Source organism: Panulirus ornatus, chromosome 3 (genome assembly GCF_036320965.1).
Source record: "Panulirus ornatus isolate Po-2019 chromosome 3, ASM3632096v1, whole genome shotgun sequence".
NCBI lineage: Eukaryota > Metazoa > Arthropoda > Malacostraca > Decapoda > Palinuridae > Panulirus > Panulirus ornatus.
The window spans coordinates 49,866,554-49,938,642 of record NC_092226.1 but is presented as its reverse complement, the minus strand read 5'-3'; positions in this window follow the sequence as shown (position 1 = coordinate 49,938,642).

The window sequence follows — 72,089 nt, the reverse complement described above, 5'->3', positions numbered from 1 at the left end:
ACTGGGAAAAAAATTAAAAAAAGCAGTAACGATGCTCTCCCTATGAAGTTCTTACTGGGAAATAAAATTCCCGCGACACGAGTTACGGTATGGCAAAAATTGAGAATCGCTGTAAGTGGGTGAAAGCTTCTGTAAATTATCCTTTAAAAGTCCGTAAAATGAAAAAGGAGGAGAAAAAAGTGAAAGTATTCGCCTGTAAACAGAGATGTCCCCTTTTTAATGAAACCTTGATATGGAGGTATGAAAGCCTTCAGTGCACGCACAGAAATGGCCAGAGTCCCCCTCACCACATCTCCCCTTCTCCCTCTCCCATTCCCCTTCTCCCCCTCCCCCCCCTAGAAATATAAAACGCTGCTCGCTTTGATAAGAAAAAATCAAATATTCGTCGCTGGTGGTCTGGTGCTCAATGTGTCTATCTAATGACCAGGAAATGAAACGCTGCAATTAAATGCTCTACCTGTGTCAGTAGATAATCTTTTCCTACCCTCCTATATTTTTTGAGGGTAAAATCCTGTCGGAAATAATATCAACACATGTCATTCAATATTCACCCAGACTCAGAGGTTTCTATTAATAAAACAACCCTTCAAAGGCCGGTGAATTTACCGATCTTTTTTTTTTTTAAATTACCCACCGTAGATAGTCCTGCTGGGATGAGAAGCTAAAGATTTGCCGATATTCATTGCACACATACTCCCCCCCCCCCCCCCCCTCTCTCTCTCTCTCTCTCTCTCTCTCTCTCTCTCTCTCTCTCTCTCTCTCTCTCTCTCTCTCTCTCTCTCTTCAAAAAGCCATCACTCACGCTGGTCATTAGCCGCAACACGTACGTGTTGAATGTTCGCCTCCAGATTAATGTTTCCGTCATAATTACATACATAGAGGCGCGAGCGCGGCCCAGCACGGGGAAGAGCCACCCACAGTACTGGCCATCTGATCAATCACTATGTGAGGACACCATCCCTTCCCCCATCCATTAAAACTTTTATCTCAACAGTGCTCTCTATCTTGACAAACGAGGAGAGAGAGAGAGAGAGAGAGAGAGAGAGAGAGAGAGAGAGAGAGAGAGAGAGAGAGAGAGAGAGAGAGAGAGAGAGAGAGAGAGAGAGAGAGAGAGAGAGAGAGAGAGAATGTGTGTGTGTAGAGGTTTCGAGAAGTAGATTGTTGGGGGAAAGAGGAAGAGGTGCAGGGCAGGGCTGGAAAAAAAAAGTGCCAGATTGAGGCTGCAAAGATATGTTGGTGGGGACTGAGGACAGACGGAGGTGACTCCAACAGGGAACCGTCCCCTAGACGGTGTCACGGATCACTGCTTAACAACCACCTTCTAAGACAAATAAGTTTTTGAAATTTCAACATACAGATGAATTTACGTCTCGACATATGGATAAATTTATATCTTTCGACATATGGATAACTTTATAGTCTCCACATAAAGATAAGCCTATGTTTCCACATATGGATAAGTTTTGAGTTTTAACATATGGATAAGTTTATAAGCATCCACATATGGATAAATTTATAAGCTTCCACATATGGATGAATTATATGTTACAACATAGGATAAAATCAACTTAAAAATCTCCCTTTTGCTAGCATTCTGTGGACGGAGTAAACACAGCAGTCATTCCTGCAGGAATTAATATTTAATGAATCGACAGTGAATGACAGATGCGCTGCCTTGGCGGCCACTTAAAGTGAAAAACTTGCGACCGCCCACATTGCCCTTTAGCTGACGACTGACTTGAGAAAGGTCAGTGAGGTCCGCGTTCGTGTGGGAGTCAAGGAGAGACAAAAGTCTTTGTGATAATCATTAGCCAGAGAACAAGACCACCAAGGCCATTGACAGGAGATGATGAGCGCATGATATATGATGGCCCCTGGATTGAATATGAATTCCCCTATAAGACTGGCAGTCTGGACCGTGCACCTCCTTTCGTAGCCCCTCACCAGCCTCGCTTGGGCAGGCAGTTATGGTTTGCTGCTCTGGGAGTGTATAACCTGAATCCATGGCTTATTTCCTCAGCACATCGCCTCTCTGGCCAACCAGAGGTCATTTCATTATTGGATCCTTCCTCAGCATGATGGAAATCACCTCCTAAGTACATCAAAGCTTCTACGTACATCTATCAGTACACAACTCCTGTTGAAGGAGAATCTGGAAATTGGTGGAAGCGCACACTAAAAGAGGATTATCTGCCCATCTTCACAGTGGACCACGCACCCTTAGTAGAATACCTTCGCAAGAGTGGCACTATTGGTACTATGGATATACCAGCCACTAATTAACCGTTGAAGCAGGTAATGGATACACTACGAAGCTATGTTAACACAGTTGACCCAGCACTTTTACTCTGGGGTAGTGAGTGGTGGGATGAATAGGTAAGATTATTAGTGAAAGAGAAGAGAGAGCCATTTGGACGATTTTTGCAGGGAAATAATGCAATGAGTGGGAGGTGTATAAAAGAAAGAGGCAGGAGGTCAAGAGAAAGGTGCAAGAGGTAAAAAACAGGGCAAATGCGACTTGGGGTGAGAGAGTATCATTAAATTTTAGGGAGAATAAAAAGATGTTTTGGAAGGAGGTAAATAAAGTGCGTAAGACAAGGGAACAAATGGGAGCTTCAGTGAAGGGGGCTAATGGGGAGGTGATAACAAGTAGTGGTGATGTGAGAAGGAGATGGAGTGAGTACTTTGAAGGTTTGTTGAATGTGTTTAATCATAGAGTGGCAGATATAGTGTGTTTTGGTTGAGGTGGTGTGCAAATTAAGAGGGTTAGGGAAAATTATTTGGTAAACAGCGAAGAGGGAGTAAAGGCTTTGCGGAAGATGAAAGCCGGCAAGACAGCAGGTTTGGATGGTATTGCAGTGGAATTTATAAAAAAAAAGGGGGTGACTGTATTGTTGACTGGTTGGTAAGGTTATCTAATGTATGTATGATTCATGGTGAGGTGCCTGAGGATTGGCGGAATGCTTGCATAGTGCCATTGTACAAAGGCAAAGAGGATGAGAGTGAGTGCTTAAATTACAGAGGTTCAAGTTTGTTGAATATTCCTGGTAAATTATATGGAAGGGTACTGATTGAGAGGGTGAAGGCATGTACAGAGCATCAGATTGGGGAAGAGCAGCTGTGGTTTCAGAAGTGGTAGAGGATGTGTGGATCAGGTGTTTGCTATGAAGAATGTATGTGAGAAATACTTACAAAAACAAATGGATTTGCATGTAGCATTTGTGGATCTGGAGAAGGCATATGATAGAGTTGATAGAGATGCTCTGTCGAAGGTATTAAGAATATATGGCGTGGGAGGCAAGTTGTTAGAAGCAGTGAAAAGTTTTTATCGAGGATGTAAGGCATGAGTACGTGTAGGAAGAGAGGAAAGTGATTGGTTCTCGGTGAATGTAGGTTTGCGCAGGGGTGTGTGATGTCTCCATGGGTGTTTAATTTGTTTATAGAAGGGGTTGTTAGGGAATGCAAGAGTTTTGGAAAGAAAGGCAAGTATGCAGTCTGCTGTGGATGAGTAAATGTGAATAAGAGCAAGGTTATTAGGCACAATAGGGCTGATGATCAAGTCAATTGGGAGGGAAGTTTGAATGGAGAAAAACTGGAGGAAGTGATGTGTTTTAGATATCTGGTAGTGGAACTGGCAGCGGATGGAATCATGGAAGCGAAAGTGAATCATAGGCTGGGGAAGGGGGGGGGGGGGGGGGGGAATTCTGGGAGCCTTGAAGAATGTGTGGAAGTCGAGGACATTATATCGGAAAGAAAAATGGCTATGTTTGAGGGAATAGTGGTTCCAACAATGTTGTATGGTTGCGAGGCGTAGGCTATGGATAGAGTAGTGCGGAGGAGGCTGGATGTGCTGGAAATGAGATGTTTGAGGACAATATGTGGTGTGAGGTGGTTTGATCGAGTAAGTAATGATAGGGTAAGAGAGATGTGTGGTAATAAAAAGAGTGTGGTTGAGAGAGCAGAAGAGGGTGTTTTGAAATGGTTTGGTCACATAGAGAGAATGAGTGAGGAAAGATTGACCAAGAGGATATATGTATCAGAGGTGGAGGGAACGAGGAGAAGTGGAAGACCAAATTGGAGGTGGAAAGATGGAGTGAAAAAGATTTTGAGTGATCGGGGCCTGAACATGCAGGAGGGTGAAAGGTGTGCAAGGAATAGAGTTAATTGGAACGATGTGGTATACCGGGGTCGACGTGCTGTCAGTGGATTGAACCAGGGCATGTGAAGCATCTGGGGTAAACCATGGAACGTTCTGTGGGGCCTGGATGTGGAAACTGAGCTGTGGTTTCGGTGCATATTATTACATGACAGCTAGAGACAGAGTGTGAACGAATGTGGCCTTTGCTGTCTTTTCCTAGCGCTACCTCAAACACATTTGGGGGGAGGGGGCTGTTATTTCATGTGTGGCGAGGTGGCGATGGGAATGAATAAAGGCGGACAGTATGAATTATGTACATGTGTATATATGTACATGTCTGTGTATGTATATATATGTATACATTGAGATATATAGGTATGTATATTTGCGTGTGTGGACGTGTATGTACATACATGTGTATGTGGGTGGGTTGGGCCAATCTTACCTTGCTCTACATCGCTAACGCGGGAGACAGTTCCAAACCAAAATAAATAAAATTAAATGAATATATATATATATATATATATATATATATATATATATATATATATATATATATATATATATATATATATATATATATATATATATATATATATATATATATATATATGTATATATATATATATATATATATATATATATATATATATATATATATATATATATATATATATATATATATATATATATATATATATATATATATATATATGTATATATATATATTCCCATTTTAGAAAGTTAATACAAGGAGGGGAGGATTTCCGGCCCCCCGCTCCCGTCCCCTCTAGTCGCTTTCTACGACACGCGAGGAATACGTGGGAAGTATTCTTTCACCCCTATCCCCAGGGATAATATACATATATATATATATATACACACACACACACATACACATACATACGCACATACACACACACACACACACATACATATATATACATATGAAAAATGTAAGAAACAATTTATAAAACAAACTTTTAGCTTGAAATGAATGAAAAAAATGAATGTCACATAATGGTTCAACCTCTGGCTATGGAAAAGGAAATGTACAATTTATTCACACAAACGTCAATAGCAGTTCTCATCAATTTCACCACTGTATCAATAAGCTTCAATGTCTAAGCTACATTTTTCTCCAACTTCACTATTTTCTTGTCAAAAACACCATGCATGAAAACTATCACTCCATTAACACAACTATAAACATTTACTTCCCCTTTAAAAGTTCTGGGGAAGTCTGTCTCGATACACTGCGGCGAGGCGACGCGACGCTGACACAATCACAGTCACAATATCACTTCTGCCTCCTCAAGTCAATCTCTCAGCCACAGTGCAGGCCTTCATCGTCGAAACAGACGCAAGGAAACAGACGAAAGAAATGGCCCAACCCCCCCCCCCCCCCATACACATGTATATACATACGTCCACACACGCATATATACACGCCTACACAGCTTTCCATGGTTTACCCCAGACGCTTCACATGCCTTGATTCAATCCACTGACAGCAAGTCAACCACGGTATACCACATCGCTCCAATTTGCTCTATTACTTGCCCTCCTTTCACCCTCCTGCATGTTCAGGCCCCGATCACACAAAATCTTTTTCACTCCATCTTTCCACCTCCAATTTGGTCTCCCTCTTCTCCTCGTTCCCTCCACCTCCGACACATATACCCTCTTGGTCAATCTTTCCTCACTCATTCTCTCCATGTGCCCAAACCACTTCAAAACACCCTCTTCTGCTCTCTCAACCACGCTCTTTTTATTTCCACACATCTCTCTCACCCTTACGTTACTCACTCGATCAAACCACCTCACACCACACATTGTCCTCAAACATCTCATTTCCAGCACATCCATCCTCCTACGCACAACTCTATCCATAGCCCACGCCTCGCAACCACACAACATTGTTGGAACCACTATTCCTTCAAACATACCCATTTTTGCTTTCCGAGATAATGTTCTCGACTTCCACACATTCTTCAAGGCCCCCAGAATTTTCGCCCCCTCCCCCACCCTATGATCCACTTCCGCTTCCATGGTTCCATCCGCTGCCAGATCCATTCCCAGATATCTAAAACACTTCACTTCCTCCAGTTTTTCTCCATTCAAACTCACCTCCCAATTGACTTGACCCTCAACCCTACTATACCTAATAATATATATATATATATATATATATATATATATATATATATATATATATATATATATATATATATATATATATATATATATATATATATATATATATATATATTACTTCCGTTTCCATGGTTCCATCCCCTGCCAGATCCACTCTCAGATATCTAAAACACTTTACTTCCTCCAGTTTTTCTCCATTCAAACTTACCTCCCACTTGACTTGACCCGCAACTCTACTGCACATAATAACCTTGCTCTTATTCACATTTACTCTTAACTTTCTCCTTTCACACACTTTACCAAACTCAGTCACCAGCTTCTGCAATTTCTCACATGAATCAGCCACCAGCGATGTATCATCAGCGAACAACAACTGACTCACTTCCCAAGCTCTCTCATCCACAACAGACTTCATTCTTGCACCGATTTCCAAAACTCTTGCATTCACCTCCCTAACAACCTCATCCATAAACAGATTAAACAACCATGGAGACATCAAACACCCCTGCAGCAAAACACATTCACCGAGAACCAATCACTTTCCTCTCTTCCTACACGTACACATGCCTTACATCCTCGATGAAAACTTTTCACTGCTTCTAACAACTTGCCTCCCACACCATATATTCTTAATACCTTCCACAGAGCATCTCTATCAACTCTATCATATGCCTTCTCCAGATCCATAAATGCTACATACAAATCCATTTGCTTTTCTAAGTATTTCTCACATGCATTCTTCAAAGCAAACACCTGATCCACACATCCTCTACCACTTCTGAAACCACACTGCTCTTCCCCAATATGATGCTCTGTACATGCCTTCACCCTCTCAATCAATACCCTCCCATATAATTTACCAGGAATACTCAAAAACTTATAAATCTGTAATTTGAGCACTCACTCTTATCCCCTTTGCCTTTGTGCAATGGCACTATACACGCATTCCGCCAATACTCAGGCACCTTATCATGAGTCATACATACATTAAATAACCTTACCAACCAGTCAACAATGCAGTCACCCCCTTTTTTAATAAATTCCACTGCAATACCAACAAAATCTGCTGCCTTGCCGGCTTTCATCTTCCTCAAAGCTTTTACTACCTCTTCTCTGTTTACCAAATCATTTTCCCCAACCCTCTCACTTTGCACACCACCTCGACCAAGACACCCTATATCTGCCACTCTATCATCAAACACATTCAACAAACCTTCAAAATACTCACTCCATCTCCTTCTCACATCACCACTACTTGGGGTGGGGTGGGGGAGGGGGCGAGAATCCTAGGAGCCTTGAAGAATGTGTGGAAGTCGAGAACATTATCTCGGAAAGCAAAAATGGGTATGTTTGAAGGAATAGTGGTTCCAAGAATGTTGTATGGTTGCGAGGCGTGAGCTATGGATAGAGTTGTGCGCAGGAGAGTGGATGTGCTGGAAATGAGATGTTTGAGGACAATGTGTGGTGTGAGGTGGTTTGATCGAGTAAGTAATGTAAGGGTAAGAGAGATGTGTGGAAATAAAAAGAGCGTGGTTGAGAGAGCAGAAGAGGGTGTTTTGAAATGGTTTGGGCACATGGAGGGCACATCCATCCTCCAGCGCATAACTCTATCCATAGCCAAAGTATCGCAACCATACAACATTGTTGGAATAACTATTCCTTCAAACATACCCATTTTTGCTTTCCGAGATAATGTTCTCGACTTCCACACATTCTTCAAGGCTCCAAGAATTTTCACCCCCTCCCCCACCCTATGATCCAATTCCGCTTCCATGGTTCCATCCCCTGCCAGATCCACTCCCAGATATCTAAAACACTTTACTTCCTCCAGTTTTTCTACATTCAAACTTACCTCCCAATTGACTTGACCCTCAACCCTACTGTACCTAATAACCTTACTCTTATTCACATTTACTCTTAACTTTCTTATTTCACACACTTTACCAAACTCAGTCAACAGCTTCTGCAGTTTCTCACATGAATCAGCCACCAGCGCTGTATCATCAGCGAACAACAACTGACTCACTTCCCAAGCTCTCTCATCCCCAACAGACTTCATACTTGCCCCTCTTTCCAAAACTCTTGCATTCACCTCCCTAACAACCCCATCCATAAACAAATTAAACAACCATGGAGACATCACACACCCCTGCCGCAAACCTACATTATATGAGAACCAATCACTTTCCTCTCTTCCTACACGTACACATGCCTTACATCCTCGATAAAAACTTTTCACTGCTTGCAACAACTTGCCTCCCACACCATATATTCTTAATACCTATATATATATATATATATCTATATATATATATATATATATATATATATATATATATATATATATATATATATATATATATATATATATATATATTGATTGAGAGGGTGAAGGCATGTACAGAGCATCAGATTGGGGAAGAGCAGTGCGGTTTCAGAAGTGGTAGAGGATGTGTGGATCAGGTGTTTGCTTTGAAGAATGTATGTGAGAAATACTTAGAAAAGCAAATGGATTTGTATGTAGCATTTATGGATCTGGAGAAGGCATATGATAGAGTTGATAGAGATGCTCTGTGGAAGGTATTAAGAATATATGGTGTGGGAGGCAAGTTGTTAGAAGCAGTGAAAAGTTTTTATCGAGGATGTAAGGCATGTGTACGTGTAGGACGAGAGGAAAGTGATTGGTTCTCAGTGAATGTAGGTTTGCGGCAGGGGTGTGTGATGTCTCCATGGTTGTTTAATTTGTTTATGGATGGGGTTGTAAGGGAGGTAAATGCAAGAGTTTTGGAAAGAGGGGCAAGTATGAAGTCTGTTGGGGATGAGAGAGCTTGGGAAGTGAGTCAGTTGTTGTTCGCTGATGATACAGCGCTGGTGGCTGATTCATGTGAGAAACTGCAGAAGCTGGTGACTGAGTTTGGTAAAGTGTGTGGAAGAAGAAAGTTAAGAGTAAATGTGAATAAGAGCAAGGTTATTAGGTACAGTAGGGTTGAGGGTCAAGTCAATTGGGAGGTGAGTTTGAATGGAGAAAAACTGGAGGAAGTGAAGTGTTTTAGATATCTGGGAGTGGATCTGTCAGCGGATGGAACCATGGAAGCGGAAGTGGATCATAGGGTGGGGGAGGGGGCGAAAATTTTGGGAGCCTTGAAAAATGTGTGGAAGTCGAGAACATTATCTCGGAAAGCAAAAATGGGTATGTTTGAGGGAATAGTGGTTCCAACAATGTTGTATGGTTGCGAGGCGTGGGCTATGGATAGAGATGTGCGCAGGAGGATGGATGTGCTGGAAATGAGATGTTTGAGGACAATGTGTGGTGTGAGGTGGTTTGATCGAGTAAGTAACGTAAGGGTAAGAGAGATGTGTGGAAATAAAAAGAGCGTGGTTGAGAGAGCAGAAGAGGGTGTTTTGAAATGGTTTGGGCACATGGAGAGAATGAGTGAGGAGAGATTGACCAAGAGGATATATGTGTCGGAGGTGGAGGGCACGAGGAGAAGAGGGAGACCAAATTGGAGGTGGAAAGATGGAGTGAAAAAGATTTTGTGTGATCGGGGCCTGAACATGCAGGAGGGTGAAAGGAGGGCAAGAAATAGAGTGAATTGGAGTCATGTGGTATACAGGGGTTGACGTGCTGTCAGTGGATTGAAGCAAGGCATGTGAAGCGTCTGGGGTAAACCATGGAAAGCTGTGTAGGTATGTATATTTGCGTGTGTGGACGTGTGTATGTACATGTGTATGGGGGGGGGGTTGGGCCATTTCTTTCGTCTGTTTCCTTGCGCTACCTCGCAAACGCGGGAGACAGCGACAAAGTATATAAAAAAAAAAAAAAAATATATATATATATATATATATATATATATATATATATATATATATATATATATATATATATATATATATATATATATATATATATATATATATATATATATATGAAAGCCGGCAAGGCAGCAGGTTTGGATGGTATTGCAGTGGAATTTATTAAAAAAGGGGGTGACTGTATTGTTGACTGGTTGGTAAGGTTATTTAATGTATGTATGACTCATGGTGAGGTGCCTGAGGATTGGCGGAATGCGTGCATAGTGCCATTGCACAAAGGCAAAGGGGATAAGAGTGAGTGCTCAAATTACAGAGGTATAAGTTTGTTGAGTATTCCTGGTAAATTATATGGGAGGGTATTGATTGAGAGGGTGAAGGCATGTACAGAGCATCAGATTGGGGAAGAGCAGTGCGGTTTCAGAAGTGGTAGAGGATGTGTGGATCAGGTGTTTGCTTTGAAGAATGTATGTGAGAAATACTTAGAAAAGCAAATGGATTTGTATGTAGCATTTATGGATCTGGAGAAGGCATATGATAGAGTTGATAGAGATGCTCTGTGGAAGGTATTAAGAATATATGGTGTGGGAGGCAAGTTGTTAGAAGCAGTGAAAAGTTTTTATCGAGGATGTAAGGCATGTGTACGTGTTGGAAGAGAGGAAAGTGATTGGTTCTCAGTGAATGTAGGTTTGCGGCAGGGGTGTGTGATGTCTCCATGTTTGTTTAATTTGTTTATGGATGGGGTTGTTAGGGAGGTAAATGCAAGAGTCCTGGAAAGAGGGGCAAGTATGAAGTCTGTTGGGGATGAGAGAGCTTGGGAAGTGAGTCAGTTGTTGTTCGCTGATGATACAGCGCTGGTGGCTGATTCATGTGAGAAACTGCAGAAGCTGGTCACTGAGTTTGGTAAAGTGTGTAGAAGAAGAAAGTTAAGAGTAAATGTGAATAAGAGCAAGGTTATTAGGTACAGTAGGGTTGAGGGTCAAGTCAATTGGGAGGTGAGTTTGAATAGAGAAAAACTGGAGGAAGTGAAGTGTTTTAGATATCTGGGAGTGGATCTGTCAGCGGAGGGAACCATGGAAGCAGAAGTGGATCATAGGGTGGGGGAGGGGGCGAAAATTTTGGGAGCCTTGAAAAATGTCTGGAAGTCGAGAACATTATCTCGGAAAGCAAAAATGGGTATGTTTGAAGGAATAGTGGTTCCAACAATGTTGTATGGTTGCGAGGCGTGGGCTATGGATAGAGTTGTGCGCAGGAGGATGGATGTGCTGGAAATGAGATGTTTGAGGACAATGTGTGGTGTGAGGTGGTTTGATCGAGTAAGTAACGTAAGGGTAAGAGAGATGTGTGGAAATAAAAAGAGCGTGGTTGAGAGAGCAGAAGAGGGTGTTTTGAAATGGTTTGGGCACATGGAGAGAATGAGTGAGGAAAGATTGACCAAGAGGATATATATGTCGGAGGTGGAGGGAACGAGGAGAAGAGGGAGACCAAATTGGAGGTGGAAAGATGGAGTGAAAAAGATTTTGTGTGATCGGGGCCTGAACATGCAGGAGGGTGAAAGGAGGGCAAGGAATAGAGTGAATTGGAGCGATGTGGTATACAGGGGTTGACGTGCTGTCAGTGGATTGAATCAAGGCATTTGAAGCGTCTGGGGTAAACCATGGAAAGCTGTGTAGGTATGTATATTTGCGTGTATGGACGTGTGTATGTACATGTGTATGGGGGGGGGGGGGTTGGGCCATTTCTTTCGTCTGTTTCCTTGCGCTACCTCGCAAACGCGGGAAACAGCGACAAAGTATAAAAGAAAAAAAAAAAAAAAAAAAAAAAAAATATATATATATATATATATATATATATATATATATATATATATATATATAAATATATATATATATATATATATATATATATATATATATATATTTATCCCTGGGGATAGGGGAGAAAGAATACTTCCCACGTATTCCCTGCGTGTCGTAGAAGGCGACTAAAAGGGGAGGGAGCGGGGGGCTGGAAATCTTCCCCTCTCGTTCTTTTTTTAATTTTCCAAAACAAGGAACAGAGAAGGGGGCCAGGTGAGGATATTCCCTCCAAGGCCCAGTCCTATGTTCTTAACACTACCTCGCTGACCCGGGAAATGGCGAATAGTTTGAAAGAAAGAAAGAATATATATATATATATATATATATATATATATATATATATATATATATATATATATATATATATATATATATATATATATATATATATATATATATTTTTTTTTCTTTCTTTCATACTATTTGCCATTTCCCGCGATAGCGAGGTAGCGTTAAGAACATAGGACTGGGTCTTTGAGGGAATATCCTCACCTGGCCCTCTTCTCTGTTCCTTCTTTTGGAAAAAAAAAAAAAAAAAAAAAAAAAACGAGAGAGGAGGATATCCAGCCTTCCGCTCCCTTCCCTTTTAGTCGCCTTCTACGACACGCAGGGAATACGGGTGAAGTATTCTTTCTCCCCTATCCCCAGGGAATTATATATATATATATATATATATATATATATATATATGTATATATATATATATATATATATATATATATATATATATATATATATATATATATATATATATATATATATATATATATATATATATATATATATATATTTGAATGCAAAGGTGAGTAATGTGGCAGTTGAGGGAATAATTGGTATACATGGGGTGTTCAGTGTTGTAAATGGAAATGGTGAAGAGCTTGTAGATTTATGTTCTGAAAAAGGACTGATGATTGGGAATACCTGGTTTAAAAAGCGAGATATACATAAGTATACTTATGTAAGTAGGAGAGATGGCCAGAGAGCGTTACTGGATTACGTGTTAATTGACAGGCGTGCGAAAGAGAGACTTTTGGATGTTAATGTGCTGAGAGGTGCCTCCGCTTCCATGGTTCCATCCGCTGCCAGATCCACTCCCAGATATTTAAAACACTTCACTTCCTCCAGTTTTTCTCCATTCAAACTCACCTCCCAATTGACTTGACCCTCAACCCTACTGTACCTAATAACCTTGCTCTTATTCACATTTACTCCTAACTTTCTTCTTCCACACACTTTTCCAAACTTAGTCACCAGCTTCTGCAGTTTCTCACAGGAATCAGCCACCAGTGCTGTATCATCAGCGAACAACAACTGACTCACTTCCCAAGCTCTCTCAGCCCCAACAGACTTCATACTTGCCCCTCTTTCCAAAACTCTTGCATTCACCTCCCTAACAACCCAATCCATAAACAAATTAAACAACCATGGAGACATCACACACCCCTGCCGCAAAACTACATTTACTGAGAACCAATCACTTTCCTCTCTTCCTACACGTACACATGCCTTACATCCTCGATAAAAACTTTTCACCGCTTCTAACAACTTGCCTCCCACACCATATATTCTTAATACCTTCCACAGAGCATCTCTATCAACTCTATCATATGCCTTCTCCAGATCCATAAATGCTACATACAAATCCATTTGCTTTTCTAAGTATTTCTCACATACATTCTTCAAAGCAAACACCTGATCCACACATCCTCTACCCCTTCTGAAACCACACTGTTCTTCCACAATCTGATGCTCTGTACATGCCTTGACCTTCTCAATCAATACCCTCCCATATAATTTACCAGGAATACTCAACAAACTTTTTTTTTTTTTTTTTTTTTTATACCTCGTCGTTGTCTCCCGCGGTTGCGAGGTAGCGCAAGGAAACAGACGAAAGAAATGGCCCAACCCCCCCATACACATGTACATACACACGTCCACTCACGCAAATATACATACCTACACAGCTTTCCATGGTTTACCCCGGACGCTTCACATGCCTTGATTCAATCCACTGACAGCACGTCAACCCCTGTATAACACATCGCTCTAATTCACTCTATTCCTTGCCCTCCTTTCACCCTCATGCATGTTCAGGCCCCGATCACATAAAATCCTTTTCACTCCATCTTTCCACCTCCAATTTGGTCTCCCTCTTCTCCTCGTTCCCTCCACCTCCGACATATATATCCTATTGGTCAATCTTTCCTCACTCATTCTCTCCATGTGCCCAAACCATTTCAAAACACCCTCTTCTGCTCTCTCAACCATGCTCTTTTTATTTCCACACATCTCTCTTACCCTTACGTTACTTATTCGATCAAAACACCTCACACCACACATTGTCCTCAAACATCTCATTTCCAGCACCTCCATCCTCCTGCGCACAACTCTATCCATAGCCCACGCCTCGCAACCATACAACATTGTTGGAACCACTATTCCTTCAAACATACCCATTTTTGCTTTCCGAGATAATGTTCTCGACTTCCAGACATTTTTCAAGGCTCCCAAAATTTTCGCCCCCTTCCCCACCCTATGATCCACTTCCGCTTCCATAGTTCCATCCGCTGACAGATCCACTCCCAGATATCTAAAACACTTCACTTCCTCCAGTTTTTCTCCATTCAAACTCACCTCCCAATTGACTTGACCCTCAACCCTACTGTACCTAATAACCTTGCTCTTATTCACATTTACTCTTAACTTTCTTCTTCCACACACTTTACCAAACTCCGTCACCAGCTTCTGCAGTTTCTCACATGAATCCGCCACCAGCGCTGTATCATCAGCGAACAACAACTGACTCACTTCCCAAGCTCTCTCATCCCCAACAGACTTCATACTTGCCCCTCTTTCCAAGACTCTTGCATTTACCTCCCTAACAACCCCATCCATAAACAAATTAAACAACCATGGAGACATCACACACCCCTGCCGCAAACCTACATTCACTGAGAACCAATCACTTTCCTCTCTTCCTACACGTACACATGCCTTACATCCTCGATAAAAACTTTTCACTGCTTCTAACAACTTGCCTCCCACACCATATATTCTTAATACCTTCCACAGAGCATCTCTATCAACTCTATCATATGCCTTCTCCAGATCCATAAATGCTACATACAAATCCATTTGCTTTTCTAAGTATTTCTCACATACATTCTTCAAAGCAAATACCTGATCCACACATCCTCTACCACTTCTGAAACCACACTGCTCTTCCCCAATCTGATGCTCTGTACCTGCCTTCACCCTCTCAATCAATACCCTCCCATATAATTTATCAGGAATACTCAACAAACTTATACCTCTGTAATTTGAGCACTCACTCTTATCCCCTTTGCCTTTGTACAATGGCACTATGCACGCATTCCGCCAATCCTCAGGCACCTCACCATGAGTCATACATACATTAAATAACCTTACCAACCAGTCAATAATACAGTCACCCCCTTTTTTAATAAATTCCAATGCAATACCATCCAAACCTGCTTCCTTGCCGGCTTTCATCTTCCGCAAAGCTTTTACTACCTCTTCTCTGTTTACCAAATCATTTTCCCTAACCCTCTCACTTTGCACACCACCTCGACCATAACACCCTATATATGCCACTCTATCATCAAACACATTCAACAAACCTTCAAAATACTCACTCCATCTCTTTCTCACATCACCACTACTTGTTATCACCTTCCCATTTGCGCCCTTCACTGAAGTTCCCATTTGCTCCCTTGTCTTACGCACTTTATTTACCTCCTTCCAGAACATCTTTTTATTCTCCCTAAAATTTAATGATACTCTCTCACCCCAACTCTCATTTGCCCTCTTTTTCACCTCTTCCACCTTTTGTCTTGACCTCCTGTCTCTTTCTTTTATACATCTCCCACTCAATTGCATTTTTTCCCTGCAAAAATCGTCCAAATGCCTCTCTCTTCTCTTTCACTAATACCCTTACTTCTTCATCCCACCACTCACTACCCTTTCTAATCAACCCACCTCCCACTCTTCTCATGCCACATATATATATATATATATATATATATATATATATATATATATATATATATATATTTCTTCTTTTTTTCTTTCAAACTATTCGCCATTTCCCGCATTAGCGAGGTAGCATTAAGAACAGAGGACTGGGCCTTTGAGGGAATACCCTCACCTGGCCCAATTCTCTGTTCCTTCTTTTGGGAAAAAAAAAAAAAAAAAAAAAAAAAACAAGAGGGGAGGATTTCCAGCCCCCGGCTCCCTCCCCTTTTAGTCGCCTTCTACGAAATGCAGGGAATACGTGGAAAGTATTCTTAATCCCCTATCCCCAGGGATAATATATATATATATATATATATCTGTTTCCTTGCGCTACCTCGCAAACGCGGGAGACAGCGACAAAGTATAATAATAATAATAATATATATATATATATATATATATATATATATATATATATATATATATATATATATATATATATATATATATATATATATTATTATTATTATTATACTTTGTCGCTGTCTCCCGCGTTTGCGAGGTAGCGCAAGGAAACAGACGAAAGAAATGCCCCCCCCCCCCATACACATGTATATACATACGTCCACACACACAAATATACATACCTACACAGCTTTCCATGGTTTACCCCAGAAGCTTCACATGCCTTGATTCAATCCACTGACAGCACGTCAACCCCGGTATACCACATAGCTCCAATTCACTCTATTCCTTGCCCTCCTTTCATCCTCCTGCATGTTCTGGCCCCGATCCCACAAAATCTTTTTCACTCCATCTTTCCACCTCCAATTTGGTCTCCCTCTTCTCCTCGTTCCCTCCACCTCCGACACATATATCCTCTTGTTCAATCTTTCCTCACTCATTCTCTCCATGTGCCCAAACCACTTCAAAACACCCTCTTCTGCTCTCTCAACCACGCTCTTTTTATTTCCACACATCTCTCTCACACTTACGTTACTCACTCGATCAAACCACCTCACACCACACATTGTCCTCAAACATCTCATTTCCAGCACATCCATCCTCCTGCGCACAACTCTATCCATAGCCCACGCCTCGCAACCATACAACATTTTTGGAACCACTAACCCTTCAAACATACCCATTTTTGCTTTCCGAGATAATGTTCTCGACTTCCACACATTCTTCAAGGCCCCCAGAATTTTCGCCCCCTCCCCCACCCTATGATCCACTTCCGCTTCTATGGTTCCATCCGCTGCCAGATCCACTCCCAGATATCTAAAACACTTCACTTCCTCCAGTTTTTCTCCATTGAAACTCACCCCCCAATTGACTTGACCCTCAACCCTACTGTACCTAATAACCTTGCTCTTATTCACATTTACTCTTAACTTTATTCTTCCACACACTTTACCAAACTCAGTCACCAGCTTCTGTAGTTTCTCACATGAATCAGCCACCAGCGCTGTATCATCAGCGAACAACATACATACATACACGTTGACACACGCAAATATACATACCTATACATCTCAACGTATACGTATATATATACATACAGAGATATATACATATATACATATGTACATAATTCATTTTGTTTGCCTTTATTCATTCCCATCGCCACATAGCCACACATGAAATTATAGTCCCCTCCCCCCTCATGTGCGCGAGGTAGCCCTAGGAAAAGACAACAAAGGCCACATTCGTTCACACTCAGTCTCTAGCTGTCATGTAATAATGCACCGAAACCACAGCTCCCTTTCCACATCCAGACCCTGACAGAACTTTCAATGGTTTACCTCAGACGCTTCATATGCCCTGGTTCAATCCATTGACAGCACGTCGACCCCGGTATACCACATCGTTCCAATTCACTCTATTCCTTGCACGCCTTCACCCTCCTGCATCTTTAGGCCCCGATCTCTCAAAATCTTTTTAACTCCATATGTCCACCTCCAACTGGGTCTCCCACTTGTCGTTCCCTCAACCTATGACACATATATCCTCTTGGTCCATATTTCTTCACTCATCCTCTCCATGTGACGAAACCACAATCTTTTTATGACACCACATCTCTCTTACCCTATTATTACTTACTGGATCAAACCACCTTACATCACATATTGTCCTCAAATATCTCATTTCCAGCACGTCCGCCCTCCTCCGCATAACACTATCTGTAGCCCACGCCTCGCAACCATATAACATAGATGGAACCACTATTCCTTCAAACATACCCACTTTCGCTTTCTGAGATAATGTTTTCGACTTCCACACATTCTTCAACGCTTCCAGAACTTTCTCTCCCCTTCCCCACCCTATAATCCACTTCCGCTTTCATGGTTCCATCCGCTGCCAAATCTACTCCCAGATATCTAAAACTCTTCACTTCCTCCAATTTTTCTCCATTCAAACTTACCTCCCAATTGACTTGTCCCTCAACCCTACTGTACCTAATAACCTTGCACCTATTCACATTTACTGTGAGCTTTCTTCTTTCACACACTTTACGAAACTTTGTCACCAGCTTCCTGTTTTTCACATGATTCAGGCAACAGCGCTGTATCATCAGCGAACAACAAATGACTCACCTCCCAAGCTCTCTCATCCACAACAGACTGCATAATTGCCCCTCCTTCCAAAACTCTTGCATTCACCTCCCTAACAACCCCATCCATAAACAAATTAAACACCCAAGGAGACATCACACACCCTTGACGTATACCTACATTCACTGGGAACCAATCAATTTCCTCTCTTCCTTGTATGTACACATGCCTTACATCCACGAAAAAAACTTTTCACCGCTTCTGACAACTTGCCCCCCCACACCATATATTCTTAATACCTTCCACAGAGCATCTCTATCAATTATATCATATGCCTTCTCCAGATCCATAAATGCTACATACAAATCTATTTGCTTTTCTAGGTATTTCTCACATACATTCTTCAAAGCAAACACCTGATCCACACATCCTCTACCAATTCTGAAGCCACACTGCTCTTCCCCAATCTGATGCTCTGTACATGCCTTCACCCTCTCAATCAATACCCTCCAAATAATTTCCTGGGAATACTCAACAAATCTATACCTCTGTAATTTGAGAACTCACTTTTATTCCCTTGGCCTTTGTACCATGGCACTATGCAAGCATTCCGCTAATCCTCAGGCACCTAACCATGAGTCATACATATAATAAATAACCTTACCAACCAATCAATAATACAGTCACCTCCTTTTTTAATAAATTCCACTGCAATAACATCGAAGCCCGCTCCTTTGCCGGCTTTTATCTTCCGCAAAGATTTCACTACCTATTCGCTATTTACCAAATCCCCTTCCCTAACCCTCACACTTTCCACTCCATCTCGACCGAAACACCCTATATCTGCCACTCTGTCATCAAACACTTTCAACAAACCTTCAAAATACTCACTCAATCTCCTTCTCACATCACCACTACTTGCTGTCACCTCCCAATTAGCCCCCTTCACTGAAGTTCTCATTTGTTTCCTTGTCTTACGCACTTTATTTACCTCCTTCTAAAACATCCTTTTATTTTCCGTAAAATTTTATGATACTTTCTCACCCCAACTCTCATTTCTCCTGTTTTTCAACTCTTCAACGTTTCTCTTGACCTCCTCCCTCTTTTTTTTTAATACATGTCCCACTCATTTGCATTGTTTCCGTGCAAAAAATCGTCCAAATGCCTCTCTCTCCTCTTTCACTGATAATCTTACTTCTTCATCCCACCACTCACTACCCTTTCTAATCTGCCCACCTCACACGCTTCTCATGCCACAAGCATCTTTTGCGCAAGCCATCACTGCTTCCCTGAATACTTTCCATTCCTCCCCCACTCCCCTTATATCCTTTGTTCTCACCTTTTTTCCATTCTGTACTCAGTCTGTCATGGTACTTCCTCACACAAGTCTCCTTCCCAAGCTCACTTACTCTCACCATTCTTTTCAACCAAACATTCTCTCTTATTTTCTGGAAACATCAACAAATCTTATCCTTCGCCTCCAGAAGATAATTATCGGACATCTCTCCAGTTGCACCTCTCAGCACATTAACATCCAAAAGTCTCTCTTTCGCGCGCCTATCAATTAACACGGAATCCAATAACGCTCTCTGGCTATCTCTCCTACTTACATAAGCATACTTATGTATACGTCTCTTTTTAAACCAGGTATTCCCAATCACAAGTCTTTTTTCAGCATATAAATCTCCAAGCTCCTCACTATTTCCATTTACAACACTGACCACCCCATGCACACCAATTATTCCCAGAACTATCACATTACTCACAGGTGCATTCAAATCACACATCACCATGACCCCGGTATCGTCCATCAGAAACTAGTAACACCCACACTCACCTGCTCCCAAAGCACTTGCCTCTCATGATCTTTCTTCTCATGCTTAGGTGCATATGCACTAATAATCACCCATCTCTCTCAAGCCACTTTTAGTTTTACCCATATCAATATTGAGTATATTTTCTTACGCTCTATCACATACTCCCACCACTCCTTTTTAAGGAGTAGTGCTACTCATTCCCTTGCCCTTGTCCTCTCACTAGCCCCTGATTTTACTCCCAAGACATTCCCAAACCACTCTTCCCCTTTACCCTTGAGCTTCGTTTCACTCAGAGCCAAAACATCCAGGTTCCTTTCCCCAAACATACCACCTATATCTCATTTTTCTCATCCTGGTTATATCCATACACATTTAAACACCCTAGTCTCCCCGCGTGAGTCCTTCTCCTGTTTCCCATTTTAGAAAGTTAAAATACAAGGAGGGGAGGGTTTTCAGCCCCCCGCTCCCGTCCCCTATAATTGCCTTCTACGACACGTGAGAAATGCCTGGTAAGTATTCTTTCTCCCATATCCCCAGGGATATATATATATATATATATATATATATATATATATATATATATATATATATATATATATATATATATATATATATATATATATATATATATATATATATATATATATATATATATATATATATATATATATATATATATATTTTTTTTTTTTTTTTTTGCCGCTGTCGCCATGATTCATGGTGAGTTGCCTAAGGATTGGCGGAATGCTTGCATAGTGCCATTGTACAAAAGCAAAGGGGATAAGAGTGAGTGCTCAAATTACAGAGGTATAAGTTTGTTGAGTGTTCCTAGTAAATTATATGGGAGGGTATTGATTGAGAGGGTGAAGGCATGTACAGAGCATCAGTCTGGGGAAGAGCAATGTGGTTTCAGAAGTTGTAGAGGATGTGTGGATCAGGTGTTTGCTTTGAAGAAAATATGTGAGAATTACTTAGAAAAGCAAATGGATTTCTATGTAGCATTTATGTATCTAGAGAAGGCATGTGATAGAGTTGATAGAGATGCTCTGTGGAAGGTACTAAGAATATATGGTATGGGAGGCAAGTTGTTAGAAGTAGTGAAAAGTTTTTATCGAGGATGTAAGGCATGTGTACGTGTAGGAAGAGAGGAAAGTGATTGGTTCTCAGTGAATGTAGGTTTGCGGCAGTGGTGTGTTATGTCTCCATTGTTGTGTAATTTGTTTATGGATGGGGTTGTTAGGGAGGTGAATGCAAGAGTTTTGGAAAGAAGGGCAAGTATGCAGTCTGTTGGGGATGAGGGAGCTTACGAAGTGAGTCAGCTTGTTCGCTGATGATACAGCGCTGGTGGCTGATTCATGTGAGAAACTGCAGAAGCTGGTAACTGAGTTTGGTAAAGTGTGTGAAAGAAGATAGTTAAGAGTAAATGTGAATAAGAGCAAGGTTATTAGGTACAGTAGGGTTGAGGGTCAAGTCAGTTTTGAGATAAGTTTGAATGGAGAAAAACTGGAGGAAGTAAAGTGTTTTAGATATCTGGGAGTGGATCTGGCAACGGATGGAACCATGGAAGCAGAAGTGAATCATAGGGTGGGGGAGGGGGCGAAAATTCTGGGAGTCTTGAAGAATGTTTGGAAGTCGAGGACATTATATCGGAAGGCAAAAATGGGTATGTTTGAAGGAATAGTGGTTCCAACAATGTTGCTGTCAGTGGATTGAACCAGGGCATGTGAAGCGTCTGGGGTAAACCATGGAAAGTTCTGTGGGGCCTGGATGTGGAAAGGGAGCTGTGGTCACAGTGTATTATTACATGATAGCTAGAGACTGAGTGTGAAGGAATGTGGCCTTTGTTGTCTTTTCCTAGCGCTACCCTGCACCCATAAGGGGGGAGGGTGTTGTTATTCCATGTGTGGCGGGGTGGCGATGGGAATGAATAAAGGCGGATAATATGAATTATGTACATGGGTATATATGTATATGTCTGTGTGGGAATATTTATGTATACACTGAAATGCATAGGTATGTATATTTTCGGGTGTCGACGTGTATGTATATACATGTGTGTGTGTGGGTGGGTTGGGCCAATCTTTCGTCTGTTTCCTTGCGCTACCTCACTAACGCGGGAGACAGCGACAAAGGAAAAGAAAATAAAATAAACAAAATAGAATATATATATATATATATATATATATATATATATATATATATATATATATATATATATATATATATATGTATATATATTTTATCATTTTTCTATTTTTGTTTGTCGCTGTCTCCCGCGTTTCCGAGGTAGGGCAAGGAAACAGACGAAAAAAATGGCCCAATCCACCCCCATACACATGTATGTACATACACGTCCACACACGCAAATATACATACCCATACATCTCAATGTACACATATATATACACACACAGACACATACATATATATATATACATGCACACAATTCACACTGTCTGCCTTTATTCATTTCTATCGCCACCTCGCCACACATGGAATAACATCCCCCCTCCCCCTCATATGTGCGAGATAGCGCTCGGAAAAGACAACGAAGGCCCCATTCGTTCACACTCAATCTCTAGCTGTCATGCAATAATGCCCGAAACCACAGCTCCCTTTCCACATCCAGGCCCCACACAACTTTCCATGGTTTACCCCAGACGCTTCACATGTCCTGATTCAATCCATTGACAGCACGTCGACCCCCGTATACCACATCGATCCAATTCACTGTATTCCTTGCCCGCCTTTCAAACTCCTGCATGTTCATGCCCCGATCACTCGTCTGTTACCTTGCGCTACCTCGCAAACGCGGGAGACAGCGACAACGCAAAAAAGAAAAAAAAAAAAAATAAATATATATATATATATATATATATATATATATATATATATATATATATATATATATATATATATATATATATATATATATATATATACAGTTACGAACTCTATACGTATTCTAGCGTGGTCATCAATTACATGTATATGTTACAAATACTATACTGATGCGTGTCTTTTCGAGGACGTTAGATTTGTTATGATACACAACACAGGACAACACTATCTTAAAGTCATGGGATTAAATCAAACAACAGTATTAGAACTATTTGTAATCAAAAGAAGTAAAAAGCACAAAATAAACACATGAATCAGGCACAAATCATTTACATTAACACAGACATGAGTAACATTCCAGCAAAGATTTCAAACCAGGTCTCTTTCCTTTACGACAATTTATCTTCGATAACATGATTCAAGACACACTTATTGTTAGACACTTCTATGACATGTTACAATACTCTATGACACTCGAAAGTGAATGACAGAGGTAGTACAACGCCGTAGAGTCTATATCGCGCACATCACTCGGGTTACGGGCTTTGGGACCGAGGGAAAACCACTTACCTCGCTGGGCTAGAGAAGGAAAATCGAGGCTCAGTGGGTGTCAGAGGTATTCATTGCAAGTAGGAACGACTTGCGTCCGCCCTGTTACCCTACAATGCTACCCTTGATTGGCTATGGGCCGAAGGTCAAATTGTGATTGGAGGAGGGTGGCACCTAAGTGCCACTCCTACTTGGCTGGAGGGCCACTGGTCCGGTGGTGATTGAAGAAGGGGCTACTCGTGACACTGCTGGTTGGTTGGAGGATCCTAAGTCCTTCCCACATCTTGCCTAAAGCTCAGCCTCCTCTTGTTATGACAGCGAGGATGATATACGGGATGACATACCCCGTAGGCTGACCTTAAAACTTGACCTGACGCCTCGAATGAGGGTCCAAGTGCTGAAGGACTGGACGCCATCTGGTTTCAAACAGGATTATCAAGACTAAAGGCTCGGTCAGGGAAGTGAGGTCCGACCAATAGCAGAGGAAGACCCCTCTCTTCGTCCTAACAAGAAATAGCAGCAACACTATAGAGAAAGACACACACATACTTATACACGAACAAGTGGGCACACACACACACATGCTCGTAACACCCTCCTCCTTAAAGGAGAAAATTCCTGGAAGAGGAATTTTCTCACCTTAAGAGCGGGATAAACAATCGGCTAACACATTATATGCGCCAGCAATATGGTGAATATCTAAATTATACTCTTGAAGGAACAAGGCCCATCTAGTTAACCTTTGATTCGTATCTCGGAACTTGTTAACATATTTGAGTGGATGGTGGTCAGTATACACCCTGATAACAAGGCCTGAAGAGCACAAATATACATGAAAGTGCTGCAAGGCAAGTATTAATGATAAAAGTTCCTTCTCAATGGTGGATTAATTCCTTTGGGTTGGATTGAGTTTCTTACTAAAATAGCTTACAGAATGGTCAACCTTGTTTTCGTCCTCCTGCAAGAGGACAGCACCGGCTCCCACATCACTGGCATCTACTGCTAACTTGAATGGTTGGTCAAAATCAGGAGCCTGCAAGATAGGACTATTACGAAGTATGGATTTTGATTGATGAAAGGCTGGCTCACACTACTCATTCCAAACATATCTAGCATCTTTCTTCAATAAATTGGTTACAGGGTTTGCGAGTGTTGCAAAATTTACAGTGAACATCCGATAGTAACCAACCATACCCATAAAACGTCTCAGTTCTCTTCGAGATCGGGGGGCACCCATCTGGGATAAAGCCTGGACCTTTGCAGTCGGTGGGGCTAGCTCACTTTGACCGATGACATAACCCAAACATTGCACCTTGACCTTCACAAACTCGCATTTGTCCCAATTGAGAACAAGGTTAGCCTCCTTCAAGACCGTCAGAACGTTGTCAAGTCTCTGTAGATATTCGTCCCAGCTCTGACTGTATATCACAATATCATCCAGGTAGACGACACAACCAGGCAGGTCTCTGATGAGGATGTCCATGAGTCGTTGAAATGTGGCAGGGGCATTCTTCATGCCAAAAGGCATCACTTTACAGTTGTTAGTCTGTCCTAGCACTACAAAGGTGCTGATATTTTGTGCTCTCTCCGTGAATCTAATCTGCCAGTACCCTTTTATGAGATCTAATTTTGACAGGAAGCGAGCATTGCCGACGCGATCTATGCAATCTTCCACTCGCGGCAGGGGGTAACTGTCAGTTCTTGTCACATCATCAACCCGGTGGTAGTTGATACAGTACCGATAGGTCCCATCGAGCTTGGATACAAGATTAACAGGTTAGCTCCACTCTGACTGACATGGCTCAATCAGGTCGTGCTCAAGCATATAGTTCAGCTCTGTGTAAAGGATGGCCGCTCGTTGTGGGCTCAACCGGTTCGGAGCTAATTTGACAGGTTGGGCATCTACTACGTCTACATCATGGCTTGTGAGCGAGGTCTGTCCAGGTGTGTTTCGGAAAACCTCCGGGTGTTTTGACAGCAAGGCGGACATCTGCACACGTTGTTCCTCCGTCAGATGCGAAAGTTTCGCCTCCCACTTTCCGTCCGCGCCTCCGTCCGGTTCCCAAGTCTCCGAGGCACTCGCAGCTACGTCGTCGTCTTCGTCACACACGGCTACCGCTGGACGTTGGATGATGCAGACTGGCACAATGTGTTCCAAAGGGGGAGGATCACGACTGAAATATGGCTTAAGGATGTTGACCTGGCATAATCTCCGACCTCTGCGCCTATCGGGGATAGAGACAAGGTAATTTGAGTCTCCTACACTCCGGATAATGGTGTAGGGATCCTGAAAACGGGCAGCTAAGGGTTGACCTGGCTGCGGTAGTAGAAACAACACCTCGTCCCCAGCCTCAAACCTTCTCAAACGAGACCGTTTGTCATAACATTTCTTCATTCGTGCTTGGGTCCCTGTTGAATTCTGCCAGGCGGCTTCCCAACATCTTTGAAGTTTCTCTTTTAATTCCCTAACGGAGTCAAACAGGCCGACACTCTCACTCGTGTTCAGCTACACGTCTTTCAGTAATTCAAGAGGCCCTCGGACCTCGTGGGCAAATATCAGCTCAAAGGGGGAGAAACCTAGTGATTCATTAGGCACTTCTCTTGTGGCGAAGAGAAGAAATGGGAGTCCCTTATCCCAGTCCTTAGTGTTGTCAGCACAATACTTCTTTAACATGGAATTCAGGGTGGAATGGTAACGTTCCAGTGCTCCCTGGTTCTGAGGGTGGTAAGCAGTGGAGGTAATCTTACCGATACCCAGCTCCCTCAGGGTTTGTTGAAAAGTCCTGGACATGAAACTGGACCCCCGATCAGATTGCACCTCTTTGGGAAGTCCAAACTTTGTGAAGCTAAGCAGCTCCCGGACAACAGCCTTGGCATTTATGCTTCTTACTGGTATTGCCTCGGGATATCTCGTGGCCATATCAATAATACTTAAGATGTAACAGTGGCCAGAGGAGGCTCGTAGCAATGGGCCCACAATGTCAACCATGACTCGGTCAAACGGAGCTTTAAATGGGGGAATAGTAACTAGGGGAGCAGCCTTAAGCTTCTGATTAGGCTTTCCCATCACGTGACAAGTATGACACGTCTTTACGTATTGAGCGACATCCCCCCGGCGGACACCAGGCCAATATAAATTCCGCCACACTCGGTCCAAGGTCTTCCTCACCCCTGAATGACCGGCGAAGCTTGAGTCAAGCGTAAGCTTTAAAATCTCCCTCCTGTATGGACGCGGCACTACCACCTGGTGGAGTGCCTGCCACTCCTCGTCTTCCCATTACATGACACTAGACACCACCTCCTCATTAACAACCCATCCCGGAGGTAATAACCGTCAGCCGATTCTTCAGCCGACTCAAACAATTTCTTAAACTCTGGTTCGGCTCTCTGTAATCTCCTCAGATTCTGACGAGACAGATCATCAGCCTCACCCGTCGACTCTGGCTCAAAGTTTAAATCAGCAAAGAAGGTATCAGCGAGCTCCACCTCACTCGGCTCACTCTTGGGGAGTGACTACAGTTTTCCCACCTCAAGCTCTGTCTCCTTGGGCCTGCAACTTGCTCTCTTAGCGGAGCGGGTAGCTGCGCACACGGGGAATATCCCCGGTACCTCTTCCTGAAGTCGCTCTGTTTCTGCGGACTCCACTGTTGTCACCGACACCACCGGCACTGGGTTCATCTTCCCACCTGCTAGGTCGTTGCCTTACACAAAGTCCACTTCTGAGACAGGCAACCGATCTACAACCCTTACCTGGGCAGGGCCCGTGAAGAGTTCTGTTTCCACACTCACATCGGATAGTGGAGCGGCCTTGGGACCCGAAAGCCCATCTAGCAGGACTCGGTCTCCAGACTCTCCTCGCGGCACCAAGCCATCCAACATCAGGGGCTGCAGCGCACCAGAATCATGTAATACGGTCACTTTTCGTCGTACACCACATCTTCTAACATAGCCCTCAGACAGGAACGCATTGTAGTTCCCGCGGAACGGATCCTTAACTACAGATTGATCAACACTCTCGCAGCCCCTCACTTTCCTAAGAGCGGGGATAGTCTCACTTGCTTTACTAAGTGGCCCTAAAGTTGAGAAGAGACTCACCGGCCTACACTTGGTAGAGTCTCTGGATTCCTTCGCTCGAGCCAAGCAATCCCTCACTTGGTGCCCAGCCTTGCCACAGTGAAAACAAACCTTAACTCTCTCGGAGTATTTCCCCTGACTTTTATGAGTTACCAGCAAGGTAGCAGATTCAGTTGGGATTACATGACCTTTGGACCTCCCTCTGCCGTTAAACCACTTTGAACATCTCTCCTCATCAAGTTTGAGATTTAGCACGTACTCATCTGCTAGTTTCCCAGCCTCCTCAAAATTCTCCGCTGTTTTAGTTATTATGTACTGCAGTACATCACGGGGTACACCGTCCTTACATTCCTAGAGTACAAATAGTTTTCGGATCGACTCAGCATCATAAGCTCTTTTGGAGCGTACCCACTGCACGCATAACTTGTATTTTTCACGAAAGTGATCTAGGTAGTTTTGATCAGGACGCTTATTTTTAGCTCGAAATTTGAGTCGGTGTGCTTCCGGACTTAAATGATAAGAATTCGGCACTGCCTGTTTCACGACCTCATAGTCATTACACTGGTCACCAGTCAGCTCGGTGTACGCGGACACAGCCTTACCAACAAAGTGGGGACGTACCACTGTCGTCCAAGCCAACTTCGGCCAAAAGCAGGCATGGGCAGTCTGTTCAAACTTAAGGAAAAAGGTAGCCACGTCATCTTCACAGAACTTTGGTACGAGATGTAAGTTACCCAACTGAGACGACGCTGGTCCTGATGGTGAAGCGTTAAGTCGAAGTTTTTCACGTTCGAGAGCGATCCTCTCCTTTTGCACTTCGGCATTGACCTTGGCTATCTCTAGTTGAATTCGCCAGTATTCGGGATCAACATTAACATCATTAGGGATATGGGGAGGGATCGAGGCTTCGGCCGACGTCAATGATAGGGCGGTATTGTCGAAACTAATTTCAACATCAGGCGCAGCATCTACGATCTGCTCGCTAACAAAAAGATTTATTGATAAAGTGTCCAACTGTACTTTACTAGTACTCTGGTCATAATTCACTTCTAACCTATCCGCATAAAGCCTCAACTCATAACTTGTTACAGATTTAATGTCCTCGGGAGAGGGCTCAGATCAACAGAAATGGTCAACGTCAGCGACGCTGGTCAACGGCATGATTAACGAATCAAGGAAAGAGATTCCGTTAAGGAAAGAAAAATCTTGGCATGGTCGCCAATTTATGTATTACGAACTCTATACTTATTCTGGCTAGTTCGCCAATTACACTTAAATGTTACAAATACTATACTGATCCTTGTCTTTGCAAGAACGTTAGATTTGTTATGTTACACAGCACAGGATAACACTATCTTAAAGTCATGGGATTAAATCAAACACCAGACTTAAAACTACTTAAAATGAAAGAAGTAAAAAGTACAAAATAAACACATGAATCAGGCACAAATCATTTACGTTAACGCTGAACATGAGTTTAACATTCCAGGTGAGATTTCAAACCAGGAGATCTCTTTCCTTTATGACAATTTATCGTCGATAACATGATTCAAGATACACTTATTTTTAGACACTTCTGTGACAAGTTAAGATACTCTATGACACTCGAAATTGAATGACAGAGGCAGTACAACACCAGAGTCTATATCGCGCACTTCACTCGGGTTAAGGGCTTTGGGACAGAGGGAAAACCACTTACCTCGCTGGGCTAGAGAAGGAAAATCGAGGCTCAGTGGGTGTCAGAGGTATTCATTACAAGTAGGAACGACTTGTGTCAGCCCTGTTACCCTACAATGCTACCCTTGATTGACTATGGGCCGAAGGTCCAATTGTGATTGGAGGAGGGTGGCACCTAAGTGCCACTTCTACTTGACTGGAGGGCCACAGGTCCGGTGGTGATTGGAGAAGGGTCTATCCGTGAAACTGCTGATTGGTTGGAGGATCCTAAGTCCGTCTCACATCTTGCCTAAAGCTCAACCTCCTCTTATTATGACAGCGAGGATGATGTACGGGATGACATACCTAGTAGGCTGACCTCACAACTTGACCTGACGCCTAGGATGAGGGTCCAAGTACTGAAGGACTGGACGCCATCTGGTTTCAAACAGGATTATCAAGACTAAAGGCTCGGTCAGGGAAGTGAGGTCCGAGCCAATAGCAGAGGAAGACCCTAATCCTCGTCCTAGCAAGAATTAGCAGCAACACCATACAGAAAGATACACACATTCATATACACGAACAAGTGGGCACACACACACATGCTCGTAACACCCTCCTCCTTAAAGGAGAAAATTCCTGGAAGAGGAATTTTCTCACCTTAAGAGCGGGATAAACAATCAGCTAACACATTATGTGCGCCAGGAATATGGTGAATATCTAAATCATACTAGTTAACCTTTGATTCTTATCTCGGAACTTGTTAACATATTTGAGTGGGTTGTGGCCAGTATACACCCTGATAACAGGGCCTGAAGGGCCCAAATAGACATGAAAGTGCTGCAATGCAAGTATTAAAGATAAAAGTTCCTTCTCAGTGGTGGAATAATTCCTTCAGGTTGGATTGAATTTCTTACTAAAATAGCTTACAGAATGGTCAACCTTGTTTTCGTCCTCCTGCAAGAGGACAGCACCGGCTCCCACATCACTGGCATCTACTGCTAACTTGAATGGTTGGTCAAAATCAGAGGCCTGCAAGATATGACTATTACAAAGTATGGATTTTGATTGATGAAAGGCTATCTCACACTGGTCATTCCAAACACATCTGGCATCTTTCTTCAATAAACTGGTCAGAGGGGTTACGAGTGTTGCAAAATTTACAATGAGCATCCGATAGTAACCAACAATACCCATAAAACGTCTCAGTTCTCTTCGAGATCGGGGGGCACCCATCTGGGATGAAGCCTGGACCTTTGCAGTCGGTGGGGCTAGCTCACCTTGACCGATCACATAACCCAAATATTGCACCTTGGCCTTCACAAACTCGCATTTGTCCCAATTGAGAACAAGGTTACCTTCATTCAAGACCGTCAGAACGTTGTCAAGTCTCTGTAGATATTCGTCCCAACTCTGTCTGTAAATCACAATATCATCCAGGTAGACGACATAACCAGGCAGGTCTCTGATGAGGATGTCCATAAGTCGTTGAAATGTGGCAGGGGCATTCTCATTATGAGTTTGGTAAAGTATGTGAGAGAAGAAAGCTGAGAGCAAATGTGAGTAAGAGCAAGGTAATAATATTGGGTACAGTAGGGTTGAGGTAAAAGTCAAATGGGAAGTAGGTTTGAATGTAGGAAAGCTGGAGGAAGTGAAGTGTTTTACATATCTGGGAGTGGATTTGGCAGCGGATGGAACCATGAAAGCGGAAGTGAGTCACAGGGTGGGGGAGGAGGCGAAAGTTCTGGGAGCGTTGAAAAATGCATGGAAGGTGAGAACATTATCTTGGAATGCAAAAATGGGTATAGTTGAAGGAATAGTGGTTCCAACAATGATATATGGTTGTGAGGCGTTTGCTATGAATAGGATATTGCGGAGGAAGGTAGGTGTGTTGAAAATGAGATGTCTGAGGACAATAAGTGGTGTAAAGTGGTTTCATCAAGTAAGTAATGAAAGGGTAAGAGAGATGTGTGGTAATAAAAAAGAGTGTGGTCAAGTGAGCAGAATAAGGTGTATTGTAATGGTTTGGTCTCATAGAGCGAATGAGTGAGGAAAGATTGACAAAGAGAATATATGTGACACAGGTGGAGGGAGCGAAAAGAGGTGGGAGACCAAATTGGAGGCGGAAGGATAGAGTGAAAAAGATTTTGAGCGATCGGGACGTGAATATGCACGAGGTTGAAAGGCGTGCAAGGAATAGAGTGAATTGGACCGAAGTGGTATACCGTGGTCGACGTTCTGTTAATGGATTGAACCAGGCATGTGAAACGTCTGGGATAAACCATGGAATGTTTTGTGTGGCCTGGATGTGGAAAGGGAGCTGTGGTTTCTGCGCATTATACATGACAATGGTTTTGGATAATATTGCACTGGAATTTATTAAAAAAGGGGGTGACTGTGTTGTTGACTGGATCGTAAGGATATTTAAGGATTGGCGGGATGCATGCATAGTGCCATTGTACAAAGGCAAAAGGGGATAAAGGTGAGTACTCAAATTACAGAGGTTTAATTTTGCTGAGTATTCCTGGGAAAATATATGGGAGGGTATTGATTGAGAGGGTGAAATCATGTATAGAGCATCAGACTGGGGAAGAGCAGTGTGGTTTCAAAAGTGGTAGAGGATGTGTGGATCAGATGTTTGCTTTGAAGAATGTATGTGAGAAATACATAGAAATGTAAATGGATTAGTATATAGCATTTATGGATCTGGAGAAAGCACATGATCGAGTTGATGGATATGCTCTTTGGAAGGTATTAAGAATATATGGTGTGGGAGGCAAGTTCTTAGAAGCAGTAATAATATTTTATCGGGGATGTAAGGTATGTGTGCGAGTAGGAAGAGAGGAAAGTGATTGGTTTTCAGTGAATGTCGGTTTGCGGCGGAGGTGCGTGATGTCTCCATCGTTGTATAATTTGTTTATGGATGGGGTTCTTAGGGAGGTGAATGCAAGAGTGTTGGAGAAAGGGGCAAGTATACAGTCTGTTGTGGATAAGAGAGCTTGGGAAGTGAGTCAGTTGTTGTTCGCTGATGATACAGCGCTTGTGGCTGATTCGTTTGAGAAACTGCAGAAGCTGGTGACTGAGTTTGGTAAATTGAAAAAAGAAAGCTGAGAGTAAATGTGATTAAGAGCAAGGCTATTAGGTACAGTAGGGTTGAGGGACAAGTCAACTGGGAGGTATGGTTGAATGGAGAAAAACTGGAGTAAGCGAAGTATTTTAGACATCTTGGAGTTGATTTGACAGCGGATGGATCCATGGAAGCGGAAGTGAGTCACAGAGTGGGGTACGGGGCGAAAGTTTTGGAATCGTTGAAAAATGTGTGGAAGGCAAGAACATTATCTTGGAAAGCAGAAATGGATATGTTTGAAGGAATAGTGGTTCCAACAATGTTATACGGTTGTGAGGCGTGGCCTATAGATAGAGATGTGCGGAGAAGGGTGGATGTGTTGAAAATGAGATGTTTGTGGACAATATATGACGTGAGGTGGTTTGATCGAGTACGTAATGAAAGGGTAAGAAAGTTATGTGGTAATAAAAAGAGTGCGGTTGAGAGAGTAGAAGAGTGTGTTTTGAAATGGTTTCGTGACGTGGAGAGAATCAGTTAGGAAAGATTGACAAAGAGGATATATGCGTCAAAAGTGGAGGGAACAAGGAGAATTGGGAGACGAAATTTTACGTGGAAAGATTGAGTGAAAAAGATTTTGAGCGATCGGTAAATTGTGATATACCGGGGTAGACGTGCTGTCATTGGATTGAAACAGGGCATATGAAGCGTCTGGAGTAAACCTTGGAAAGCATTTTTGGGCCTGGATGTGGAAAGGGAGCTGTGGTTTTGGTGCATTTTACATTACAGCTAGAGACTGAGTGTGAACGAATGTGGCCTCTGTTGCCTTTCCTAGCACTACCTTGCGAGCATGTGGGAGGAGGTGGTTGTCATTTTATGTGGCGACGTGGCGACGGGTAAGAGTAAAGGCAGGACGTATGAATTATGTCCTTGTGTATGTCGATGTATATATATATATATATATATATATATATATATATATATATATATATATATATATATATATATATATATATATATATATATATATATATATATATATATATTTTCTTTTTTCTTTTAAACTATTCGCCATTTCCCGCGTTAGCAAGGTAGCGTTAAGAACAGAGGACTGGGCCTTTTTTGGAATATCCTCACCTGACCCCACTCTGTTCCTTCTTTTGGAAAATTAAAAAAAAACGAGAGGGGAGGATTTCCAGCCCCCCGCTCCCTCCCCTTTTAGTCGCCTTCTACGACACGCAGGGAACACGTGGGAAGCATTCTTAATCCCCTATCCCCAGGGATAACATATATATATATATATATATATATATATATATATATATATATATATATACATATATATATATATATATATATATATATATATATATATATATATATATATATATATATACGTTGATATGTATAGGTATGTATATGTGCGTGTGTGGACGTGTATGTATATACATGTGTATATAGGTGGGTTGGGCCATTCTTTCGTCTGTTTCCTTGCTCTACAAATATCCCAGCTAGTAGAACAAATTTCTCGAATGATGTGTGCCGAACATAGAGACCACGACTTGTGAATTCCTCTCCGCCTACCCCTCGTCAGCTGTGGGCTTGGCTGGGAATGACGGCGACAGTCCACAAACATCATGGTGTGCAGGCAGGATCCTGGTACTCGTCCTGCTACAACCCTGGCAGATGACAATCATGTCAGGTTTTTGTTGTCGGAATCCAAGTCTTCACATGAACCACAATTTATTTTCGAGAATTTTTTCATCTGTTTTTCTGTAGAGGTTTCCTCCATCGAATTTGCCGTTCAAGTTCTGGGTCAGTTATCATCATCTTTTTCTTCTTCATTCTCTATTTCTTTTTCATCGTCTAATTTCTCCGGTTTTACTCGTCTCTCATCATTACATTTACTACATCAAAAATAAATAAAGTTGCAAGAATATATGGAAGTAAACTTGCAGAATAAAGATGTGATACTTACGCACTAAGAAATTCCTTCTAAGATAATGAAACACTGAAAATATCAAAGTCAAAACGTGTTAATGAAAAAAACCTTCCTTCTTTAGGAGAAAGATAAAGATAGACAAAGTGGAATTGTCTTCGTTTTCATAATGAAAATAGTGACATATTGCAAACACTAAACATGTTCTAATTAATTTTGAGTTTAGAGAGACTGCCCTTCTCCTTACATAGACTTATGAAAACCACTTTTGCAGAAAGGGAGGGAGAACTCTCTTTCTTTATATATATATATATATATATATATATATATATATATATATATATATATATATATATATATATTATTTATTTTTTTTTATTATACTTTGTCGCTGTCTCCCGCGTTTGCGAGGTAGCGCAAGGAAACAGACGAAAGAAATGGCCCAACCCCCCCCATACACATGTATATACATACGTCCACACACGCAAATATACATACCTACACAGCCTTCCACGGTTTACCCCAGACGCTTCACATGCCCTGCTTCAATCCACTGACAGCACGTCAACCCCGGTATACCACATCGCTCCAACTCACTCTATTCCTTGCCCTCCTTTCACCCTCCTGCATGTTCAGGCCCCGATCACACAAAATCTTTTTCACTCCATCTTTCCACCTCCAATTTGGTCTCCCTCTTCTCCTTGTTCCCTCCACCTCCGACACATATATCCTCTTGGTCAATCTTTCCTCACTCATCCTCTCCATGTGCCCAAACCACTTCAAAACACCCTCTTCTGCTCTCTCAACCACGCTCTTTTTATTTCCACACATCTCTCTTACCGTTACGTTACTCACTCGATCAAACCACCTCACACCACATATTGTCCTCAAACATCTCATTTCCAGCACATCCATCCTCCTGCGCACAACTCTATCCATAGCCCACGCCTCGCAACCATACAACATTGTTGGAACCACTATTCCTTCAAACATACCCATTTTTGCTTTCCGAGATAATGTTCTCGACTTCCACACATTCTTCAAGGCCCCCAGGATTTTCGCCCCCTTCCCCACCCTATGATCCACTTCCGCTTCCATGGTTCCATCCGCTGCCAGATCCACTCCCAGATATCTAAAACACTTCACTTCCTCCAGTTTTTCTCCATTCAAACTCACCTCCCAATTGACTTGACCCTCAACCCTACTGTACCTAATAACCTTGCTCTTATTCACATTTACTCTTAACTTTCTTCTTCCACACACTTTTCCAAACTCAGTCACCAGCTTCTGCAGTTTCTCACATGAATCAGCCACCAGCGCTGTATCATCAGCGAACAACAACTGACTCACTTCCCAAGCTCTCTCATCCCCAACAGACTTCATACTTGCCCCTCTTTCCAAAACTCTTGCATTTACCTCCCTAACAACCCCATCCATAAACAAATTAAACAACCATGGAGACATCACACACCCCTGCCGCAAACCTACATTCACTGAGAACCAATCACGTTCCTCTCTTCCTACATGTACACATGCCTTACATCCTCGATAAAAACTTTTCACTGCTTCTAACAACTTTCCTCCCACACCATATATTCTTAATACCTTCCAGAGAGCATCTCTATCAACTCTATCATATGCCTTCTCCAGATCCATAAATGCTACATACAAATCCATTTGCTTTTCTAAGTATTTCTCATATACATTCTTCAAAGCAAACACCTGATCCACACATCCTCTACCACTTCTGAAACCACACTGCGCAAAAGATGCTTGTGGCATGAGAAGAGTGGGAGGTGGGTTGATTAGAAAGGGTAGTGAGTGGTGGGATGAAGAAGTAAGAGTATTAGTGAAAGAGAAGAGAGAGGCATTTGGACGATTTTTGTAGGGAAAAAATGCAATTGAGTGGGAGATGTATAAAAGAAAGAGACAGGAGGTCAAGAGAAAGGTGCAAGAGGTGAAAAAAAGGGCAAATGAGAGTTGGGGTGAGAGAGTGTCATTAAATTTTAGGGAGAATAAAAAAAATGTTCTGGAAGGAGGTATATAAAGTGCGAAAGACAAGGGAGCAAATGGGAACTTCGGTGAAGGGCGCAAGTGGGGAGGTGATAACAAGTAGTGGTGATGTGAGAAGGAGATGGAGTGAGTATTTTGAAGGTTTGTTGAATGTGTTTGATGATAGAGAGGCAGATATAGGGTGTTTTGGTCGAGGTGGTGTGCAGAGTGAGAGGGTTAGGGAAAATGGTTTGGTAAACAGAGAAGAGGTAGTGAAAGCTTTGCGGGAGATGAAAGCCGGCAAGGCAGCAGGTTTGGATGGTATTGCAGTGGAATTTATTAAAAAAGGGGGTGACTGTATTGTTGACTGGTTGGTAAGGTTATTTAATGTATGTATGACTCATGGTGAGGTGCCTGAGGATTGGCGGAATGCGTGCATAGTGCCTTTGTACAAAGGCAAAGGGGATAAGAGTGAGTGCTCAAATTACAGAGGTATAAGTTTGTTGAGTATTCCTGGTAAATTATATGGGAGGGTATTGATTGAGAGGGTGAAGGCAAGTACAGAGCATCAGATTGGGGATATATATATATATATATATATATATATATATATATATATATATATATATATATATATATATATATATACATATATATATATATATATATATATATATATAAATATATATATGTATATATATGTATATATATATATATATATATATATATATATATATATATATATATATATATATATATATATATATATATATATATATATATATATATATATATATATATTATCCCTGGAGATAGGGGATTAAGAATACTTCCCACGTATTCCCTGCGTGTCGTAGAAGGCGACTAAAAGGGGAGGGAGCGGGGGGCTGGAAATCCTCCCCTCTCGTTTTTATTTTTTTTTTTCTAAAGAAGGAACAGAGGGGGCCAGGTGAGGATATTCCAAACAAAGGCCCAGTCCTCTGTTCTTAACGCTACCTCGCTAACGCGGGAAATGGCGAATAGTTTGAAAAAAAAAAAAATATATATATATATATATATATATATATATATGTAAATGAATAAATAAATATATATATATATGTGTATATATATATATATATATATATATATATATATATATATATATATATATATATATATATATATATATATATACATATATATATATATATATATATATAAATAAATAAATATATATTTGTATATATATATATATATATATATATATATATATATATATATATATATATATATATATATATATGTATATATATATATATATATATATATATATATATATATATATATATATATATATATATATATATATATATATATATATATATATATATATATATATATATATATATACATATATATATATATATATATATATATATATATATATATATATATATATATATATGAATAAGAGCAAGGTTATTAGGTACAGTAGGGTTGAGGGTCAAGTCAATTGGGAGGTGAGTTTGAATGGAGAAAAACTGGAGGAAGTGAAGTGTTTTAGATATCTGGGAGTGGATCTGGCAGCGGATGGAACCATGGAAGCGGAAGTGGATCATAGGGTGGGGGAGGGGGCAAAAATTCTGGGAGCCTTGAAGAATGTGTTGAAGTCGAGAACATTATCTCGGAAAACAAAAATGGGTATGTTTGAAGGAATAGTGGTTCCAACAATGTTGTATGGTTGCGAGGCGTGGGCTATGGATATAGTTGTGCGCAGGAGGATGGATGTGCTGGAAATGAGATGTTTGAGGACAATGTGTGGTGTGAGGTGGTTTGATCGAGTAAGTAACGTAAGGGTAAGAGAGATGTGTGGAAATAAAAAGAGCGTGGTTGAGAGAGCAGAAGAGGGTGTTTTGAAATGGTTTGGGCACATGGAGAGAATGAGTGAGGAAAGATTAACCAAGAGGATATATGTGTCGGAGGTGGAGGGAACGAGGAGAAGAGGGAGACCAAATTGAAGGTGGAAAGATGGAGTGAAAAAGATTTTGTGTAATCGGGGCCTGAACATGCAGGAGGGTGAAAGGCGGGCAAGAAACAGAGTGAATTGGAGCGATGTGGTATACCGAGGTTGACGTGCTGTCAGTGGATTGAATCAGGGCATATGAAGCGTCTGGGGTAAACCGTGGAAAGCTGTGTAGGTATGTATATTTGCTTGTGTGGACGTATGTATATACATGTGTATGGGGGTGGGTTGGGCCATTTCTTTCGTCTGTTTCCTTGCGCTACCTCGCAAACGCGGGAGACAGCGGGAAAAAAAAAAAAAAAAAAAAAATATATATATATATATATATATATATACATATATATATATATATATATATTTATATATATATATATATATATATATATATATATATATATATATATATATATTTATATATATATATATATATATATATATATATATATATATATATATATATATATATATATATATATATATATATATATATATATATATGTATATATATATATATATATATATATATATATATATATATTTTTTTTTTTTTTTTTTTTTTTTTTAATTTGTCGCTGTCTCCCGCGTTTGCGAGGTAGCGCAAGGAAACAGACGAAAGAAATGGCCCAACCCCCCCCCCCCCCATACACATGTACATACACACGTCCACACACGCAAATATACATACCTACACAGCTTTCCATGGTTTACCCCAGACGCTTCACATGCCTTGCTTCAATCCACTGACAGCACGTCAACCCCTGTATACCACATGACTCCAATTCACTCTATTTCTTGCCCTCCTTTCACCCTCCTGCATGTTCAGGCCCCGATCACACAAAATCTTTTTCACTCCATCTTTCCACCTCCAATTTGGTCTCCCTCTTCTCCTCGTTCCCTCCACCTCCGACACATATATCCTCTTGGTCAATCTCTCCTCACTCATTCTCTCCATGTGCCCAAACCATTTCAAAACACCCTCTTCTGCTCTCTCAACCACGCTCTTTTTATTTCCACACATCTCTCTTACCCTTACGTTACTTACTCGATCAAACCACCTCACACCACACATTGTCCTCAAACATCTCATTTCCAGCACATCCATCCTCCTGCGCACATCTCTATCCATAGCCCACGCCTCGCAACCATACAACATTGTTGGAACCACTATTCCCTCAAACATACCCATTTTTGCTTTCCGAGATAATGTTCTCGACTTCCACACATTTTTCAAGGCTCCCAAAATTTTCGCCCCCTCCCCCATCCTATGATCCACTTCCGCTTCCATGGTTCCATCCGCTGACAGATCCACTCCCAGATATCTAAAACACTTCACTTCCTCCAGTTTTTCTCCATTCAAACTCACCTCCCAATTGACTTGACCCTCACCCCTACTGTACCTAATAACCTTGCTCTTATTCACATTTACTCTCAACTTTCTTCTTCCACACACTTTACCAAACTCAGTCACCAGCTTCTGCAGTTTCTCACATGAATCAGCCACCAGCGCTGTATCATCAGCGAACAACAACTGACTCACTTCCCAAGCTCTCTCATCCCCAACAGACTTCATACTTGCCCCTCTTTCCAGGACTCTTGCATTTACCTCCCTTACAACCTCATCCATAAACAAATTAAACAACCATGGAGACATCACACACCCCTGCCGCAAACCTACATTCACTGAGAACCAATCACTTTCCTCTCTTCCTACACGTACACATGCCTTACATCCTCGATAAAAACTTTTCACTGCTTCTAACAACTTGCCTCCCACACCATATATTCTTAATACCTTCCACAGAGCATCTCTATCAACTCTATCATATGCCTTCTCCAGATCCATAAATGCTACATACAAATCCATTTGCTTTTCTAAGTATTTCTCACATACATTCTTCAAAGCAAACACCTGATCCACACATCCTCTACCACTTCTGAAACCGCACTGCTCTTCCCCAATCTGATGCTCTGTACATGCCTTCACCCTCTCAATCAATACCCTCCCATATAATTTACCAGGAATACTCAACAAACTTATACCTCTGTAATTTGAGCACTCACTCTTATCCCCTTTGCCTTTGTACAATGGCACTATGCACGCATTCCGCCAATCCTCAGGCACCTCACCATGAGTCATACATACATTAAATAACCTTACCAACCAGTCAACAATACAGTCACCCCCTTTCTTAATAAATTCCACTGCAATACCATCCAAACCTGCTGCCTTGCCGGCTTTCATCTTCCGCAAAGCTTTTACTACCTCTTCTCTGTTTACCAATATATATATATATATATATATATATATATATATATATATATATATATATATATATATATATATATATATATATATATATATATATATATATATATATATATATATATATATAAAGAAAGAGAGTTCTCCCTCCTCTTCTGCAAAAGTGGTTGTCATAAGTCTATGTAAGGAGAAGGGCAGTCTCTCTAAACTCAAAATTGATTAGAACATGTTTAGTGTTAGCAATATGTCAATTTTCATTTTGAAAACGAAGACAATTCCACTTTGTCTATCTTTATCTTTCTCCTAAAGTAGGAAGGTTTTTTCATTAACACGTTTTGACTTTGATTTTTTAAGTGCTTCATTATCTCAGAAGGAATTTCTTAGTGCGTAAGTATCACATCTTTATTCTGCAAGTTTACTTCCATATTTTCTTGCAGCTTTATTTATTTTTGATTATAGTAATTGCTGATTTGAATGCAAAGTTGAGTAATGTGGCAGTTAAGTGAATAATTTGTATACATGGAGTGTTCAGTGTTGTAAATGGAAATGGTGAAGAGCTTGTAGATTTATGTGCTGAAAAAGGACTGGTGATTGTGAATGCCTGGTTTAAAAAGTGAAATATACATAAGTATACGTATGTAATTAGGAGAGATGGGCAGAGAGCGTTATTAGATTACGTATTGATTGATAGACGCACGAAAGAGAGAATTTGGGATGTTAATGTGCTGAGAGGTGCAACTGGAGGGATGTCTGATCATTATTTTGTGGAGGCGAAGGTGAAGATTTGTGGGGGGTTTCAGAAAAGAAGAGAGAATGTTGGGGTGAAGAGAGTGGTGAGAGTAAGTGAGCTTGGGAAGGAGACTTGTGTGAGGAAGTACCAGGAGAGACTGAGTACAGAATGGAAAAACGTAAGAGCAAAGTAGGTAAGGGGAGCGGGGGAGGAATGGGATGTATTTAAGGAAGCAGTGATGGCTTGCGCAAAAGATGCTTGTGGCATGAGAAGCGTGGGAGGTGGGTTGATTAGAAGGGGTAGTGAGTGGTGCAATGGAGAAGTGAGATTATTAGTGAAAGAGAAGAGAGAGGCATTTGGACGATTTTTGCAGGGAAAAAATGCAAATGAGTGGGAGAGGTATAAAAGAAAGAGGCAGGAGGTCAAGAGAAAGGTGCAGGAGATGAAGAAGAGGGCAAATGAGAGTTAGGTTGAGAGAGTATCATTAAATTTCAGGGAGAATAAAAAGATGTTTTGGAAGGAGGTAAATAAAGTGCATGAGACAAGGGAGCAAATGGGGACTTCAGTGAAGGGGGCTAATAGGGAGGTGATAACAAGTAGTGGTGATGTGAGAAGGAGATGGAGTGAGTATTTTGAAGGTTTGTAGAATGTGTTTGATGATAGAGTGGCAGATATAGGGTGTTTTGGTCGAGGTGGTGTGCAAAGTGAGAGGGCTAGGGGAAATGATTTGGTGAATAGAGAAGAGGTAGTAAAAGCTTTACGGAAGATGAAAGCCGGCAAGGCAGCAGCTTTGGATGGTATTACAGTGGAATTTATTAAAAAAGGGGGTGACTGTATTGTTGACTGGTTGGTAAGGGTATCTAATGTATGTATGATTCATGGTGAGGTGCCTGAGGATTGGCGGAATGCTTGCATAGTGCCATTGTACAAGGGCAAAGGGGATAAGAGTGAGTGCTCAAATTACAAAGGTATAAGTTTGTTGAGAATTCCTGGTAAATTATATGGGAGGGTATTGATTGAGAGGGTGAAGGCATGTACAGAGCATCAGACTGGGGAAGAGCAATGTGGTTTCAGAAGTGGTAGAGGATGTGTGGATAAGGTGTTTGCGTTGAAGAATGTATGTGAGAAATACTTAGAAAAACAAAAGGATTTGTATGTAGCATTTATGGGTCTGGAGAAGGAATATGATAGAGTTGATAGAGTTGCTCTGTCGAAGGTTTTAAGAATATATGGTGTGGGAGACAAGTTGTTAGAAGTGAAAAGTTTTTATCGAGGATGTAAGGCCTGTGTACGTTAAGGAAGAGAGGAAAGTGATTGTTTAGTGAATGTAGGTTTGCGGCAGGGGTGTGTGACGTCTCCATGGTTGTTTAATTTGTTTATGGATGGGGTTGTTAGGGAGGTGAATGAAAGAGTTTTGGAAAGAGGGGGAAGTATGCAGTCTGTTGTGGATGAGAGAGCTTGGGAAGTGAGTCGGTTGTTTTTCGCTGATGATACAGCGTTGGTGGCTGATTCATGTAAGAACCTGCAGAAGCTGATGACTGAGTTTGGTAAAGTGTGTGAAAGAATTTTAGTTAAGTGTGAATGTGAATAAGAGCAAGGTTATTAGGTACATTAGGGTTGAGGGTCAAGTCAATTGGGAGGTAAGTTTGAATGGAGAAAAACTGGAGGAAGTAAAGTGTTTTAGATATCTGGGAGTGGATCTAGCAGCGAATGGAACAATGGAAGCGGAAGTGAAGCATAGGGTGGGGGAGGGGGTGAAAACTTTGGGAGCCTTGAAGAATGTTTGGAAGTCGAACATTATCTCGGAAAGCAAAAATGGATATGTTTGAAGGAATAGTGGTTCCAACAATGTTGTATGGTTGCGAGGCGTGGGTTATGGATAGAGTTTTACGCAGGAGGGTGGATGTCCTGGAAATGAGATGTTTGAGGAAAATATGTGGTGTGAGGTGGTTTGATCGAGTAAGTAATGTAAGGGTAAGTGAGATGTGTGGAAAAAAAAAGGGTGTGGTTGAGAAAGCAGAAGAGGGTGTTTTGGAATGGTTTGGTCACATGGAGAGAATGAGTGAGGAATGATTGACCAAGAGGATATATGTGTCAGAGGTGGAGGGAACGACGAGAAGTGGGAGACCAAATTGGAGGTGGAAAGATGTAGTGAAAAAGATTTTGTGTGATCGGGGCCTGAACATGCAGGAGGGTGAAAGGCGTGCAAGGAATAGAGTGAATTGGAACAATGTGGTCTACCGGGGTCGACGTGCTGTCACTGGATTGAACCAGGGCATGTGAAGCGTCTGGGGTAAACCTGGAGAGTGTGTGGGGCCTGGATGTGGAAAGGTAGCTGTGGTTTCGGTGCATTATTACATGACACCTAGAGCCTGAGTGTGAACAAATGGGGACTGTGGTGTCTTCCTAGCGCTACCTCGCACACATGAGGGGGGAGGGGGCTGTTGTTCCATGTGTGGCAAGGTGGCGATGGGAACAAATAAAGGCAGACAGTATGAATTACGTACATGTGTATGTATGTATAAATCTGTGTGTGCATATATATGTTTACATTGAAATATATACGTATGTATATTTGCGTGCGTGGACGTGTATATATATACATGTGTATGTGGGCGGGTTGGGCCATTCTTTCGTCTGCGTCCTTGCGCTACCTCGCTAACGCGGAAGACAGCGGCGAAGCAAAATAAATAAAGATAAATAAATATATATATATATACATATATATATATATATATATATATATATATATATATATATATATATATATATATATATATATATAAATATATATATATATTTTTGCTGTTTCCCACGTTTGCGAGGTAGCGCAAGGAAACAGACGAAAGAAATGGCACAACCCACCCCCATACACAATGTACAAACACACACGCTCACACACGCAAATATACATACCCATACATCTCCATGTACACATATATATACACACACAGACACATACATATATACCCAAGCACACAATTCACACTGCCTGCCTTTATTCATTCCCATCGCCAAATCGCCACACATGGAATACCATCCCCCTCCCCCCCTCATGTGAGCGAGGTAGCCCTAGGAAAAGACAACAAAGGCCCCATTCGTTCAAGCTCAGTCTCCAGCTGTGACGCAATAATGCCCGAAACCACAGCTTCCTCTCCACATCCAGGCCCCACAAAACTTTCCATAGTTTACCCCAGACGCTTCACATGCCCTCATTCAATCCACTGACAGCACGTCAACCCCGGTATACCACATCGATCCAATTCACTCTATTCCCTGCCCGCCTTTCACCCTCCTGCATGTTCAGGCCCCGATCACTCATAATCTTTTTCACTCCATCTTTCCACCTCCAATTTGGCCTCCCACTTCTCCTCGTTCCCTCCACCTCCGACACATATATCCTCTAGGTCAATCACTCCTCACTCATTCTCTCCATGTGCCCAAACCATTTCAAAACACCTTCTTCTGCTCTCTCAACCACGCTCTTTTTATTTCCACACATCTCTCTTACCCTTACATTACTTACTCGATCAAACCACCTCACACCACACATTGTCTTCAAACATCTCATTTCCAGCACATCCACCCTACTGCGCACAGCTTTATCCATAGCCCACGCCTCGCAACCTTACAACATTGTTGGAACCACTATTCATTCAAACATACCCATTTTTGCTTTCCGAGATAATGTTCTCGACTTCCACACATTTTTCAAGGCTCCTAGGATTTTCGCCCCCTCCCCGACCCTATGATTCACTTTCGCTTCCATGGTTCCATCCGCTGCCAGATCCACTCCCAGATATCTAAAACACTTTACTTACTCCAGTTTTTCTCCATTCAAACTTACCTCCCAATTGACTTGACCCTCAACCCTACTGTACCTAATAACCTTGCTCTTATTCACATTCACTCTTAACTTTCTTCTTTCACACACTTTACCAAACTCAGTCACCAGCTTCTGCAGTTTCTCACATGAATCAGCCACCAGCGCTGTATCATCAGAGAACAACAACCGACTCACTTCCCAAGCTCTCTCATCCCTAACAGACTTCATACTTGCCCCTCTTTTCGAAACTCTTGCATGCACCTCCCTAACAACCCAATCCATAAACAAATTAAACAACCATGGAGACATCACACACCCCTGCCGCAAACCTATACTCACTGAGAACCAATCACTTTCCTCTCTTCCTACACGTACACATGCCTTACATCCTCGATAAAAACTTTTCACTGCTTCTAACAACTTGCCTCCCAAACAATATATTCTTAATACCTTCCACAGAGCATCTCTATCAACTCTATCATATGCCTTCTCCAGATCCATAAATGCTACATATAAATCCATTTGCTTTTCTAAGTATTTCTCACTTACATTCTTCAAAGGAAACACCTGATCCACACATCCTCTTCCACTATATTCTTTCTTTCAAACTATTCGCCATTTCCCACGTTAGCAAGGTAGCGTTACGAACAGAGGACTGGACCTCTGAGGGAATATCCTCACCTGGCCTCGTTCTCTGTTCCTTCTTTTGGAAAATTAAAAAAAAATGCTTGGGGAGGATTTCCAGACCCCGCTCCCTCCCCTTTTAGTCGCCTTCTACGACACGCAGGGAATACGTGGGAAGTATTCTTTCTCCAATATCCCCAGGAGTGGTGGGAGTATGTGATAGAGTGTAAGAAAGAAAACTCTAGAATGATATGGGTAAAACTGAAAGTTGATGGAGAGAGATGGTTGATTATTGGTGCATATGCACCTGGGCATGAGAAGAAAGATCATGAGAGGCAAGTGTTTTCGGAGCAGCTGAATGAGTGTGTTAGTAGTTTTCATGCCCGAGACCGGGTTATTGTGATGGATGATTTGAATGCAAAGGTGAGTGATGTGACAGTTGAGGGAATAGTTGGTATACATGCGGTGGTCAGTGTTGTAAATGGAAATGGTGAAGAGGTTGTAGATTTGTGCTCACAAAGGACTGGTGATTGGGAATACCTGGTCTAAAAATAGAGATATACATAAATATTCGTATATAAGAAGGAGAGATGGCCAGAGAGCGTTATTAGATTTCTTGTTAATTGATAGGCGCACGAAAGAGAGACTTCTGGATGTTAATGTGCAGAGAGGTGCAACTGGAGGGATGTCTGAGGAGGGGAAGTTGAAGTTTTGTAGAGGTTTTCAGAAAAGAAGAGAGAATGTTGGGGTGAAGAGAGTGGTGAGAGTAAGTGAGCTTGGGAAGGAGACTTGTGTGAGGAAGTACCATGGCAGACTGAGTACAAAATGGAAAAAGGTAAGAACAAATGAGGTAAGGGGAGTGGGGGAGGAATGGGATGTATTTAGTGAAGAAGTGATGGCTTGCGCAGAAAGATGCTTGGGGCATGAAAAACGTGGGAGGTGGGCAGATTAGAAAGAGTAGTGAGTGGTGAGATGAAGAAGTAAGAGTATTAGTGAAAGAGAAGAGAGAGGCATTTGGATGATTTTTGCAGGGAAATAATGCAAATGATTGGGGGATGTATAAAAGAAAGAGGCAGGAGGTCAAGAGAAAGGTGCAAGAGGTGAAAAAGAGGGCAAATGACAGTTGGAGTGAGAGAGTATCATTAAATTTTAGGGAGAATAAAAAGATATTTTGGAAGTAGGTAGATAAAGTGCGTAAGATAAGGGAACAAATTGGAACTTCAGTGAAGGGGGCTAAGGGGGAGGTGATAACAAGGAGTGGTGATGTGAGAAGGAGATTGAGTGAGTATTTTGAAGGTTTCTTGAATGTGTTTGATGATAGAGTGGCATATATACGGTGTTTTGGTCGAGGTGGTGTGCAAAGTGAGAGCGTTAGGGAAAATTATTTGGTAAACAGAGAAGACGTAGTAAAAGCTTTGCGGAATATGAAAGCCGGCAAGGCAGCAGGTTTGGATGGTATTTCAGTGGAATATATCAAAAAGGGGGTGACTGTATTGTTGACTGATTGGTAAGGTTCTTTAATGTATGTATGATTCATTGTGAGGTGCCTAAGGATTGGTGAAATACTAGCATAGTCCCATTCTAAAAAGGCAAAGGGGACAAAGGTGAGTGCTCAAATTACAGAGGTATAAGTTTCTTGAGTATTCCTGTGAAATTATATGGGAGGGTATTGATTGAGAGGGTGAAGGCATGTACAGAGCATCACATTTGGGAAGAGTAGTGTGGTTTCAGAAGTGCTAGAGGATGTGTTGATCAGGTGTTTGCTTTCAAGAATATATGTGAAAAATACTTAGAAAACAAATGGATTTGTATGTATCATTTACGGATCTGGAGAAGGCATATGAAAGAGTTGATAGAGATCCTCTGTGGAAGGTACGAAGAATATATTGTGTGGAAGGCAAGTTGTTAGAAGCAGTGAAAAGTTTTTATCGAGGATGTAAGGCAGTGTACGTGTAGGAAGAGAGGAAGGTGATTGGTTCTCAGTGATTGTAGGTTTGGGGCAGGGATGTGTGATGTCCCCATGGTTGTTTAATTTGTTTATGGATGGGGTTGTTAGGGAGGTGAATGCAAGAGTTTTGGAAAGAGGGGCAAGTATGCAGTCTGTTGTGGATGAGAGAGCTTGGGAAGTGAGTCAGTTGTTGTTCGCTGATGATACAGTGCTGGTGGCTGATTCGTGTGAGAAACTGCAGAAGCTTGTGACTGAGTTTAGTAAAGTGTGTGAAAGATAAAGTTGAGAGTAAATGTGAATAGGTGCAAGGTTATTATGTACAGTAGGGTAGAGGGTCAAGTCAACTGGGAGGTAAGTTTGAATGGAGAAAAACTGGAGGAAGTGAATTGTTTTAGAAATCTGGTAGTGTATTTTGCAGCAGATGGAACCATGGAAGCGGAAGTAAATATTAGGGTAGGGAGGGGGCGAAAATTCAGGGAGCCTTGAAGAATGTGTGGAAGTCGAAAGCATTATCTCAGAAAGCAAAAATGGGTATGTTTGAAGGAATAGTGGTTCCAACAATGTTATATGGTTGCGAGGCGTGGGCTATGGATAGAGTTGTGCGAAAGAAGGTGGATTTGCTGGAAATGAGATGTTTAAGGACAATAATTGGTGTAAGGTGGTTTGATCGAGTAAGTAACAATAGGGTAAGAGAGATGTTAGGCAATAAAAAGAATGTGGTTGAGAGAGCAGAAGAGGGTGTTTTGAAATGGTTTAGTCATATATCGAGAATGAGTGAACAAAGATTGACTAAGAGGATATATGTTTCAGAGGTAGAGGAAACGAGGAGACCAAATTGAGGTGTTAAGAAGTTGTGAAAAAAATTTTGAGTGATCGTGACTTGAACATGCAGGAGGGTGAAACGCGTGCAAGGAATAGAGTGAATTGGAACGATATGGTATACCGAGGTCGACGTGCTGTCAGTGGATTCAACCAGAGCATGTTAAGAGTCTGGAGTAAACCATGGAAAGTTCTGTGGGGCCTGGATGTGGAAAGGGACCTGTTGTTTCGGTGCATTATTACATGACAGCTAGAGACTGAGGGTGAAGGAATGTGGCCTTTGTTGTCTTTTCATAGCGCTACCTCGCACACATGAGGGGGGAGAGGGTTGTTATTTCATGTTTGGTGGGGTGGCGATGGAAATTAATAAGGGTAGACAGTATGAATTATGTACATGTGTATTTATGTATATGTCTGTGTGTGTATATATATATGTATACGTTGAGACGTATAGGTATGTATATTTGCGTGTTTGGACGTGTATGTATATACATGTGTAAGTGGGTGGGTTGGGCCTTTCTTTCGTCTGTTTCCTTGCGCTACCTCGCTAACGCGGGAGACAGGGTCAAAGCAGAATAATAAAAATAAAATATATATATTTGTATATATATATATATATATATATATATATATATATATATATATATATATATATATATATATATATATATATATATATATATATATATATATATAAACATATATGTATTCTTTTATATTATTATTCTTATTTTACTTTGTCGCTGTCTCCCGCGTTTACGAGGTAGCGCAAGGAAACAGACGAAAGAAATGGCCCAACCCATCCCCATACACAATGTATAAATACATACACGTCCACACACGCAAATATACATACCTATACATCTCAATGTATACATATATATATATATATATATATATATATATATATATATATATATATATATATATATATATATATATATATATATATATATATATATATATATATATATATATACACAGACACATACATATATACCCATGCACACAATTCACACTGTCTGCCCCCATTCACTCCCATCCCCACCTCGCAACACATGGAATACCATCCCCCTCCCTCCTCATGTGTGCGAGGTAGCACTAGGAAAAGACAACAAAGGCCCCATTCGTTCACACTCAGTCTCTAGCTGGCACGCAATAATGCCCGAAATCACAGCTCTCTTTCCACATCGAGGCCCCACACAACTTTCCATGGTTTACACCAGACGCTTCACATGCCCTGATTCAATCCACTGACAGCACGTCAACCCCGGTATACCACATCGATTCAATTCACTATATTCCTTGCCCTCCTTTCACCCTCCTGCATGTTCAGGCCCCGATCACACAAAATCTTTTTCACTCCATCTTTCCACCTCCAATTTGGTCTCCCACTTCTCCTCGTTCCCTCCATCTCCGACACATATATCCTCTTGGTCAATCTTTCCTCACTCATTCTCTCCATGTGCCCAAACCAGTTCAAAACACCTTCTGCTCTCTCAACCACGCTCTTTATATTTCCACACATCTCTCTTACCCTTACTTTACTTTCTCGATCAAACCACCTCACACCACACATTGTCCTCAAACATCTCATTTCCAACACATCCACCCTCCTACGCACAACTCTATCCATAGCCCACGCCTCGCAACCATACAACATTGTTGGAACCACTATTCCTTCAAACATACCCATTTTTGCTTTCCGAGATAATGTTCTCGACTTCCACACATTCTTCAAGGCTCCCAGGATTTTCGCCCCCTCCCCCACCCAATGATTCACTTCCGCTTCCATGGTTCCATCAGCTGCCAGATCCACTCCCAGATATCTAAAACACTTTACTTACTCCAGTTTTTCTCCATTCAAACTTACCTCCCAAGTCACTTAACCCTCAAACCTACTGTACCTAATAACCTTGCTCTTATTCACATTTACTCTTAACTTTCTTCTTTCACACACTTTACCAAACTCAGTCACCAGCTTCTGCAGTTTCTCACATGAATCAGCCACCAGCGCTGTATCATCAGCGAACAACAACTGACTCACTTCCCAAGCTCTCTCATCCCAAACAGACTTCATACTTGCCCCTCTTTCCAAAACTCTTGCATTCACCTCTCTTACAACCCCATCCATAAACAAATTAAACAACCATGGAGACATCACACACCCCTGCCGCAAACCTACATTCACTGAGAACCAATCACTTTCCTCTCTTCCAACACGTACACATGCCTTACATCCTCGATAAAAACTTTTCACTGCTTCTAACAACTTGCCTCCCACACCATATATTCTCAATACCTTCCACAGAGCATCTCTATCAACTCTATCATATGCCTTCTTCAGATCCATAAATGCTACATACAAATCCATTTGCTTTTCTAAGTATTTCTCACATACATTTTTCAAAGCAAACACCTGATCCACACATCCTCTACCACTTCTGAAACCACACTGCTCTTCCCCAATCTGATGCTCTGTACATGCCTTCACCCTCTCAATCAATACCCTCCCATATAATTTACCAGGAATACTCAACAAACTTATACCTCTGTAATTTGAGCACTCACTCTTATCCCCTTTGCCTTTGTACAATGGCACTATGCACGCATTCCGCCAATCCTCAGGCACCTCACCATGAGTCATACATACATTAAATAACCTTACCAACCAGTCAACAATACAGTCACCCCCTTTTTTAATAAATTCCACTGCAATACCATCCAAACCTGCTGCCTTGCCGGCTTTCATCTTCTGCAAAGCATTTACTACCTCTTCCCTGTTTACCAAATCATTTTCCCTAACCCTCTCACTTTGCACACCACCTCGACCAAAACACCCTATATCTGCCAATCTATCATCAAACACATTCAACAACCCTTCAACATACTCACTCCATCTCCTTCTCACATCACCACTACTTGTTATCACCTCCCCATTTGCGCCCTTCAGTGAAGTTCCCATTCGCTCCCTTGTCTTACGCACTTTATCTACCTCCTTCCACAACATCTTTTTATTCTCCCTAAAATTTAATGATACTCTCTCACCCCAACTCTCATTTGCCCACTTTTTCACCTCTTGCACCTTTCTCTTGACTTCCTGTCTCTTTCTTTTATACATCTCCCACTCAATTTCATTTTTTCCCTGCAAAAATCGTCCAAATGCCTCTCTCTTCTCTTTCACTAATAATCTTACTTTTTCATCCCACCACTCACTACCCTTTCCAATCAACCCACCTCCCACGCTTCTCATGCCACAAGCATCTTTTGCGCAAGCCATCACTGATTCCCTAAAAACATCCCATTCCTCCCCCACTCCCCTTACTTCCATTGTTCTCACCTTTTTCCATTCTGTACTCAGTCTCTCCTGGTACTTCCTCACACAAGTCTCCTTCCCAAGCTCACTTACTCTCACCACCCTCTTCACCCCAACATTCACTCTTCTTTTCTGAAAACCCATACAAATCTTCACCTTAGCCTCCACAAGATAATGATCAGACATCCCTCCAGTTGCACCTCTCAGCACATTAACATCCAAAAGTCTCTCTTTCGCACGCCTGTCAATTAACACGTAATCCAATAACGCTCTCTGGCCATCTCTCCTACTTACATAAGTATACTTATGTATATCTCGCTTTTTAAACCAGGTATTCCCAATCATCAGTCCTTTTTCAGCACATAAATCTACAAGCTCTTCACCATTTCCATTTACAACACTGAACACCCCATGTATACCAATTATTCCCTCAACTGCCACATTACTCACCTTTGCATTCAAATCACCCATCACTATAACCCGGTCTCGTGCATCAAAACCACTAACACACTCATTCAGCTGCTCCCAAAACACTTGCCTCTCATGATCTTTCTTCTCATGCCCAGGTGCATATGCACCAATAATCACCCACCTCTCTCCATCAACTTTCAGTTTTACCCATATTAATCGAGAATTTACTTTCTTACATTCTATCACATACTCCCACAACTCCTGTTTCAGGAGTATTGCTACTCCTTCCCTTGCTCTTGTCCTCTCACTAACCCCTGACTTTACTCCCCAGACATTCCCAAACCACTCTTCCCCTTTACCCTTGAGCTTCGTTTCACTCAGAGCCAAAACATCCAGGTTCCTTTCCTCAAACATACTACCTATCTCTCCTTTTTTCACATCTTCGTTACATCCACACACATTTAGGCACCCCACTCTGAGCCTTCGAGGAGGATGAGCACTCCCCGCGTGACTCCTTCTTCTGTTTCCCATTTTAGAAAGTTAATACAGGGAGGGGAGGATTTCTGGCCCCCCGCTCCCGTCCCCTCTAGTCGCTTTCTACGACACGCGAGAATACGTGGGAAGTAATAATAATGATAATAACAATAATAATAATAATAATAATAATAATGATAATGATAATAATAACGGTAATAATAACAATAACAATAATAATAATAATAATAATAATAATGATAATAATAATAATTATAATAATAATAATAATAATAATAATAATAATAATAATAATAATAATAATAATAATGATAATAATAATGATAATAATAATAATAATAGATATAATAATTAAAACAATAATGATAATGATAAGAGTAATGATAGTGGTAATAATAATTGTGATAATAATAATGATAGTGGTAATGATAATAATGATAATGATTCATCTTTTATCATAGTTTGTCGCTGTCTCCCGCGTTAGCGAGGCAGCGCAAGGAAACAGACGAAAGAATGGCCCAATCCACCCACATGCACAGGTATATACATTAGCGCCCATACACACACACACACACACAAACACACACACCCACACACACACACAAATACACACACACACACACACACACACACACACACACACACACACACACACACACACATATACATATACCTATACATTTTAACGTATACATACATATACATACACAGACATATACATATATACACATGTACATATTCATATATGCTGCCTTCATCCATTCATTCCGCTACCCCGCCACATATGAAATGGCAACAACCTACCCCACGTGCGCACGAGATAGCGCTAGGAAAAGGCAACAAAGTCCACATTCGTTCACACTCAGTCTCTAGCTGTCATGTGTAATGCACCGAAACCACAGCTCCCTTTCCATATCTAGGCCCAACAAAACTTTCCATGGTTTATCCCAGACGCTTCACATGCTCTGGTTCAATCCATTGACAACACGTTGACCCCAGTAAACCATATCGTTCTAATTCACTATATTCATTGCACACCTTTTACCCTCCTGTATGTTAAGGCCAAGATCGCTCAAAATCTTTTTCACTCCATCCTTCCATCTCCAAGATGGTCTCCCACTTCTCTTCGCTCCCTGCACATTCTGACACATATATCCTCTTTGTCAATCTTTCCTCACTCATTTTCTCCATGTGACCAAACCATTTCAAAACATCCTCTTCTGCTCTCTCAACCACAAATCTCTCTTACCCTTTCGTTATTTACCCGATCAAACCACCTCACACCACATATTGTAGTCAAACATATCATTTCCAACATATCCACTCTCCTCCGCACAACCCAATCTATAGCCCATGCATCACAACCATATAACATTGTTGAAACCATTGTTCCTTCAAACATACCCATTTTTGCGCTCCGAGGTAATGCTCTCGTCATCCAGACCTTCGCCCCCCTCCCCCACACGGTGACTCACTTCCACTTCCACGGTTCCATCAGCTGCCAAGTCCACTCCCAGATAACTAAAACACTTCACTTCATCCAGTTTTTCGCCATTCAAAATTACCTCCGAGTAAATTTGTCTTTCAACTCTACTGAACCTAATAACCTTGCTCTTATTCACATTTCCTCTCAGCTTTCTTTTTTCAAACACTTTACACCAAATTTAGTCACCAACTTCTGCAGTTTCTCAACCGAATCAGCCACCAGCACTGTATCACTTCCCAAGCCCTCTCATCCACAACAGACTGCATATTTGCCCCTCTCTCCAAAACTACTGCATTCACCTCCCTAAGAACCCCATCCATAAGAAAATTAATCAACCATGTATACATCATGCACCCCTGCCGCAAACCGACATTCACTGGAAACCAATCACTTTCCTCTCTTCCTACTCGTACACATGCCTTACATCCTCGATGAAAACTTTGCTTCTAGCAATTTACCTCCCACACCATATACTCTTGATACCTTCCTCAGAGCATCTCTATTAACTCTATCATATGCTTTCTTCAGATCCATAAACACTGCATACAAATCCATTTGTTCTTCTAAATATATCTCACATGCATTCTTCAAAGCAAACACCTGATCCACACATCCTCAACCACTTCTGAAACCACACTGCTCTTTCCCAATCTGATACTCTGTACATTTCATTACCCTCTCAATCAAAACCCAGGAATACTCAACAAACTTATACCTCTGTAACTTGAACACTCAACTTTATCCCCTTTGCCTTTGTACGATGGCACTATGCATGCATTCTGCCAGTCCTCAGGCACTTCAACATGAACCATACAGACTGTGAGTATCCTCACCAACCAGTCAATTATAACAGTGATAATAATAATATCAATAATAATAACGATAATTATAATAATAATGATAACAATGATAATAATAATAATAATAATAATAATAATAATAATAACAATAATAATAATAATAATAATAATAATAATGATAACAATAATAATAATAATAATAATAATAATAATTATAATAATACTAATAATAATGATAATAATAATAATAATAATAATAATAATGATGATAATAATAATAATAATAATAATAATAATAATAATAATAACAATAATAATAATAATAATAATAATAATGATAACAATAATAATAATAATAATAATAATAATTATAATAATAATAATAATAATGATAATAATAATAATAATAATAATGATAATAATAATAATAATAATAATAATAATAATAATAACAATGAAACTAATAATGACAATTAGGACGGATTCATTGATTTTAAGTAGCCGTTGGGCTGAAAATTCACAGTTGAGATATTTCGCAGCAGGGAGGTCATAACAGGAACCAGTTTACTAATGACGAAATAGTTTGTTAAAGATCTAGGTGGACTGGATATTTCCACACTGTGTACAAGCACACGAGTGAGGTAATCTGCACAGACAAAAAAGCAGACATGCTGGATGTTTTACAGAGTGAATACTACGGTTTGTACATTATGCATTTGGTGATAGTTAGTTGAACATCAAGTAATGAATAGAATAAAGATGATGCGATACAAAAGTATACTAGATGAGATACCACGTGACTAAGAGAACATTAAGCTATTTACTAGTTTAGCTATGCACTTGTTAATGGACAGTTTACGACGTTTACTATGTGTGTGTGTGTGTGTGTGTGTGTGTGTGTGTGTGTGTGTGTGTGTGCATGTATGCTATCTAATTTCCTATATTTCCACAGACTCATAAAATGACAATACTGGATATAATGAGAACGGAACAGCTGACAATCCTTCCGTAACAACGAAAAACTGTCTCGAACGTACTTCGGGAACCAGAGGCTTCGAAGACACAAGACCTCTCTCCGACCCCCCAGCCTCACTCTCTCATCACCACTTCCATGACTGACAAGATTAAGGGACCAACACCATCATGACCCCAGGCATCGTAGGGCTAAACGCCACCAACGCACATAATCACCGTCCGTCAATGAGTGATTACAAAAAGTTATCTTCATCCCCCAAAAAGATAACTCATACTAACCCAGAGTTAATAGACCATTACGAAAAGTTATCCCCAGTCAATCAACATTAATTCCCCTACAAACTTCTCAAAAATACAACCATCAACTATAATAATCTTATGTCAATCACCGAACATATACATGATCCAGCTAAAGCAATAACCAGCACGCAATGATTTTATATTTCATGATGACATAAAATGTCGCAACCAATCGTATTTCATCTACTTTATCTCCGTTGCTGTAATCATTTTTTCCTGACATTCTAATTAATCAATGCTCTACATATCACGAGGTAGTTGTGATTTGTAACCCACTGCAACATGCAACATGTCATTCTACAAGACTGTGGAGTGGGTCAAGCTACTGCAGTCCTCTTGGACATCTGGTAGTGCACAGCTCTTCATTATCTTGAGATAATTATGACAGATGGCGACGTGTTACGTCTTTGATATTATCAATCATTACTCATTATTACTTCATCCCTTTGCCTACTTTCAAGCCTAACATTATCCTCTCTCTCCATCATATTCATACTTAATCTTCTCCTCCCTCGTCACCTTCATTCCCAACACCATCGTGTTATCTCCCCTCTCGTCACCTTCATTTCCCACGTCATCATTTTATCTCCCCTCTCGTCACCTTCATTCCCTACGCCATCATGTTATCTCCCCTCTCGTCACCTTCATTCCCTACGCCATCATGTTATCTCCCCTCTCGTCACCTTCATTCCCAATGCCAGCATGTTATCTCCCCTCTCGTCACCTTCATTCCCAACGCCAGCATGTCATCTCCCACGCCATCTTCACCCCTCGCGCCATGATGATGTAGTCTGCCTTGTCACCATTCCCAGCGCCATAATGTTCTCTCTTTTCAAATCATTACCACGAGCCTCTTCCTCCTTTCCTTCTCCCTCCTCACTTCCCTCTTCTTCCCAGCCCAGTTCTCTACCTGTAAAGTAACACCCGATTTCTGAGCTAATTGGATTACTTTTGCCCTGGGTCAGAAAGAGAGGCCAGGGATCAAAGGCCAGCCTGGGGGACCGACTGCACGTGGGTCATCCCCACCCTAGCACAACTCAGGAAAAGAAAAAAATCATAACCGTTTTCTATATCAGCAAGAGAAATTAGGGGCTCGATGATGAAGGTTTAAATGAACTTCCTCTCAAGATGGAGTTCATGCTACGAAAACATCGAATGGGTTGGGTATGTTTCATGAGGGAAGGGACTCATCAAAGGCCGCAGCTGACAGATGACGGAGGGTGCTTGTGATGCAGGGATGGTTGAAGTGCGACAACTGAAGCTTCACTGGTCGTTAACTGAAGCCTCATTGGTCGTCTCAACGACGTGAACGAAATAACAACAGAAACAATGATGTAAACAAACGGTAATACGGGGATCATAAATCACTAACAACTGTGAAATTTTACATGTAAGTTAATGAGCGATGTAAATGAGATGATCCAAAAAACTCTGTCGTATTCACAATCATGGAAAGCGAAGCACACATAAATCGTCTTGATTTCGTTATGAGTGTAACTTTGCAGAACTGCTAGTGATTAATCCGTTAACTCAACTCCTGAATATTCGGCGAGTGCAACCCACAGACTCTTCTTGAGCTGAATGATTTTTAAAAACTATTTGAAATTTGTTACAAAGCTTCACCGATGTAACAGTGGGATAAGCTCCGCAAACCTACAGATTACTGGTACATATTGTACAGTTAATTCGATTCTGATAAATCAAAGAATTTCATAAGTAGACACCTGGAGACAGGATAATGTTCAACCCAAACTATGGCAGAGAAAAGAATTACTCTGTAAATATCTCAGTGGCAGAATGATTAGAAAATCAAGTAAATCAAGAACTCACAATCACTACCTTTACCCTTAACCAACTTGATATGGGCAAAACATGCTTCTATCACAGCCATCTCGAATGAAAGGAATATCGGGTGAGGAAAAGAATGAAGGAATTAATCAAAGTTCCTCAGATGTCTGTAGACCTCACTCTTAAAGGCAGAAACGTTATAAGGAAAGAGGTATCATAACGGACAGTCCTGGTGTAGTTTGCTCCATACAAATTAAGGGAAGACGACATCGGACGCTCGTAACGGGTCCAAGCCTTGGTGGTAGGGACATAGATACACGGTTTATGAGGACAGTAGCAGAACAAGAAGATCGCAACATCAAGATGGAGAGGGGGATGGTTGGATAGAGATGAATACAAAACCAATGAGGCAAAGGAAGAGCCACATATGAGCAGTGCTCCATACTGGGGCTAATAAGACACCTGTACATCTAAAACATATGCTCATTAAACAAATAATTATGGCACTTATACGAGACCGTCAGCTTTTGGGAAGCATATTTTGTTGTGTTGAGTGTTTCCAGATCTTGCTAAGCTCATGTTCATCTTATCACAGACATGGATTCTGATGTTTTGAAATTGGATTCAGGGAAACGAGTAACAGCTGAAATGAGATATGGACAAAAATTGCGATTTACCAAAAGTGAATTTAACCAGGATACTGATTTCCTATTCCGAGATGTCATGCGTGACATCTGTTCGATACGAGAAAGATAGCGAGTACTAGAGTAAGGAGAAGAGGGGAAGTGGATTTAATTACTTAGAGTTGATCATCAGTTTGAGAGTGATTAGGTTGAGATGTTGAAGAGAAGAAGAAAGAGAGTAATGGACCGGACAGAAACCTGAGGGACACCAAACCTGGTAGGATATGAGGAAGAAATCGCTCAACGAACGGCTGCTGGAATGGACGACCGGCTACTGGAGTGGAAATAATGCTTTAGAGACCAGAGGAAATCAGATAATTCAAAGGAAGTATGGAAGGCAGAGACTTGTCATATACAATGTTAAATGGGTTAGAGATGTCAATGCATACGACCAAAAGACAAACAGATGAAGAATGGAAACGAGTTACAGAAAAAACATAGACAAAACCCTAATATAGTTGCAATATCTTACTCACATCATTGAAATAACTGGCGATCAGATGTAGAGGATCAGAACACTGTTTCACTTGCATGCAGTTTCTCCAGCAGCTTAACCACCCAGTACAGCATATATATCTGGTTATCTTATCGTCTCATGAAATTTAGCATCCATCATGGCCTGCTTCAGTCAGTTTCCTAATTAGGTTTTGCCTCCTTACTGTGTAGACTAGTGAACTCTGGTGCAATCATCAGAAAGATGATAACTTAAGAATTAGAGTAGCTCATTGGCGTTGAGGCATGGGATCTGGCGTCGAGAAGTGGAATTACCACAGCACCGGCCTGAGTTGTTACTCGCGAGAAGGAACTTAAAAAAGTCTTGTCTAGATGATGTTTAAATGTATTATGATTCCTGGAACAAAGGGACTGTGTCAGTGACATATGAACGGAGACTAAAATTTCATTATTAATTCCTTTAATCAGGTTGATCTACGACGCTTATTATAATTCCTGAGCTGTGTGGAAGAGTGAGCAAATACGACGTTAAGTAATGTGCAATATAAAGATATGAAATAAACCCATCATGACGAAGTAATTTATATAGGTGAAGCTGACGCCTGACAACTATGAAGATTTCACTTACAGCGACTATTTCCATTTCGGGAACCTGTGTAGTCAAATCAATACATGAAGCTACTGCAGAATTCTAAAGAGTAAGTTTCTGTCTCAAAAATATGTAATTCGCTGGTTGTTATGAACGAGACTCACGCACAAACATCTCACTGATTCCGGCATCAGCCGGTTTTCGAGATTATCATCTTTGAGCAAGAACTTAAATGTCAAGTAACTCATAATCATGTGGAAGGAAACAAGCAGGATATTAGACAGAATAATCGTGATATAATAATGCAATATTACAATAGTACAAAACCATAATAATTCAATGGTGTAATCAAACAATAATGTAATTTGAACCTTATTATCTGGAGAGAATCCATCAGCCCTTAACATTATTACAAAAAGGGGAATATAATCATAAGTTGGACAGCACAATGCCAATAACATTCCCAGTTACAGTGGTTAATAAAAACTTAAGGAAGCATGATTGATAAGAGATAAAATATACATGGCATCTTCCTGTGAGTATAACAATGTATCTCTCGATTACATATAAACATATATATATATATATATATATATATATATATATATATATATATATATATATATATATATATATATATATATATATTATCCCTGGGGATAAGGGAGAAAAAATACTTCCCACGTATTCCCTGCGTGTCGTAGAAGGCGACTAAAAGGGGACAGAGCGGGGTTTTGGAAATCCTCCCCTCTTGTTTTCATTTTTCTAATTTTCCAAAAGAAGGAACAGAGAAGGGGGCCAGGTGAAGATATTCCCTCAGGGACCCAGTCCTCCGTTCTTTACCTTGCTAACGCGGGAAATGGCGAATAGGTTGAGAGAAAGAAAAAGAAAAAAAAAAAAAAAATATATATATATATATATATATATATATATATATATATATATATATATATATATATATATATATATATAAAAATATATATATATATATATATATATATATATATATATATATATATATATATATATATATATATATATATATATATATATATATATAAAAATACATATATATATATATATATATATATATATATATATATATATATATATATATATATATATATATATATATATATATATATATATATATATATATATATATATATATATATATATATATATATATATATATATATATATATATATATATATATATATATATATATATATATATATATATATATATATATATATATATATATATATAAGTCAATTGGGAGGTGAGTTTGAATGGAGAAAAACTGGAGGAAGTGAAGTGTTTTAGATATCTGGGAGTGGATCTGGCAGCGGATGGAACCATGGAAGCGGAAGTGGATCATAGGGTGGGGGAGGGGGCGAAAATTCTGGGGGCCTTAAAGAATGTGTGGAAGTCGAGAACATTATCTCGGAATGCAAACATGAGTATGTTTGAAGGAATAGTGGTTCCAACAATGTTGTATGGTTGCGAGGCGTGGGCTATGGATAGAGTTGTGCGCAGGAGGATGGATGTGCTGGAAATGAGATGTTTGAGGACAATGTGTGGTGTGAGGTGGTTTGATCGAGTGAGTAACGTAAGGGTAAGAGAGATGTGTGGAAATAAAAAGAGCGTGGTTGAGAGAGCAGAAGAGGGTGTTTTGAAGTGGTTTGGGCACATGGAGAGAATGAGTGAGGAAAGATTGACCAAGAGGATATATGTGTCGGAGGTGGAGGGAACGAGGAGAAGAGGGAGACCAAATTGGAGGTGGAAAGATGGAGTGAAAAAGATTTTGTGTGATCGGGGCCTGAACATGCAGGAGCGTGAAAGGAGGGCAAGGAATAGAGTGAATTGGAGCGATGTGGTATACCGGGGTTGACGTGCTGTCAGTGGATTGAATCAAGGCATGTGAAGCGTCTGGGGTAAACCATGGAAAGCTGTGTAGGTATGTATATTTGCGTGTGTGGACGTATGTATATACATGTGTATGGGGGTGGGTTGGGCCATTTCTTTCGTCTGTTTCCTTGCGCTACCTCGCAAACGCGGGAGACAGCGACAAAGTATAATGAAAATATATATATATATATATATATATATATATATATATATATATATATATATATATATATACGAATAAAGTGTATATGAACGCGCACTTTCATAGAACATACAAAGCTCCAACAGCCAAGATCGAACCTGGGACCCCTTGTGCAAGAGGCAGGCATGCTAACCGCTAGGCTAAGGGACTGTATAATAGGAAACAACTATTTGAAATACTAAGTACTCGAATACCCTTCGTCTCACAATGGTGAGCAACGGGGACAATCGGTTGTTTCCGAACAGAACACATAGCCAGCTGATAGCGTTTTAACGAACCTGACTGTACAACGCGGAGTTATATGAATACGAATAAAGTGTATATGAACGCGCACTTTCATAGAACATACAAAGCTCCAACAGCCAGGACCGAACCTGGGACTCCTTGTGCAAGAGGCAGGCATGCGAGGGAGCGCAAGGAAACAGACGAAAGAAATGGCCCAACCCACACCCATACACATGTATATACATACGTCCACACACGCAAATATACATACCTACACAGCTTTCCATGGTTTACCCCAGACGCTTCACATGCCCTGATTCAACCCACTGACATCACGTCAACCCCGGTATGCCACATCGATCCAATTCACTCTATTCCTTGCACACCTTTCACCCTCCAGCATGTTCAGGCCCCGATCACACAAAATCTTTTTCACTCCATCTTTCCACCTCCAATTTGGTCTCCCACTTCTCCTCGTTCCCTCCACCTCCGACACATATATACTCTTGGTCAATCTTTCCTCACTCATTCTCTCCATGTGCCCAAACTATTTCAAAACACCCTCTTCTACTCTCTCAACCACGCTCTTTTTATTTCCACACATCTCTCTTACCCTTACGTTACTTACTCGATCAAACCACCTCACACCACACATTGTCCTCAAACATCTAATTTCCAGCACATCCATCGTCCTGCGCACAACTATATCCATAGCCACGCCTCGCAGCCATACAACATTGTTGGAACCACTATTCCTTCAAACATACCCATTTTTGTTTTCCGAGATAATGTTCTCGACTTCCACACATTCTTCAAGGCTCCCAGGATTTTCGCCTCCTCCCCCACCCTATAATTCACTTCCTCTTCCATGGTTCCATCCGCTGCCAGATCCACTCCCAAATATCTAAAACACTTTACCTCCTCCAGTTTTTCTCTGTTCAAACTTACCTCCCAATTGACTTGACCCTCAACCCTACTGTACCTAATAACCTTCCTCTTATTCACTTTTACGCTTAACTTTCTTCTTTCACACAGTTTACCGAACTCAGTCACCAGCTTCTGCAGTTTCTTACATGAATCAGCCACCAGCGCTGTATCATCAGAGAACAACAACTGACTCACTTCCCAAGCTCTCTCTTCCACAACAGACTGCATACTTGCCCCCCTTTCCAAAACTCTTGCATTCACCTCCCTAACAACCCCATCCATAAACAAATTAAACAACCATGGAGACATCACACACCCCTGCCGCAAACCTACATTCACTGAGAACCAATCACTTTCCTCTCTTCCTACACGTACACATGCCTTACATCCTCGATAAAAACTTTTCACTGCTTCTAACAACTTGCCTCCCACACCATATATTCTTAATACCTTCCACAGAGCATCTCTATCAACTCTATCATATGCCTTCTCCAGATCCATAAATGCTACATACAAATCCATTTGTTTTTCTAAGTATTTCTCACATACAGGTGAGGTTGAACCATTATGTGACATTCATTTTGTCATTTCATTTCAAGCTAGAAGTTTCAGTTTTCTAAATTATTTCTTACATTTTTCATATGTATATATATGTATATGTGTGTGTGTGTGTGTATGTGGGTATGTATGTGTATGTATGTGTATATGTATATATATATGTATTATCCCTGGGGATAGGGATGAAAGAATACTTCCCACGCATTCCTCGCGTTTCGTAGAAGGCGACTAGAGGGGACGGGAGCGGGGGGCCAGAAATCCTCCCCTCCTTGTATTTTTTTTAACTTTCTAAAATAGGAAACAGATGAAGGAGTCACGCGGGGAGTGCTCATCCTCCTTGAAGGCTCAGACTGGGATGTCTAAATGTGTGTGGATGTAACCAAGATGTGAAAAAAGGGGAGAGAGGTAGTATGTTTGAGGAAAGGAACCTGGATGTTTTGGCTCTGAGTGAAACGAAGCTCAAGGGTAAAGGGGAAGAGTGGTTTGGGAATGTCTTGGGAGTAAAGTCAGGGGTTAGTGAGAGGAAAAGAGCAAGGGAAGGAGTAGCAGTACTCCTGAAACAGGAGTTGTGGGAGTATGTGATAGAATGTAAGAAAGTAAATTCTCGATTAATATGGGTAAAACTGAAAGTTGATGGAGAGAGATGGATGATTATTGGTGCATATGCACATGGGCATAAGAAGAAAGATCATGAGAGGCAAGTGTTTTGGGAGCAGCTGAATGAGTGTGTTAATGGTTTTGATGCACGAGACCAGGTTATAGTGATGGGTGATTTGAATGCAAAGGTGAGTAATGTGGCAGTTGAGGGAATAATTGGTATACATGGGGTGTTCAGTGTTGTAAATGGAAACGGTGAAGAGCTTGTAGATTTATGTGCTGAAAAAGGACTGGTGATTGGGAATACCTGGGTTAAAAAGCGAGATATACATAAGTATACGTATGTAAGTAGGAGAGATGGCCAGAGAGCGTTATTGGATACGTGTTAATTGACAGGCGCGCGAAAGAGAGACTTTTGGATGTTAATGTGCTGAGAGGTGCAACTGGAGGGATGTCTGATCATTATCTTGTGGAGGCTAAGGTGAAGATTTGTATGGGTTTTCAGAAAAGAGGAGTGAATGTTGGGGTAAAGAGGGTGGTGAGAGTAAGTGAGCCTTGGGAAGGAGACTTGTGTGAGGAAGTACCATGACAGACTGAGTACAGAATGGAAATAGGTGAGAACAATGGAAGTAAGGGGAGTGGGGGAGGAATGGAATGTATTTAGGGAATCAGTGATGGATTGCGCAAAAGATGCTTGTGGCATGAGAAGAGTGGTAGGTGGGTTGATTAGAAAGGGTAGTGAGTGGTGGGATGAAGAAGTAAAATTATTAGTGAAAGAGAAGAGAGAGGCATTTGGACGATTTTTGCAGGGAAAAAATGCAGTTGAGTGGGAGATGTATAAAAGAAAGAGACAGGAGGTCAAGAGAAAGGTGCAAGAGGTGAAAAAAAGGGCAAATGAGAGTTGGGGTGAGAGAGTATCATTAAATTTTAGGGAGAATAAAAAGATGTTCTGGAAGGAGGTAAATAAAATGCGTAAGACAAGGGAGCAAATGGGAACTTCAGTGAAGGGCGCAAATGGGGAGGTGATAACAAGTAGTGGTGATGTGAGAAGGAGATGGAGTGAGTATTTTGAAGGTTTGTTGAATGTGTTTGATGATAGAGTGGCAGATATAGGGTGTTTTGGTCGAGGTGGTGTGCAAAGTGAGAGGGTTAGGGAAGATGATTTGGTAAACAGAGAGGAGGTAGTAAAAGCTTTGCGGAAGATGAAAGCCGGCAAGGCAGCAGGTTTGGATGGTATTGCAGTGGAATCTATTAAAAAAGGGGGTGACTGTATTGTTGACTGGTTGGTTAGATTACTTAATGTATGTATGACTCATGGTGAGGTGCCTGAGGATTGGCGGAATGCGTGCATAGTGCCATTGTACAAAGGCAAAGGGGATAAGAGTGAGTGCTCAAATTACAGAGGTATAAGTTTGTTGAGTATTCCTTGTAAATTATATGGGAGGATATTGATGAGAGGGTGAAGGCATGTACAGAGCATCAGATTGGGGAAGAGCAGTGTGGTTTCAGAAGTGGTAGAGGATGTGTGGATCAGGTGTTTGCTTTGAAGAATGTATGTGAGAAATACTTAGAAAAGCAAATGGATTTGTATGTAGCATTTATGGATCTGGAGAAGGCATATGATAGAGTTGATAGAGATGCTCTGTGGAAGGTATTAAGAATATATGGTGTGGGAGGCAAGTTGTTAGAAGAAGTGAAAAGTTTTTATCGAGGATGTAAGGCATGTGTGCGTGTAGAAAGAGAGGAAAGTGATTGGTTCTCAGTGAATGTAGGTTTGCGGCATGGGTGTTTGATGTCTCCATGGTTGTTTAATTTGTTTATGGATGGGGTTGTTAGGGAGGTGAATGCAAGAGTTTTGGAAAGAGGGGCAAGTATGAAGTCTGTTGGGGATGAGAGTGCTTGGGAAGTGAGTCTGTTGTTGTTCGCTGATGATACAGCGCTGGTGGCTGATTCATGTGAGAAACTGCAGAAGCTGGTGACTGAGTTTGGTAAATTGTGTGAAAGAAGAAAGTTAAGAGTAAATGTGAATAAGAGCAAGGTTATTAGGTACAGTAGGGTTGAGGGTCAAGTCAATTGGGAGGTGAGTTTGAATGGAGAAAAACTGGAGGAAGTGAAGTGTTTTAGATATCTGGGAGTGGATCTGGCAGCGGATGGAACCATGGAAGCGGAAGTGGATCATAGGGTGGGGGTGGGGGCGAAAATTCTGGGAGCCTTGAAGAATGTGTGGAAGTCGAGAACATTATCTCGGAAAGCAAAAATGGGTATATTTGAAGGAATAGTGGTTCCAACAATGTTGTATGGTTGCGAGACGTGGGCTATAGATAGAGTTGTGCGCAGGAGGATGGATGTGCTGGAAATGAGATGTTTGAGGACAATATGTGGTGTGAGGTGGTTTGATCGAGTAAGTAACGTAAGGGTAAGAGAGATGTGTGGAAATAAAAAGAGCGTGGTTGAGAGAGCAGAAGAGGGTGTTTTGAAATGGTTCGGGCACATGGAGAGAATGAGTGAGGAAAGATTGACCAAGAGAATATGTGTGTCGGAGGTGGAGGGAACGAGGAGAAGAGGGAGACCAAACTGGAGGTGGAAAGATGGAGTGAAAAAGATTTTGTGTGATCGGGGCCTGAACATGGAGGAGGGTGAAAGGAGGGCAAGGAATAGAGTGAATTGGAGCGATGTGGTATACCGGGGTTGACGTGCTGTCAGTGGATTGAATCAAGGCATGTGAAGCGTCTGGGGTAAACCATGGAAAGCTGTGTAGGTATGTATATTTGCGTGTGTGGATGTATGTATATACATGTGTATGGGGGTGGGTTGGGCCATTTCTTTCGTCTGTTTTCCTTGCGCTACCTCGCAAACGCGGGAGACAGCGACAAAGCAAAAAAAAAAAATATATATATATATATATATATATATATATATATATATATATATATATATATATATATATATATATATATATATATATATATATACATATATATATATTCCTAAAAGTCCACGGGGAAAATGAAACACGATAAGTTCCCAAGTGCACTTTCGTGTAATATTCACATCATCAGGGGAGACAGAAGAGAAAAATATAACAATAAGTTGATATACAACGAAGAGAAGTACCTAGGACGCCATTTGGTACACATGAAATTGTCAAAGACAGACAACGAATGTATCTAAACATATTATTTTAGAAATTTTATCAACAATAAAGTTATCGAATTTGTATAGACCATCACTAATGTTAAGATTATAAGTCTTTGTGTATTTGATAATTGAGGATTCAATGATATTTCTCGTGGTAATAGAGCTAGCGTTGATAACTGAGATGGTATTATTCCAGTTAATGCAATGATCATGATTTTTAACGTGATTAAACATGGCATTTTATTCTTATCCCGTTTTTATACTATATTTATGTTGCTTAAGTCTAAAAAAAAGTATCCTTACCAGTCTGCCCAACATAAAACTTATAACACTTTCTACGTAGCAATTTATAGATGCACCCAGATGAATTTTCTGTTGAATTCCTGATTAAGATTTTCTTTATAGTATTATTGTTGCTGAAGGCAACATTTACATTAAAGGATTTAAGGAACATGGTAAGTAAAGTAAAATTATTGTTAAAAGAGAGAACTAAGAGATTTTTGGTGTCAATGGGAAGTTTGGGCTGAACTCTATAAAATGATTTCTTTGCTAACTTAAGGGATTTATCAAAGAAAGATCTAGGCTACTTTATCCTAGATCCAACAGAATATATCTTCTCAAACTCATCATCAATATACTCTGGGGTGCAAATCGTAATGCCCTAAGGAACATTGATTAAAATGATGTAATTCAACTTTGTCATGTTGGGATGAGTAATAATGGATATACGAGCATACATTGGTGGGTTTTCTGTATATACTTAACTTAAACTTGCTACCTTGCCTATAGATAATGGAATCTAAAAATGGTAACATACCATTATTTTAATTTTCTACAGTAAATTTAATGGTAGGTACTAAATTGTTAAGTAAGGGGGGAAATATTTACAAATTTTTATTTGTTGGCGAAATACAAAGAACATCATCTACATACCTAAACCAAATTGCATTAGAAGATAAGATATCCTTTAGTAATTTTCTTTCAAGAAATTCCATATAAAAATTACTTAGTACATGTGAAAGAGGGTTACCCATTGCCATATCAAATTTTTGAGCATAATAGTCTCCATTGAATTGAAATTCGCAGTCTTTTATACAGAATTTCATCAGTTCAATGAAAACAGACTTTGAAATATGTAAATAGATATTCTAAACGGTCATCAACTGCTGCTTTTGTGAAAAGTGAGGAAACATCAGAGGTAACAAGTTTAAAATCAAAATTAACATTGATATTGTTAAGCTTGTTAACTGAATCTACATTGTTCGTGATATTAGAATTTGATGTCTTACCTAGTAAAGGGCTTAATAAACAAGCTAACCATTTTGACAATCTATATGTGATGGAGCCTACTGAACTCACTATAGGTCTTGCTGGAAATTTTTTTTTAAGTGTTTCATAAGTCCATACATATATGGCAATGAAGGGGACAAAGATGACAAACTTTTGAGAAGAGAACCATTTCCTTTCGACAACAACTACAGTTCCTTATTGAAATGGGAAGCAACTGCTTCTAGGGGATTCTTACTAAGCTTAGAATATGTTGTGTCATCATTTAAAAGATCATTCATTTCATATAGATAGTTACTTTTGTCCATAATCACGACAGCGTTAGCCTTATCCACTTTAGTAATATGTGTATCATTGTCTTTTTTTTTAGGTGTTGATAGCTCTCATAAATCTTTTAGGGTAATTAGGTTCCACTGGCTTTGACAAACTGGCATACACTTAACCCTTTACAGATATTCATATCATTTTTAGTTGAATTACTGTATTTCTCTAAATTGTAAAAAGATTTTGTGACATCAACACAACTAGCTTCCCTGTTAGAGCAAACAAAACTTAATCCATAGTCTAAGGCACTCAAGGAATCCTCACCTAGTTGTTTATTGGACAGGTTTATCTCAAAAGAAGGGTTTGTTTTCTTAGTCCAGTCGCCGTATTTGATAAGATGGTCCAACGTACAATTTAGTTTCATTTGTAGCCTATTGCATCCATTCCTTAATCTATTATAGTAATAGTCCATAATCCGGTTCATCAAATATGTCGGTATTACCATTTGAAAGGCACGTTTCTTCTCTCCTGCAATACGGAAAGCCTCCTCCGTTTCAGTTTTCTTTAATTCAATATGTTTCTTTATAATCTTGGAGAGAGGGGCAAGTATGCAGTCTGTTGTGGATGAGAGGGCTTGGGAAGTGAGTCAGCTATTGTTCGCTGACGATACGGCATAGGTGACTGATTCGGGTGAGAAACTGCAGAACCTGGTGACTGAGTTTGGTAAAGCGTGTGAAAGAAGAAAGCTGAGAGTAAATGTGAATAAGAGCAAGGTAATGTGGTACAATAGGGTTGAGGGACAAGTCAATTGGGAGGTAGGTTTGAATGGAGAAAAACTGGAGGAAGTGAAGGGTTTTAGATATCTAGGAGTGGATTTGATGGCGGATGGAACCATGGAAGCGGAGGTGAGTCACAGGGTGGGGGAGGGGGCGAAAGTTCTGGGAGCGTTGAGAAATGTGTGGAAGTCGAGAACATAATCTCGGAAAGCAAAAATGGGCATGTTTCAAGGAATAGTGGTTCCAACAATGTTATATGGTTGCGAGGCGTGGGCTATAGATAGGGTTGTGCGGAGGAGGGTGGATGTTTTGGAAATGAGATGTATGAGGACAATAGGTGATATCAGGTGTTTGATCAAGTAAGTGATGAAAGGGTAAGAGAGATGTGTGGTAATTAAAAGAGCGTGGTTGAGAGAGAAGAAGAGTGTCTTTGAAGTGGTTTGGTCACAAAGAGAAAGTGAGTGGACGGAACGTAGAGAAGTGAAAGACCAAATTGGAGGTGGAAGGATGGAGTGAAAAAGATTTTGAGCGATCGGGGCCTGTATATGCAGTAGGGTGAAAGGAATGCAAGGAATAGAGTGAATTGGAACGATTTGGTACACCGGGGTCGACGTGCTGTCAATGGATTGTACCAGGGCATGTGAAGCGTCTGGGGTAAACCATGGATGTGCAAAGGGAGCTGTGGTTTCGGTGCATTATACATGACAGCTAGAGACTGAGTGTGCACGAATGTGGCCTTTGTTGTCTGTTCCTAGCGCTACCTCGCGCACATGCGGGGGGAGGGGGTTGGTATTCCATTATGTGGCGGGGTGGCGACGAGAATGAAAAAGGGCAGACAGTATGAATTATGCACATGTGTACATATGTATATGTTTGTGTGTGTATATATATGTATACGGTTGAGATTTGTAGGGATGTATATGTGCATGTGTGGATGTGTATGCATATACATGTGTGCGTGGGTGGATTGGGCAATTCTTTCGTCAGTTTCATTGCGCTACCTTGCTGACGCGGGAGATAGCGGTAAAGTATAATAAATATATATGAATAAATATTTTCATATACATCAGGTGTTATATAAGTGTATATGATTTATTATGCGATAAGTACACTTGCTTCCAAAGATTCTTTTCTTTAAATGATTTCCTGAGACAAATCATCATTTTCAGCTTTTCACAAATAATCATTTTATCATAAGGAAGTATCATGCCGGATTCTAGTGAGTGTTCCGTACATTACTACTCTCCCCCCTTATTTAGTATGGAAGAAGGTGCTCACATGGATGGTAGTAAAGGAGAGAGAGAGAGAGAGAGAGAGAGAGAGAGAGAGAGAGAGAGAGAGAGAGCCAACGACAGTATTTCTTATAGATTTTGCTGCTGATCTAGAATCATAAAGTTCATTCCTGAAAAAAAAAAATGCTAGAACCTTTCAAATTACATCAACTGTGCAACATTTGACAGCATATGTAAGATATCAAAGCGACTCACTAATAAAGAATAATGCTAGCTGCTCTGATATCAGATATCATCAAGATCCCAAAAGAGTCTGCAAAGGAGACGACATACTGCAAAAAGCCAAACAGCTCACTTATTCTTGGAGACCGACGGCCATATAGCTCGTGTATCTCAGAGCCGCTTGACTAAGACGTCATACATTTATGAAACCAAAGACAAGAAAGATAACGATGATACCAGCATATCTTCCATACTATCATATAACAAGAATTATCATGGCATGATAACACATACAGAGCCCGGGAAAGTCATAATGGGTTCTCTGTTTTCCAAAAACTCACGTCACACACACACACACACACACACACACACACACACACACATACACAAACGTACAAGACAATCTCGAGGGTTGAATCTTGAGAACTCTATCGTTGAACATTGTCATCAAGGGAAGATATTACGTTTGGAAAAGGTTATCACATTTATCACAATCAAGGAAGTAACAAAATACCAACAAGGACACACTATTCAAAGCACATGATCTATCCGGAATGTGATATTGTTGTGCACACTTTCAGAGCTATAAAATATCCAAAGATATTTTATAGCCTACATCAATTCAGTAAAGCAATCTAATTACAAGGACAGGTTAAAAGCTCTCAAACTGTATTCATTACGATATGGAGGCGAGGAACGCATCATGATATATCCATGAGAAACGCTGGATGACCGAGTCTCTAATCTGCATAGCAAAATAATGCCCAGCCAAAACAACAGACACGATATCCTCTGCAGATTAAATCCATCGA